At 33.2% G+C, this 72,089-nt stretch overlaps 3 protein-coding genes, 2 long non-coding RNA genes and 1 other non-coding gene across 7 annotated transcripts; 3 read left to right on the forward strand and 3 right to left on the reverse strand.

Moving 5' to 3' along the window:
* Nucleotides 1-4,877: 4,877 nt before the first annotated feature.
* Nucleotides 4,878-6,566, reverse strand: LOC144559344 (protein MKS1-like). Its single transcript, XM_078308365.1, has one exon. It carries the CDS (start codon nucleotides 6,526-6,528, stop codon nucleotides 5,701-5,703), a length of 828 nt encoding a protein of 275 aa, XP_078164491.1. The 5' UTR covers nucleotides 6,529-6,566; the 3' UTR covers nucleotides 4,878-5,700.
* A 6,196-nt stretch (nucleotides 6,567-12,762) lies between these two features.
* On the forward strand, nucleotides 12,763-35,487 carry LOC144559362 (uncharacterized). Of its 2 annotated transcripts, none has more exons than XR_013513122.1 (2): nucleotides 12,763-13,190; nucleotides 34,633-35,487. It is a non-coding gene; the product is annotated as an uncharacterized LOC144559362 (long non-coding RNA). The 2 variants fall into 2 exon arrangements; XR_013513121.1 differs by lacking the exon at nucleotides 12,763-13,190 and adding an exon at nucleotides 34,098-34,403.
* Nucleotides 16,803-16,962, reverse strand: LOC144566691 (U1 spliceosomal RNA). Its single transcript, XR_013515265.1, has one exon. It is a non-coding gene; the product is annotated as a U1 spliceosomal RNA (small nuclear RNA).
* Nucleotides 35,488-43,733: 8,246 nt separating the features above from the next.
* Nucleotides 43,734-44,782, forward strand: LOC144559370 (uncharacterized). Its single transcript, XR_013513124.1, has 2 exons — nucleotides 43,734-44,037; nucleotides 44,148-44,782. It is a non-coding gene; the product is annotated as an uncharacterized LOC144559370 (long non-coding RNA).
* A 5,384-nt stretch (nucleotides 44,783-50,166) lies between these two features.
* Nucleotides 50,167-53,762, reverse strand: LOC144559354 (protein ACCELERATED CELL DEATH 6-like). Its single transcript, XM_078308374.1, has 4 exons — nucleotides 53,448-53,762; nucleotides 52,439-53,020; nucleotides 51,757-52,319; nucleotides 50,167-51,357 (listed from the first exon to the last, which is right to left on the reverse strand). The coding sequence occupies exons 1-4, from the start codon at nucleotides 53,731-53,733 to the stop codon at nucleotides 50,641-50,643; spliced, it is 2,148 nt and encodes a 715-aa protein (XP_078164500.1). The 5' UTR covers nucleotides 53,734-53,762; the 3' UTR covers nucleotides 50,167-50,640.
* Nucleotides 53,763-64,673: 10,911 nt separating this feature from the next.
* On the forward strand, nucleotides 64,674-66,063 carry LOC144543570 (NDR1/HIN1-like protein 10). The gene is made up of 2 exons (XM_078300943.1): nucleotides 64,674-65,199; nucleotides 65,510-66,063. Exons 1-2 carry the CDS (start codon nucleotides 64,792-64,794, stop codon nucleotides 65,798-65,800), a joined length of 699 nt encoding a protein of 232 aa, XP_078157069.1. The 5' UTR covers nucleotides 64,674-64,791; the 3' UTR covers nucleotides 65,801-66,063.
* The last annotated feature ends 6,026 nt before the right edge of the window (nucleotides 66,064-72,089 follow it).

Consider the following 72,089-nt stretch of genomic DNA (forward strand, 5'->3'; position numbering starts at 1 on the left):
GGCTATTGATAGTGCGGTAGGGGATGAGGTGAGGGGAGTTATCAAGAATATTTTGTGGGCTACTAGGTGATGAATTATTGATGATCTGTGGTATTTTATAAGAATTGTAATATTTAAGTACTGGTAGTGTAGACTTTGCATTTCTGTTGTAAGACTTTCCATGTTTCGAGACTTGTATAATATTTAAGTACCATGTTTTGAGACTTTGCATTTCTATTGTGCCTTGATTACAGATCATGTTTATTCGAGGAAAAAAAAGAAGAAGCAAACTTAATTGCTTAAACTTCGAAGTCTAATTCTGATGATCGTTATATATTATTTTTTGTGCTATGATTTATATTAATTCATTGAGTAATAGATTGGATATAAAAAAAAATATACTCCAACTATTTCCATGTTGCAACCATAGTTAAATATTAGAGTTAGTTGAAAAGAAAAAATAAATAAATTATTACTTTATTAATTTCCTCCGAGCACTAATTCAAATATACAATTCAAACAACTTTTTTGGACTTAGCACTATTCTTGGGTTAGCACTCTTCTCCTACCATCAAGGTTAGCACTATTCTCAACTACTAACTCAAAAACCATTATTCTTGCACAAATCCTTGCACGATCCAAACGTATCCTGAGTAATTTACAAGGGGTTGCACGTTTGGTAAAAACAGGCTCATTTTTCTGGAATACACAGATTGCAATATACAATCTCTTCACGTGGTCCTGCCAAGGGATAAATGGTACCGATCAGATTCTATGGCGGTGGTTAGGGGCGGACTTAGGATTTTTGTCAGAGGCAAAAAAATATTGAATCGGATTTAAATAGCTTATTGGATTTAAACCGATTAACTAATTCGGTACTCGATAAAAAAATAATATTTTGACTTATATTTTTCAATACTTGACTTATAATTTATGATCCTATAACTTATAATTAATATTATTAATCATATTTTAAGAAATTTATTTTGATTTTCATACTAAATTTAACTCGAATTACAAATCAAACATCCAAAGGGGGTAAAAAAATTTACAGGAAGCAGCAAAGTTGATTGGTACCAATAGATGACCACTAAAACTCGAAATCTAGGAGAGCGCAGCCCCCCCAAACCCCCCCCCCCCCTCCTGTGCTACAGTAGATCCGCCCCTGGCGGTGGGAATCTAGCGGTCACTACTCAGTTAAATCTATCTATTCTATATTGGCTGGAGGTGGTATGCTAGCGTGGCAGTAGGCTTACACATGGAGATAGAAAGTCCCATCAACGGTACGGATCTTTATCTATCTCTTGTTGAAGGACGGATTGCTCACTCATGAGATGATGGAGAGAAGGAGGTTCAGCTGCTCACCGAACTGCGAGACATGACAGTTAAGGGAAGTGGAATCCATCTTGCACTTGTTAATTTTTTAAATGTCCAAAGGCAGTTCGCTTGTGGGATAGGTTGGAATCCATTCTAGGAGTGCGCCTCATGACGGCACTAGAAACAGTACATGATACTTGGAACAATTTGATGATGAATGCGGCAAGCCCGGGAATGGGAAAAAAACAGACTTCATATCAACTTGTTGGTCGATATGGAAGCAAAGAAATACAAAGATTTTTGAAGGGAAATAACTCCTAGTGAAGATGATTAAGGAATTTGCATTGCAAGATGCAAAACTGTGGATAGAAAACTGTTAGGAAGTAAGAGTTATTGATGTTGTTTCTGTAAGGATGTAATTTTTTTTATTTTATTTTTTGTTATTTTTTTATTTTATTGTAACTGACAGCCTATGTCAGCTTTCTCAAAAAAAAAAAGACATGTGAACCCCGTTCTTATATAAATATCCACAGAAACTTTCTTATTCAGAATATAAACTTTTGACCTTTGTTTTTTATTCAATTTGAACGGAATTCAGAGAGTGATTCCACTGTAAAAATTATTCAAGGTCAAGATTGTCGAGTTGTGAAATAGTATAGGATTCTTTCATGTGCTGATCAATCGCCATCAGTGTTACTTTAAACACTATAAAAATGTATTTGAATTTGAATTGAAGTCCTTGAATAGCAAATAGATATATTCAACAATTAAGGCGTTAGGCATGATTTCAGTTCTATATATACGGTTCCAAAAATCCAAAGGGTATAACATATCTTTCAAACTCGAAGACATAAAAATATATCCAAAAATAAATAATTCGTGTTAATGATAAATTTATGATAAAATATTCTTTAATTTTTTTAAATTGAAGCCATTCAACTATTTAATATTTATAAAGAATATTCTATATATTTATATTTTAATCAAGCAATCTCTAACATAATTTTTTTTTTAACAAATTCTGAAATATCTCATCACTTTTGTAACTCATTTTTACCCTTCCTATATAAGAAGTAATTTTTTGTATGCTCCAAAGAACTAATTAATTAATATATATATAGAGATGGGCTATGGTGAGTTGCGAAGTAAAGCGACTATTTTACTACATGCTCATATTTTGCGATTTTAAAGTTCAAAACGTCGATCCGAACCGTTCATCTTGTTCTCCATATTGAAATGTGCTTGGAGACCAAATTTTATATTTTTTGGATTTGTTTTACTATTTATTAAGCAATTTTGAAAGTCGCTGATCTGATGGCCCAGAAAATTTTACTGTTTCATACTGTTCACAGCAAAACAGCAATTTTCAAAAATGCTTAATAAATAGTAAAAAAATTTCAAAAAATGTAAAATTTGGTCTCCAAGCACATTTCAATATGGATTAAACATCTAACGGTTCAGATCAGTCGTTTGGACTTTCAAAATAAAAATACGGCGTGAAGTAGAAACGCGTTTTACTTCGCAACTCACCGTAGCCCATCTCTCTCTCTCTCTCTCTCTCTCTCTCTCTATATATATATATATATATATATATATATATATATATATAGGCTGTGGCTAATTTGCTGCCGGCGGTGCTGCCACTGTTTTTTCTATTTTTTGATGTTTAAACGACAAATCTAAACCGTTAGATGTTTAATCTATATTATAATCTACTTGGAGATCAAATTTTATATTTTTTGGAATTTTTTTACTATATATTAAGCTGGTTTGAAAACCGCTGATTTCAATGCTGAAGAAATTTACTGAAATCAGCGGTTTTCAAACCAGCTTAATAATATATAGTAAAAAAATTCCAAAAAATGTAAAATTTGGTCTCCAAGTAGATTATAATATAGATTAAACATCTAACGGTTTGGATTTGTTATTTGGACATCACACGGCTAAATATAGCCCCGGCAGCACCTCTGCTGAAATGCTGCCAGTAGCAATTTAGACAGACCCTATATATATATATATATAATGCTGTCTGACAATTCATAGTCTTCTAATTGCTCAAGTCTCAAACTCTTCCTCTCAAATAATTAAACTGCTATTTTTTTTTTTTTTTTGAGAAACAACGAGGGTCTAGTCCTCATTTTCATTAACCATATGTGGTTACATAAGTTGAGTTTCTGATTAGAAATCCATGTAAGAAAAGACCAAAGTAAAAAGTGAAAATGAAAGCAAACATAAAAAGCAAAAAGGAAAAGAAAAGTAGTAAATTGCAGTAATATAATTTTTTGTAAGGCCAGCTTATAATTCTTCACTGTTTTGTAAGTCTCAAACTCTTCCTCTCAAAAATAAACTGTTGTGGTTTAGTTGAGGGATATATATATATATATATTTTATTTTGACAAGTTTTGGAAATACCGTCCCACATAATATTGATTAAATCATATTATGGTAACATACTAGTTGTTCTATATATTTTTTTCAAGTAGAGAGAACAAAAAAGTTGTTTTTTTTTTCTTTTCTTATATTTGCTTGCGATCCCCTGTTGTAGGTTCAGAGTGATTGATTACAATTTCATATGAATTAAAATTAAGTATTCAATTTCATATATCCTTCGATTTGATTTATATGTTAATTAGTTATGATCATAGGATCATAAACACTACGAGTAACTAATAAGCAAGGCTTGGTTATTTATTCTGATACACACACACACACACACACACACACACACACACACACACACACACCTTACTACGTACATATTTAAAACCATATAAACCAATCTCTTAAGTATACTATGAACACTAACTAAATTTGTTCTGAACATACATACAAATTCTAGAAATGCTAAATTCTTGTTTGAGAAGTGATCCATACAACTTTTTGATCGATATTCGTAATATATAGTTTATTGGATTAGTGACTATATATTATGCTAACACATAACCAAACCATCAAATAGTACGTAAATTACTATATTAGCACTCTTTCGAATTATATATATAACCGAAGCAATATTTTTATTTATTAGTCTGAAAAACACAAAATTATTAGTCTTCTCTCACATGATCTGATTTAGCAATTTTCTTGCATTATTCTTACACACTAATTAAACATACTAGCATTACTTTTTTACTATTCTTATATATACGTACGCATTGATAAATTTGTAAAATCAACGGTTCAATCGATATTTTATCAATATTAGTTTGATCGGTGATCCAAAGCTCAAATTGTATTAAAATTGTACACAATATATCTTAACTATGAAGAACATTTGGTAATCTTTTTTTTTTTTAAATATATAATCTTCCTTATTTATGTAAACTACTATACCCAACTTACTTTTCCTTATATAAAATATACAATTGAGCATTTGAGCTAGTATATTAATATATATTATGCTAAAGAATTCAAATTTGATCAGAAATTTTGGAGAGATAATAAATAGACAACTTTAAACTCGTGTCAATTTATAACGGACGGTTCGGAGTTAATCCGAATCCGTCTTATATGGAGGCAGCTGGTACTGAGTAACGGATCTAAACCAAACTGCCACCAAGAAATTTGGAAAAACTTTAATATCATCTGACAGCAATCAACCTTTCATTTATTGCAACAAAGAAAATTATAATATAATGAATCAAACAAAGTATAATAAAAAAAAAAAAGTACAAGCCTAATACAATAAATGACTTCAACTACTCTTAACCACCACTCAAGTTGGCTCCTGAATCAAGCTTCACAAAAGGGTGCAAGAATAAGTGCATGTATATATGTATAACTTCTAACTAAACAAATTAACCTCATATATGACAAAGATTTCCCCTAAAAGAAGTATGAATAAATTTCTATATGGACTTAGCTCCAAAAACAAAATACAAATTGCAGCAAAAAATCATGGTTTGAAGGTGCTTTTTGGTTGCCTAACTCTAATTTAAAGCTAGAAAAATTTGGGTTTATATATGTACAATCAAAGTCTGATGCATGACCAATATACTGCAATTGTGTTGAAGTATTATTCAAATTTGATATATAGTTGTTATATGCATCAACTTTGGTGCAACCAGTATTTTCTATTGCTCTGGAATAGAGGTTAGCAATGCAAAAGCACATAAAAACCATGGTGTGTTTGATGCAATTTTGAGAAGAAAAAAAAACCTATAAAAGATAAATGAAAACTAGCTACTTGCCTATACTCTTGGTGATGCCATCCAATGTGGATCTTTCTCTCCGTCATGTCTGGCCCCACAAAATTAAATTCACTTTAAAGATATGATCTAACCCTAGATTTGTCTCCCTGTATCTATCCTTTGTTTGTAGTTATCAGTATATCCTTTTCTTCCACCTTCCTCCCTGTCTTCACCAATGCCTTTCTCTATCATATATAATTGGTAAAACAATTTGCTATTGATCCTGGTAATGCTGAAATAGATCCCAGCTGTATGCACCAGGAGATGGCACAACAGGAGGAGTTGTCATGGACAGGAAATTACTTGTAGGGGTGTTTGCGAAAAAACTCCCGGGGGTTGTTGCAAAATAGTTGTTACCGGTCAGGGATCTATTTGCAGCAAAGACTGGGCTAAGATCATGCAGAAATCCTAGACCACCAGCTGCCTGATCATTGTTATTCAACGGAGAGAACAAATTACGAGAGATAACCGGAAGAGACGATGGAACAGGTGATAGTATCCCAGCTGGGGACAGCCCGATTTGGTCCAACCTGGGCCCGGCATCGATTCCAAATTGAGTCAGCATCAAATCATCTTCTCTGGCTTTCGTCATGGCCTCAATCCTCGTTTCCTTTCTTCCTTGCTCGATCGTGGCATACCGTGCAGCTGGAGAAAACCCACTATTTCCGGCCGTCTCAGATAGAAAACCCGGCAGTAGATAGTTACTATAAGGAAAAGGAGATGCGGTGGAAGCGGGAAGAAAAGAAGCGGGAGCAGGAAGAGAAGGAGCAGAAGCAGCAGCCGAAGAGGAGGAGGAGGAGGAGGATGAACCGGTGAGGCGTTGAACGAGAGACATGAATTCACTAGGGTTTGTGTGGATTACTTTTGGCGAGACTGCATAGATGATAACCGGCGGCCGGTGTTGGATTACAGGGGCGGCGGCCGGTTGCTGCTGAGGCGGTGCAACTGGAGGTTTTCTTACCTTATGGGAGTCTTTTCGGACTTTTAGAGGGGCCGGTCGCGGGCCCTGCAACTCTCGACGGTGCGGTTGTTTACCATCCATGGATGTTGTTTAATTTGTGTGTGTGCCTAGGATTTGAATTGAAGGGAAAAAATTAGCAAGTAGAAGGTTTAGTAAAAGGATGGTTATTTATATTGAGTTGTATATACTGTATAAGACTAAGTCTATGATGGTTATATGTTAGATAATTAGGGTTCCACGTAAGGGGGCCAAGTCAAAGAGTGTAGGAGTGAGCAAATTGTACCATTGGGTAGGAGGAAATGATATAAAGTATGATACAAGAAATGATTAATTAAAAGAGAGAAGCTCTGATGAATACATATCTCTCTGTTATTAATTTATTTATAATTTTGTTGGGTCGCGGTTGAATGTGTCAAGGTTGTTTGTTTATCTATTATTATTTGATCATGTAGTTATGGAAGGTTGAAGATTTCAGCCTACTTGGATCCCATCTTTTATTAAAAAAAAAAGAGGCCTTGTTAAATATTGGGCTGGGGACATCTTTTAATTAATAAAGTAGTACCTAATTTTTAGTGATTTGTTTTATTTAAACCAGTTGTTATATATGGTATTGACATTAAGGAGACAGGTGCCATGCAGCTTCTGCCCCAAATTAATGATATCTAGTTGGAGACAGTTGCTATTTTTTTGGCGTCTTTTGTTACTTTATGAATTCTAGTACAAATATAATTTACCTCCAACATGATCTTAATTAATTAAAGATAATGTTGCAGCTTCATGTACTTCTGCATTAATTGTCTATCTGATTTGTACTAGTAGTATTAGAGTATGTTTGGTGATAAAATAAGAACAACTTTATGTACTTCTGCATTAATTGTCTGTCTGATTTAATTTGTACTAGTGTTAGAGTATGTTTAGTGGTAAAATAAGAATAATTTTGTATTATTAGAATAGCTAAATTTAAAAACTCTTAGGAATAATCTGCTCTAATGAAAAAAAATTGAATTAAATATTTTAGCTATTCTAATTCAATCAAACACTGAATAGAGTATTTCAAATAACCTAGCTCTAAAAATAACCTATTATATATCAATCCAACCAAACATACTCTTACTATTTATATGTAGCACATTCAACTCAAATTTTGCACTTGAATCTTGATTTTAGATACAAAAATCTACACTAAAGTACTTGGTCATATGATTTTAATTAGCCCATGGATGAACCTTGCTCCCCCACTAAATGCAGAGAACATTTTTAAGTAAGCATATCATCTTGGTCGTTTCATAACCAAGATGAAGTTGAAGATTTGTTATGCAATTTGGAGCAAGGTTTTTCTCTTAGTTTTAAAGACCAAAATCATATCTCAATTGTATACATTTATAATAGAACTTGAAAATCAATTATCATAAATCATAGCCCTCCGATAAAGTCAATATCAAGAATCCAAGAAAGCCTCGACATATTGGACTATTTTTCAATAAACTTGATAATTTGGGTGTAAAACTGTAAATGCAGAATTGAGAACAGTCAATACTAATACAGTAATAAGATGGCTTGATGGCAATTTGGTAAATCCGAGGAAGTTGACCTTTTCAACTCGAGCTCCTTCTATGGTAAATTTTCATGTGGGTCCCAATGCAAAATTGAAATAATGCTCGATTCGGATAACCTACTATTTGCATTTATTTGATTGCTACGTATTACTGACTGAGGAAAGGATCCCTGAAAAAGACTACTGAGTACTGATCATATGGCAGTATGGGCCTTATGGCACCCAATTCTTTTTCTTTCTTTTTTAATCTTTTACTTGCTATTTTGTTTCCAGAAAGCCCCCACAAAATTTGATAATATAATTTTCTTACCGAGATAGGAATATGAAACTATTTTAAAATTTTAAATCTTTCAACATTTTTTACGTCATTCTGTACGTATGGACAAAAATGGAATTCATATTCAACAAAAGCGGACCCTCCTTTTTTTTTAAAAAAAAATTACACATTTTTCCTTATTTATTTCTTATTTAATTTCTCATTTCATACAATCACAGAAAAGTAAAGTGTGTGTCTATAACAATTACGCATAACCACAATTAGCTGAGATTTTCTATATGTAGGAGACGTGAGATAGAAGAATTTATTTCTAAAGTTTCAAAAATTTAATCATTAATATAGTAGCAAAAAACAATATTCATCGCATAGGAAGTTGTACGTTTGAAATTCGGTTATAAATATTGGAATTTAGAGTGTTAGACCTTCATCCTTCTTCCAAAATATTATTTGAGTTTTTATATTTTCTTATATTTTCCTAAAAATTTCACTCCTACGCACCGCACCATTCAAAATCAGTTCTTAGATTCATAAGTAATAAAAGAGAGGAGGGTTCAAATGCCTTCATCTTTAAAAATGTTAATAAATTAAAATTTAAATCATAAACGTCAAAATAAAATCGTTGAATGTGATCTATGTTATTTTTTCTCTGTGCGAAAAAAATATCACATTTCAGTTTTGTTTTCATGTGAATCAATTATTTGAAAAATCAACGTCCAGAAATTATCCACATTAGTACGTTTTTACAAGCTTTTGATGACAACTAAAATAAAGTTGAAATGTCACATTCTTTTACACGTACATAGATAAAATGATGTAGATCATATCCAACGGTTTTAATTTGATTTTTAAGTTATTAAAGTTCTTAAAAATTGAGGCATGATGAAGGCACAAAAGATAGAGACATTTGAACCTTTTTCTATAAAAAAAAATTATTATCTAATATCAACTGAATTTTTATAAATTAAAAGTTACAGTTCTTAAAAATGAAGGCATGATGGAGGCACAAAAAATAGAGACATTTGAACCTTCCTCTATAAAAAAAATTATTATCCAATATCAACTGAATTTTTATAAATTAAAAGTTACATCTAGTTTAGTAAATTATTGCAATCTTCGGAAAAATTTAATGCTCATATTGAAGTGATTTAGAAATTTTAATCCTCATCATGCTAAAAAATTTACTTAAATTGTCAATTATATATTCGCAAATGTTGATTAAATGGGCTTAAGTGTTAAAATGAACGAAATTTATTTGATATAAAATAATCCTAGAGTATATAGAGGAAAGAGTACTCGATGAAAATTTTCATGGTTGACGGTAGAGTTTGGCAAAAACCCGGGTCGAGTATACCCGCCCGTACCCGCCGCCCGGGGTACCCGTGCCCGAGCCCGGGTATGGGTCGGGTACTCGGGTACGCGGGTACGGGCAAAAACCGGACCGGATCCGTTATTTTGGACCAATACCCGACCATACCCTACCCGAGTTTACCCGTACCAGACTAAACCCGTACCCGACTACCCGTACCCGTATACCCGACCACTGTTCATCCCATTTCAAAATTCAAAAAATCTGATTTTTTTTTTTTCCCCCAAACCAACAAAAAAAATAGGAAAAAACCAGAAAAAAACAAAAAAAAACCAACAAAAAAAAAAAAAAAACCAGAAAAAAAAAGCAAAAAAAAAAAAAAAAAAAAAAAACCCGTACCCGCCCTACCCGTACCCGTACCCGCCTTACCCGTCAAGGGTACACGGGTAAGGGTATAGGACGGGTAGGGTATGGGTTTTGAAAATTATACCCGCCATACCCGTACCCGAATACCCTTGTACCCGAGTATACCCGTACCTGAATACCCTTGTACCCGAGTATACCCGTACCCGAGACGTACCCGTACCCGAGACGGGTATACCCGGGGTACCCGTACCCGCCCGAGTATAAATACACTAGTTGACGGTTAGGGATTAGCATACTTCCTTTCTCTAGGTCAAACGTATTTCAAATTCATTAATTGAAATTGAGGGTTGTTCTTCTAGAATTCCATAAAATGAAATGGAAGGAGACTTGGACTAGGAGGATAAAGAAATAGTCCCTTTTTGTTCCTTTGTTATACCATTTTTTAACAACATATTGAACTAATAATACTTTTTGTTTCTCTTATATATGTTTTTTTTTTAATTTCCTTTTATGGAAGTAGTAGTCAATTTTTGTTCATTTGTTAGCTTTTTTTTTCCCTGAAACAACATATTGAACCAATAATCCTTTTTGTCTCATTTATCTTTTGTTTAATTTTCATTCCCTCTGTATGGAATAAAGAAAGAGTCCCCTTTTTCTTGTATTTTTGTTGTTTTCTTTCTTTTTCAAAAGACTCATTGAAGATCGAATTTGTCAAGAAGCAGGTCATGATTTAGTCAATATTGAAGAAAATTCTAGTTTATTGAATGGGTCTTTGTTCTTGTTCAATCCTTATCATATTTTTAGTTTCTTTTTCCTTCCCTTATTTTTTGATATAGTTTTTCCTTCCCTCTTTAATTCTGTATTAATTAAGTTTATCATTTTCGTCTCTTTGTGAAAAAGTCAATTGTTTCTATTTCAATTCTACAACTTAGGTTTTGCAAAGAGAAATTATCTCCATTCTTGATGGGAATGGATACCTCCATTATATGATGTTGACATGCATGAAGCGCATTTTTTTTAAATAAGTCATATTATAAACTTGTTGATCATACTCCCTAATCTCATTTTTTTTTTTTTTCATATTTGGAGCATATAATCTCTCTTTTCTGAATACTATGAAAAATTGTTTACAATTTGTAAACGTGCAATCTCAAGAGATACATGGAATCAGATTTGAACTGGAGAGAAAGAAGACAAACATCCATTAGAAAAAAATTCATTGAATTGGACCCATATATGATGCTTCGTTTATTTTAAATAATAATAAAGTCTTAATGATAGATCTTGTTGTTTGGCTTTATTAAACAAAATGGCACAAAACAAAAGCAAGTAAAAGATCCTGTTGTTCTAAAGGTGTCTAAAATTAATCATGCATGCTGCCAATACATGCTTTCCACTTATTTGGGAAAAAAGTCTTAGGAGAGAAATCTCCAGAAATATATCATGATGCAACCTATCACAACTGATGGATCAAAATATTTGTATATTCCCAACTTGTCTAATATGCCAATGCATGTCTCTGTACCGTGAAATGAAATTGATAAACTAGGTAAGTTCCTTGTTTGTTTCTATTAGATTTGTGCATGCATGATTTAATTTGTAAATTGTAATATAAAAACGAATAGGGCGGTCCGATAGGCATCAGATCAGCTTGAAGCTGCGCGATACTTGTTAAAAGTTCACATGAATAACTTTAAAATTTGTGTGAATCAAGTACACACGAATCTTAATGTGTATCGAACGACTCCAATCAGACATCGAACCACATGCACTCCAATAAGGAACTGTTTTATCAATTGTCAATCTCACATATATAAAACTCCCTCCTCCCTTCATTGTCTCCAATTAAATAATTAATTAATAGTTATATTATAAATATATTATAAATATTTCATTAGTTTAAATATTTCGTGATTTACACCTTGTTGGATTAAAATTAACATTTGGAGCATTTGAATAGAAAAAAAGGTGGTGGTTAATACTTATTTGTCAAGCAAATACATGGTCTGTAGCCTGTAGGATTGATTATTTAATTGTATATACAAATTCTTCGGAGAATATTGTATTAACTAAATGTATGAGGCATAGTTGTCAGTTATTGTATTATTATATCATAAACGAGATGAAAGAACAATTAAACTCCTGATATCTTTGACTAAGTAAATGTTAGAGCAAAAGCATAGGAGAAGCGTAGGAACAGAGTATTTGGAATTTCAACATAAGAACAGAAACCAACTTCATTCAACAGGATAATAAACAAAAGAAAAAAGGAAGGACAATATAAAATTCGTTGAACAGGATAATATAAGAGAAGGGCATGTTTTGGGCCAAATTGGGCTCCTACTTGGACGTTTTAATTTGAAATTTGGGCCAATTGGACTCAAATCCTGAGGTAGGCTCTTTCCTACAAAAATACTGATTTGATGCAATGAACTTGTTAGGCCTCTTGTATTATCAGTTGTTAGGCTGAATGTTTTTTTGGGTTATATGCGGGTTGTATTTTGTACATGCGGATGCTTATTAACTTAATTAGTTATTATAAGATCATTGTCTATCTGATCTTCCTTTTGCTTGTATATGCGCATTGTGTGAACATTAGTTGAACTGAATATATATTTACACAGAACAAAATCAACACTTATCGTCATACAATATCATTAGAAGCGTTGCCAAACATTCTTCTAAAATCTAAGGATAAAGGGAAATAAAGTACCGTCAAAAATAAGTGAGAGACGTTTAAGCGTTCCAATCGGACGTCTACCAAACTGAGCCTACAGCATCAAGGCCCCAGAAATCAAAAGAAGGCAGACTCCAATTTTGGTGGGATGCTTTTGCTCATGAACATAAATGGATGCTAAATCGAATGGTTCTCCTCTATGATTTCTGAATGTGGCAGATCTCGTTCGGAGGAGAAAAAGGATGACCGTCCGATTGGAACCCTCCTAGGACCATAGTAGATCGCAACAGCACGGGCCCGTTATCCTTCCACCGTTGATAGCGAGAGGTATTCGCTGCTCTGTGAAACCAGCCTCACGCGTTCCCCTCTCCTCTAAGATCCACTCAACTAAGGCCTTCGCCTGAGCTGCTTGGATCAACTGCCCAACTTGGAATGGGCGGGCCGACTGAGAGCGGTTGAGATCCGGTCTACAGAGAAGAACCAATCGTTCGAATCATCCAGTGCCTCCGCTTGGATTATAAGCCCACGCTACTGAGCTCGGCGATAGATGGCCTACGCGCTGGTAATATAAATGTTATACTAGTTTTCTGATTTTCCATAGTGGGACTAAGAAATCTGAAACCAGAACAAATCTCCGAACTGTGTAGATTAGATGTGGAATTGCTTCATGCAACCTTTCATATAACATTTAAGAATAAGTTTGATTTCTGATATGTTGAGTGCATCATGTTTGGCTCTCTTACATGGGGCTCTGTGCACTTAAAGAAGATTGTCGATTGATGTTGCAGCTTAGGTGTTTGCTGAAATGCCTCTTATGAAATGTGGCAATATGCTTCCCGGTTTGAACATTTACTGCTTTAATCATGAAGTGGCACGACCCAACAGCATGAGTCTTTGCATGACATTGCTACTCCTCCTAGCCGGTGCTTGTCCTGACAAAACTTGTTTTTCTACTGCTATCATGTACGTACGTATTCTCGGAAACTGGTGGGGATGCTGTAGAAGTCTTGTTGCATGACAAAGCTGTGGTTTCACGAGACAGGGACTGTTACATGGGGGCTAAAAGCAACATACTTTTTTTTTTTTATTGTTAAAATTTTCTAGGATCTCAGTTGTTGAGACAAAATCAAGTCATTTACTCTATGGCATCCTCACAGGTCAAGTATGCTCAGTCTAACTCAACTGAACCCAGATCATATGATTACAAGAGTTGTAATTATAGTTCAATGCAGGACGATCCAACATGGAAATGGACAGCATCAGGGTTTTTTCAGTCAAATCGACTTATTACAGCATGATGGATGGACCTAAAATAACAAGCAATTTAGGCAAAATCTGGATAATAGCGGTGCCTCCAAGGATGAGAGTATTTGCATGGTTTTTGATTCTCAATAAAATTGTGAAGATTAACAGAATATGGTCAATAGATGTTTTATGTGTAAAAATAGTTTGGAGTCATCACATCATTTCTTCAATCAGTGTACTATATATGACAAAAGACTTGTACAGGATGATAGCGGTACGCCTTGAAATAAGGATGCCGACAATTTCAGACCAAGCTAATGAAGATCCAGTTACCATGCTCACTAGTCCGATGTTTGAAAAAGAAGCTAGGGCAATCCTATTAATAACTCAGTTTGTGATATGAAGAGAAAGGTGTTGCAGAACCTTCTGTTAAACCATGAAGGATATCGAAGAATTGGCGGACCAAGTAATTACACAGTGGAGATATAGTTCAATGCCTACATCAAGGAGTTCATAAATTTCTTTTTTTTTCTTGCATACTTTTTCTTTTTTTATGCTCATCTTTTTTTTTTTTCTAAAAACTCAAATGTTTTGGGCATGATCCTTATTTTTCCTCAAAAAAATAAAGAGTTTGTTAATGATCTCAGGAGGTTATTTGTCAGTCAAATTGATTTACATGATACTTCTATTGGAAATAGAAGAATTGTTGTGTGCGCTTCATCTCAAAGCTCAGTAATTGTGTCTATATGTAAGATTTTTATTTATATCATGTTAATTTGCTTTTCTGTGTGTTTAGTAGCAAATGGCAGTTCTTTAACATTTACGAAATTGCTTTAATCATGAACTGATACGACCCAGAAGCATGGATCTTTGCTTGAAGTTTGTATTCCTCCTAGCTGGTACTTATTTTGTATACTGCTACGATGTACTTGTAATTGGAGGGGATGTTGTAGAAACCTTGTTGCATTTCACAAGGCAAGGACTGCTGGAATAGTGACATAATCTTTTTTATTGTTAAAATTATCTAGGATCTCAGTTGTAGAGAGAAAATTGAGTCATTTATTCCATGATATCATCAATGGTGAAGTATGCATTGGTCTAACTCAATTGAACTGAGACCATATAATTACCAGAGTTGTTAATGTTCTCAGGAGAGGGTATCGTCTGCCAAATTAATGCACAAGATATTTCTGTTTGATAAAGAAGAATTCGTGTGCGTGCTTCATCTCAAAGCTCAGTAATTGTGTCTATAGGTAAACTTTATTAATATCATGTTTGCTTTTTGTGTCTTTACACATTAGTAACAAATGTCAGTTATTTAGTGAATTCTGATAGAGATAGGGCTGTACTCTCTAGTAGGTTGTTACGAGTATCTCCAAGCAAAATACATCTACACAGATCTGCTCTTGCAACAGTACAATACCAGTAAGATGTTCTTTGGACTTTTATATTTGTGATTGTTGATTTGAACTTTGTACACATATAGCCTAATTTATGCTTCCCTACGGTACTAATAAAGTTCCAGTATTTAGTAGACTAATCCATGCTTTTCTAATCTGACTTCTGTAAATAGGGTTATCATACTTTTTGACTTTTTCTTGAATCGTCCAAATTGGAGGTCCCAAATTACTAGCAAGTGCTAGTACCAGTACTATCCCGGTACCAGCACAGTACCAGTTATGCCTTTGGGATCTCATCAAGAACAAACTGGCATGCATGCCAAAAAGAAAAGTAATTGAGGGGTTGGGCTAGAAATCTGTCCTTGTGTTAAAGGTGCAAAAGGAATCTAAGATTGTGATCTGAAATTTACTTTGCTAAGATGATTATACATTGTGACAGGTAACAAACCAGCACCATGTAGTAACCTTCGGCTCAAGAAGACTAGCAAATTCTTGAACTTTGTTATTAATTTTTCATAACTTTTCATCTATTGTTTGTTGCATATACAGTATGGATCATGTTGTCAAACAAAATTGTGCAACATGAAAGTGATGATTTCAGAAATCCTGGATTTCAGGTGATGGTAGATGGTATAGACCTAGTTCATGAGCCGGTTTATGAGTCGGTTGATCCAATGATGAATGTGTTGGTTTCAGAATCAATCAACTGACGACAATTGTGAATGTTTACAAGGCCTTATTTGTAAAATTTGCAGCTGGCAACACTCAATATTTCTGCAGCCCAGTACTTGTCCCAACTAATTGTGAATCTACCAGTATTTCCTATCATTTTGTGGGTTTGTTTGTTTGCATCTTGTTAGGTAAGCTGATAGCAGAGGATTGAAATGAAGTTCTCTCTAAATCATTTATTTTCTACTGTCAAAAATATTATAATTTGTGTTGGTACTGTTACAATGAGGTTCTTTTAACAAATGTGTACTTGAGCCCCGAATAATGTGTTAGTACTGTTATAATTTGAGCTCCTAATACGTGTGCATTTGAGGTTCTTTATAATTTTTATTTAATTGCTCTTTGCAACAATTGATGTCTTTTCTGCAGCTATCTCTAATTTGTACTTGGGATATTTAGGTCTTTACATTCTATGAATTCGTATCCTCTGCGTTAACTAAAAAATGAATCTTTTTAGTTAATCCATCTGAACCGTCCAATCAGCTTTAAAATTCGTGTGAATTAAATCCGCACTAATATTGAAGACCCCCCTATGTTTTAGATCAACTTTACAACTTTAAGATTCGTGTAAATTAAGTCTGCACTAATATTGAAGTTTAAGATTCGTGTGAATTAAATCTACACTAATATGTATTAACTAAAAAAAAATGCTTTATTTGCTCTTTTGAGTTAATGCAGACGATGCGGACTCACATTCTATAATATATCCTTTATTCACATTCTAAGAAACTCAAGCCGATCAATAGCTTGGTCATCCATCTAGAAATCTGAATATTTAACAATGTTTAATATTGAAATGGCAGGGGCCGCGCGAACGCGTACCCCCTCAGTAACAAATTACGACGTCCACTCTGCCACTTGGGCAGATGGTAAGCCAGCGCTCCCACAAAGTGCAATGTGGGCCACTGGCCTAGGCCATGAACCTTTTTGATCGTTCATTGACCCCGTCCAGGTAAGTACTTTAAAACGTAGCACCCGCAGCTCATTTTATAGATACTTTGGCGATCCCAACGCTTTTGTTTTTTTCATGTGGGACTAAATTACGGAGTGAGTTATAAGAAACCGGACAGAGCGGCAGAGCGTCGACCGTTCTGGGCTTTTAATTTTTAAACGCTTGTTTGTAACTTTATATCATTGCCATTGGGCCTGATTTTATAGAAGGAAATGGTTTGCTATCTTTTATGAAAATATCTCCATTCTTATATTATGTACGTAGTTGTCCTGATCCGCCAACGGCTGAGATTGGAAGATTAATTTTCGAATTGAATATCAGCCGTTCAATCAAATAATTTGTCTTCTTTTGATTAAATACATATATTTTATGTGTAGAAATCTAAATTTAGTTAAAAACATACTCGTCACATAGACTGCTATATAGTTTGTCACAATCAAAATTGAATGAATGCTAGATCCATTTCCTTATTTCTCTGTTTCCTCCATTTTATCTTTCCTCTTCCTCTATAGTTCCGACTATAAAAATAGAAACAATTGTATCTTTTTTATGGTGTTTGGACTGATCTCGTGTCAGAAGGATATTTTATACTGTTCAAATTCGGACACTTTATATAGTTTGATTTAGCAACTTAGACATATGTAGTAAGAAATAAAATTTTATACTATTGAAAGGAAAGTAAAAATAAAAAATGATAATTTCAGAAAAAGAAAGTTAAAAAAAAATATACAAGTAACAGTAAGTTTTGTATCTTAAAGAGAGAGAAAATTACAGTAAAACTGAGAATTTGTGTATAAGAATTTTGATGTTCCGAAAAGAGTGGACTTTATTTATTTTAGTGTATTAATATTTGTATAGGTTAATCTTTCAGACGTATAATTTCATGTAACCCTATTGAAAATATTTAATTGTTTGTGCTTCCATTCACTCCTCAATTATCTCTTCTAAAAATATTATTTTATCAATTTCAACTCTATTTTTAAGCATATTAAAAATATAAAAATAATTTTGTAAGTAATAGATTATATGAGGGTAACTAATAAGAATAAATCAAATTAAGAATGAGACATCAATTGTTGCTCTACAATCAATCAAGAGGCAACTTAAGCTTATTAATAAAAAATATTAACTATTTCTATTGGTTGAGAATTAAAATAGCATATAATGTTGAACAAATTATAATTACTGGAAGAATAAAGAAACAATCAACACAAGTTAGTTTTCTTCTTTTTTTTAAGGTTCACAAGTTAGATTTTATATTTCTTATCTTCATCTTTATATTTATTTTTATATTAAAATTGTCATGGATTAACATATGAATTTTGTAATAAAAAAGGAGAATTTAAGAGGTAATGGAAGCCTCCATTTGTTTAGTGTGCAGCTTAGTGTTCAAAAAAGAAATAAATAGTTGCCTTGTTTGATTTAAACGGGTCTAAAAAGTTAATTTCTTATTATCACCAGTTTACTCAATCGGACAATTAACGAGCGCTTTGGATGAGATGTGGGCCAAAGGCGATGGCGCATGAATAGCAGATTTTGTGCTGAGGGAAACAATTATATCTTTTCGATCAGGAGAGAAAATAAAAAAATATCCAAAATTTTTATGTAGAGAAATTTTCATTGTTAAAATAATTTTCATTAAGAATTTTATACATAGAAAAAATTCTTGCTTGAATTATTTAATTATAATTTTCTCAATTTTGTTTCTTTACATATTATTTCTCCTCTAAATTGTTTAATGACATGTCTTACTTGTGAAAAATTAGATATTAAATCGCAATTATACTTTAAGAATTTTTTTATGTTATATTTGATCCTTTTTTTTATCATTTGTTGTTGTTTCTTTTATTATTTGGATTTCTATTTATTTTTTTCTATTTGTGTCTTTTATTTTTATTTAAATATATATATTCTTAATTTTGTGTGAATGTCAAACAAAAATGCCTCATCATATTCTATTCAATCTTATAATATGTCTCCGTTGCAACGCACAGGCACGATACTAGTATGAATATATATATATATGATCCAAGTTCAACGGTTAGTACTTTTATTGTGATGTGGTCCCTATGGAGCATCCCACCAAATTTCTTAAAATGTTTTATATTTTAGAAAGAGTGAGTCTATGGTACTATGCATATTACGATTTGTTACCGTGCTACGGCTCTATATTTGAGTTTTCAAATCCTAACGGTCAATCCGAACCGTTCATCTTGTTCTCCATATTAATATGTGTTTGGAGACCAAATTTTATATTTTTTTGAAATTTTTTTACTATTTTTTTAGATTTATTGAAAATCACTGTTTTTGGATGGTCCAGAATTTTCAGATCAAGTGATTTTCTAAATATCTAAAAAAATAGTAAAAATTTTTCAAAAAATGTAAAATTTGATCTCCAAACACATATTAATATGGAGAACAAGATGAACGGTTCGGATCGACCGTTAGGATTTGAAAAATTGAATATAGAGCCGTAGCACGGTCACAACCCGTAATATGCATATTACCATAGACTCACTCTTTTAGAAATGAGCAACATTTTGTTATGAGTGAGTCTATGGTACTATGCATATTACGATTTGTTACCGTGCTACGGCTCTATATTTGAGTTTTTAAATCTTAACGGTCGATCCGAACCGTTCATCTTATTCTCCATATTAATATGTGTTTGGAGACCAAATTTTACATTTTTTGAAATTTTTTTACTATTTTTTTAGATTTATTGAAAATCACTGTTTTTGGATGGTCCAGAATTTTCAGATCAAGTGATTTTCTAAATATCTAAAAAAATAGTAAAATTTTTTCAAAAAATGTAAAATTTGATCTCCAAACACATATTAATATGGAGAAAAAGATGAACGGTTCGGATCGACCGTTAGGATTTGAAAACTCGAATATAAAGCCGTAGCACAGTAACAACCCGTGATATGCATAGTACCATAGACTCACTCTTTTGTTATTACCATTTACCACTTATCATGGATGTTTTCTTTGGAAATATATTTTTAAAAAAACTAGTTCAATAAAATTGATAATTACATAATATTATTTAAATTTATTATCCATAAATTACACTGTGGCTAAGAGAAACAACAAATTCAAAAATAAGTTAAATTGTTCATTATGAAATTTAAAATTTTACAACAGTTGGAATATTGATTTATACTTAACACAAAAATAAGTTATGACCGACAGTAAATATAGATCCTCTTATAATACTAAATAACTTAATTCGCAAAAGCAACACTTATAAAAAAGATTACATTGTACAGGTAGTTAAGAAAAAACAATTCTAGAATCAACAAATAGCCGGACTATTCAATTACCGAATCGCCAAAATATTGAAATACCAATTAACAGATCTAAAATTTAAGATGAACGATATTTATGCTGTTTATAAGTTATATATGAATTTTCATCACTTGTTGGTACGATTGTGTCCCAAAATGAACAAGACAAAAAGACAAGAAATGAGATAAACAATCATGCAGCATGCATTTGTGGTGGAAGTAAACATGCAAATAATGTTTGCACCAAGATTTGTTAGGAATAACAAACAAAATGCACGGTACAACGAAATTAAGCTTATGTGTTGTTCGCTGATTGGGTTGGAGTGACGCGGGACCCATACCTGCCTAGCTTGTATGGAGTGGGAGCCCACTATTATATTCCCTATTAATATCCAAAGTTCAAAAATATTTTGATTAGAAAAAAAAAAAGAGCAATTAAGGAAATGAGAAATGATAAAAAAGAATTCACAATAATACTCTGTGAAAAATGAAATTCTCTAAAATCGTTTCAAAGTCCTGGATTGCAAGTATAAGACATTGGTGGAAATTGATGATAACCTCACTACAGCAGATCAAAACATCAGCGACTGGTTTCGTCGATTGCTGATACCACAATCGGTCTCTGATAACCAAATCGGTTGCTAATAGCCCGATCGTTGAAGCATGAGAAAAATAAAGTTTAAATCAAAATTTAAATTTTATTTCGTGTATTTAACTTTAATTTTTTTTTTACATATTCTTGTTTCATTTTGTATAGCGTTTGACAACACTGTTATTATGTTATTGTTGTCACTTTAATTGTCCCGTGAAATACTTTTTCATAAGTTATATAAATATTATACTAGGTATGTAATTTTCACTTTGGAACTAATATTAAATTTTTTTAAACCAGATCTATGTGTCTTAAAAGACATATGTGGGTTCAAATTGATAGATCTCGTCCTGATAAATATCTAATCCAATTCATTTCAACTTCCTTCTATAGATGCATTCGGATTCAATGATTCTTTTTTCTTGAAACAAATTTTGTAAGTATTAGAAATCAGATATATTGTTGAAGAATAGAGTAAATTAGAAGGACTAAATTGTAAAATAAAGAGGAGGGTAAAATTGTAATTTAGAATAGTTAGAAATGAACCGTTAGAATGTCAACGGTACAAAATAGAAAGGAAGGTATATATATACCCATGTATATGCTTTAGACAATATACAAGAAAAAATCAGATAAAATACAAATTCTCTCATCTCTCTGTTTTTATAGAAATTAACATGGTATCAGAGCAAGATATCTAATTCCGTCTCAATTCCGAAAATAACAAACTACAAGACTGCAGCTAACGAAGAACTGCAGCACCATCAAGGCTCAAAACACTGAGTCAGATCATACCAGAAAAAACTCTTTCTCAGACCAATACCAGAGAAAAACACCAAAAATATCTGTCCTTATCAGTTCAGTGCTTCAAAGCCACCAAACACTGTTCAGTATAGCTGAAACAGTCTTCCAAAAAAAAAGGGGGGGACAGAAACAGAAAACTGGTTTCAACTAATACCAGTAAAATCAACTGAAAAATCAAGACAAAAAAAAAAACAAAAAAAAAACAGATTCAGTCAAAAACAGAAAACCCCCTCAAAACTCGAAGGAGAACAAATGCTCAACAGGAACAGGAACAGGAACCCTAACCCTAGGCCGGAGACGAGTGGAGCCTCCACCACCATTCGATGCGCCAACTGTAAAAAGGAGGGGCACGAGCGGATACAGTGCTGGTTCCTCCACCCATCTCTACGGTCAAAGAAGAAGGGGAGCGGAAGAGGAGATCGAAAGGGGGAGAACATAATAGATCGAACCAAAGAGAGGGATGGCGGTGATAGTTTAGAAGAAAGAAGAGAGATAGCGACACACTCAGTAAAGAGGATAAATACTCAGGAGCTACTCCCTCCATTTTCTTCAGAAATGGAGGAATCCATTTGTGGCGTTCCAGAAGGGTCAAACTCAACCAATTTTTTCGGAGCTGCTACATCCGTGATCAAATCAGAAATATCCAAACTTATTTCTTCACTCAACGGGCTTCTAAACAAGCCCAACCCAGGTTCCTTTAATTTAGAAAACTCATTAGAAGTCCAAAGTGAAGAATGTAGCCTAGGTCCAAACCAAATGAGATATGTAATACCAAATAGAAGGATAAATAAAAGCCCAGATATATCTGAAACCAAAAATGGTGAAATAAAACCAATAAAATGTACAAATTTAGGCAATTTAAATAAGGAATACTCCAAAAATAATTTAGATTGGATCTTGGACTCCGGTGCAACCGACCATATGACCGGAAATAAAGATTTATTACATAATTATAAAATAGAAAAAGGTCAAGAATTTGTCTATGTTGCAAATGGTGAAAAAATGAAAATTTGTGGTTATGGCTCAATTATTGTTTTCTCAAAAGAAATTAAAAATGTCTTGCATGTAAAAAATTGCACCGCCAATTTATTATCTATTGGTAAACTTTCAAAAGAATTAAATTGTGAAATTATTTTTTCACCTCAAAATGTATTTTTTCAAGATATAGTATCCAAGAGGATGATTGGTGAAGGTGTTTTCAAAAATAAATTATATTTTTTGTATAGCCGAAAATATAATTTCAACACTAAAGTGCAAGACATGGGACACTTATGGCATAAAAGAATTGGGCATCCTTCCGATAGAACTTTAAAATGTATTTTTGATTTTTCTAATTTAGATTGTAGTAATTGTGAAGTATGCAAACTAGCTAAACACACAAGACTTCATTTTGCAAACTCAAATTCTAAGAGTAATCATATATTTGAACTTGTTCATTCCGATGTTTGGGGACCCGCTCCCGTAAACTCTTATAATGATTTCAAATATTTTGTTACATTTATAGACGATTTTTCACGACTAACATACTTATATTTATTAAAAAATAAAAGTGAGGTTTTTTCTCATTTCCAAGATTTTTCAAATTTAATTGAAAATCAATACAATACTAGAATTAAAATTCTTAGAACCGATAATGGAACGGAATTTGTAAATCAAAATCTTTCAAATTTTTTGAAGCAAAAGGGAATCATACATCAAACAACTTGTGTTTATACTCCACAACAAAATGGAATTTCCGAAAGGAAAAATCGTCATTTACTTGAAATGACAAGAGCACTTATGTTTCAAACCAATGTTCCAAAAATCTATTGGTCGGATGCCGTCCTCACCGCAACTTATTTGATAAATAGGTTACCAAGTGTCGTTTTAAAAAATAAAAGTCCATTAGAAATTATTTACCAAAGAAAAATAATTTTTAACCACCTAAGAGTTTTTGGATGTACATGTTATTAGTGTATGAATAAAACCCGTTAAGGGTATACCCGCCCGTACCCGCCCGTACCCGCCGGCTAGGGTACCCGTGCCCGAGCCCGGGTATGGGTCGGGTACTCGGGTATGCGGGTACGGGCAAAAATCGGACCGGACCCGTTATTTTGGACCAATACCCGACCATACCCTACCCGAGTTTACCCGTACCCGACTAAACCCGTACCCGAGTACCCGTACCCGTATACCCGAGTTACTGTTCATCCCATTTCAAAATTCAAAAATTCTGATTTTTTCCCCCCCAAACCAACAAAAAAAACCAGAAAAAAAGGAAAAAACCAGAAAAAAACCAGAAAAAAACCAAAAAAAAAAAAAAAAACAAAAAAACCAGAAAAAAAAACAGCAAAAAAATAAAAATAAAATAAATACCCGTGCCCGCCCTACCCGTACCCGTACCCGCCTTACCCGTCAAGGGTACACGGGTAAGGGTATAGGGCGGGTAGGGTATGGTTTTTGAAAACTATACCCGCCATACCCGTACCCGAATACCCTTCTACCCGAGTATACCCGTACCCGAGTTGTACCCGTACCCGAGTCGGGTATACCCGGGGTACCCGTACCCGCCCGAGTATTAGAACACTACATGTTATGTACACCAAAATAAAAGAGATAAATTAGATCATACTTCTATAAAAGCTATTTTTCTAGGATATTCATCTCAAAAAAAGGTTATAAATGCTATGATCCTTTAGATAAAAAACTTTATATTTCTAGAGATGTAATTTTTTTTGAAAATGAGCCATATTTTAAAAATAAAGATGAGATTGATAATCAAATTATCACAAATGACTTTGTCATTCCCATGTCTACTAATCAAATTATTGAGCAAAGAATTGTAGGAAATGACGAAGAAGAAGTAGAAGAAGAAGAAGAAGGAGAAGGAGAGGAAGAAAATAATAATACTCCTCAAAGTGGAGCCGGAGAGGAAGAAAATGAAATTATTGAAGGCGAAAATATTGAAGAACAACCTAGAAGGAGGTCAACTCGTCATAGACAACCATCAACAAGGTTACGAGATTTCGTAACATATAAGGTTCAATATCCTATTGAAAATTTTATTTCATATAAAAATATTTCAAAAACCCACCGTGCATTTCTTAGTTCAATTTCTAAAATGGAAGAACCAAGAAATTTTGAGGAAGCCATTAACCAACCGGTGTGGTATAAGGCTATGGAAGAAGAACTTCAAGCCTTAGAAAAAAATGACACATGGACCATTGTACCATTACCAAAAAATAAAAAACCCGTTGGATGCAAATGGGTTTATAAAATAAAATATCAAAGCGATGGATCCATAGAACGGTATAAGGCCCGGCTAGTTGCCAAAGGGTATACCCAAACATATGGTATTGATTACCAAGAGACCTTTGCTCCGGTAGCAAAGATGAATACCATTAGAATCTTGCTTTCAATAGCGGTAAATAATGGGTGGAATTTATACCAAATGGATGTTAAAAACGCATTCCTTCAAGGAACACTTGAGGAAGAGGTTTATATGACTCTACCACCGGGTCATGTAAAAGAAAAAAATACTAACCTTGTTTGTAGGTTAAACAAGTCAATTTATGGACTTAAACAATCACCAAGAGCGTGGTATGGAAAACCCTCTCAATATTTAATTTCTCTCGGTTTTAAAATAAGTCAATCCGATACATCACTATTTTCAAAACATGAAAATAATGATACAACCATTGTTCTTGTGTATGTTGATGACATAATTATTACCGGAAATAATTATGAAAAAATTGACAATGTTAAAAAACATCTAAAAGAAAATTTTGAAATAAAAGACCTTGGTAGACTTAAATATTTTTTAGGAATTGAAATAGCTCATTCTATCAAGGGATTATTTATCTCACAAAGAAAATATACTATTGACCTTCTAAAAGAAACGGGAAAATTAGGGTCCAAACCGGTTTCAACACCCATAGATAGTAATTGTAAATTAAATTCCGAAGATGGAGAACCGTTGGAAAACATCAATCAATTCCAACGGCTTGTAGGTAAATTAATTTATCTAACAGTAACTAGGCCGGATATATCATTTGCGGTAAGCCAAATTAGCAAATTTATGCACGCACCAAGAAAACCTCATTTAGATGCAATAGATAGAATTTTGAGATACTTAAAGAAATCACCCGGAAAGGGTGTATTGATGAAAAATAATAAATCTAATGATGTGTGTGGCTATTCCGATGCAAATTGGGCCGGGAGCTTTGATAGAAAATCAACAACCGGCTATTGCACATTTGTAGGCGGAAACTTAGTCACATGGAAAAGCAAGAAGCAAAATGTCGTGGCACGATCAAGTGCGGAAGCGGAATATCGTGCCATGGCATCCACCGCGAGTGAACTCACGTGGATCAAACAATTACTTGAAGAATTGAACTTCAAAATTGATAAACCAATGAAGATGTTTTGCGATAACAATGCGGCAAGGCACATTACTTCAAATGCCGTATTTCATGAAAGAACAAAGCATATTGAAATTGATTGTCATTTCATAAGAGAAAAGGTACAAGCAAAAGAGATTGAAACCCCTTACGTAAAGAGTCAAGACCAATTAGCCGATATCTTCACTAAGGGACTAATTCCAAAAGCATTCGAAGAAATAACACGCAAGCTAGGATTAATCGACATTTATAATCCTAGCTTGAGGGGGAGTGTTGAAGAATAGAGTAAATTAGAAGGACTAAATTGTAAAATAAAGAGGAGGGTAAAATTGTAATTTAGAATAGTTAGAAATGAACCGTTAGAATGTCAACGGTACAAAATAGAAAGGAAGGTATATATATACCCATGTATATGCTTTAGACAATATACAAGAAAAAATAAGATAAAATACAAATTCTCTCATCTCTCTGTTTTTATAGAAATTAACATATATATTATAGAATTTTATCTAAGTTTGTTTATATCATGAGATCTAATTTAATAAAAAAAATACTTCAATATTCAAAAAATGCACTGTACAAATAATTCGCAGCTTAAATTTCAAATAATATGATTTGTTAATTTTTTTTATAAGCAAATGAATAATCCTTAGTCAATGGTTAAGTGTTTTTTTATTGTGATGTGCAAATAAAATTATATGCTCAACAACTGTAAGAGGACTTTTAATTATTTTTTATTTAGTCCGAAATATTGAAGTTTTTCTAAATAGCGCGTTATTGCGTTGTTATAACAACACTATAGTGTACTATAGCCTTACAAAATAAATTTAGACAAAATATATAGTATTTAAATAGTATTTCAGACCATAAAAACTATAATACTATTGGCGCTATAGTACACTATAGCTGTATATGGACATAACACTATTTTATAATTGTACCACATAAACACTATTTAAACATTTAATATTTTCCATTTGAATCGTATCTAAAAAAGCAAATCAAATTTAGACAAAATTCTATACTCTTGTAACAATGCAAGCGGCAACTTAGTCACTGTCAAGTCTTTAAAGTCTTTAAAAAAAAAAAAAGCAAGCGGCAAGCGGATGATGCAATCCCTATATTTTAATTCCGGACTAAATGCATGATAACATAGGACTATTTTCTTGGGACAAAATGAATCAAACACAGACCACGCAGCAAGATAGTTAAAAAGAAAGTTGATAATTACATTTTTTTTTTTTGCATGGGTTTCGTGCAATGTTTCTGATCCTACATTGATTCCATAATTTTCACTTTAACAAAAATAAATTAAAATAGAGGAGGGTTCCAATGCCTCATTTTTTTTTATACCTCATCATACCTCATATTTTATATCTTCATTTTCTTCATATTAAAAGTCTAAATTGTCAATCCGAACCGTTCAACATGATATCCATACTAAAATATGATTAGGGATGAAATTTTATATTTTTTGGAATTTTTTTGCTATTTATTAAGATGGGTAGAAAATCACTGTTTTTTGAACGGTTCAAAAACAGTGATTTTGTACCTATCTTAAAAAATAGCAAAAAAATTCCAAAAAATATAAAATTTCATCTCCATGCATATTTTAGTATAAATATTTTGTTGAACGGTTCGGATCGACAATTTGGACTTTGAAAACTAAAATATAAAATATGTGGTATGACGAGGTATGAAAAAAATGAGGCATTGAAACCCTCCTCATAAATTATATATATTTTTTTTGTAGAAAAAACTGTTGGGTTTTGACTGTTCAAACTCATTGATTAATTATGTTGGGGTTTTGACTGTTCAAACCCATTGATTAATCATGTTGGGGTTTTGACTGTTCAAACCCATTTATATGCTTAAGGTGCGGAAAGAGTAAAACAAAACTTTTACATCTACCTTAAGCTAAGGATTAAATGAATCAAGAAGATTCGTTTAATCCTATTTACAGATCTACTCCATAATTGATTTTCTAAAACATTAAATGATTAATATAACATGTTTATACCTTGTTTCCAAATCACAGTTGGAATGCAGACCGAGCGAGTAGAGCCTCACCAGGGAAGGAATCGACTCGGAGTATCACACGTGTGATACCTCTATTAGTTATCCACCAGGACTAACTAGAGAGCGGTTTATTTCTTTTGCCAGAAATACTATAAACTGCGGTATTCTGCAAAAACACTATTCACTGAAAAATTCGTTTCAATCAGATTTGCTAATTAAACCAAATCTGAAATACCGCGAAAATTCGGTAAAACACTATTCACCAATCGAAAAACCGTAAAATAGAGAAAGAGAGAAATCCAATTAACGAAGTAATCAGATTAACACGTGAATTAGTGTTTTTTATCTTTCACCTATGCCCCTCTATTTATAGGCAAATGAGGAGGTTCACCAAAAGACCGAAATACCCCCGTACTTGACAAAATTACATTTTTGCCATTTTGGATGTGGCATTCAAATTTGATTTTGCAACTTCATATTGGTTAGATTAGTTTAATGGATTCTAAACCCATTAACCCAAAGGAATAGTAAATAGTAACTATCCAATATCAAATATGTATAATTGTCATGTACAATTATATTCGTTTACGGTTTTCGTTTGGTAATTTTTATACAACATGTCAAACACGTTTATAAACAAACCTGTGTTTCTGTTTGTCATTCTAAATGACATACAATTAATTATAATTAATTATACCAAGTATAACTAATTATAACTATTAGTTTTTGCTTTGTCATTTTTAACATGACAAATATAATTTAATTATAACACGTATAATTAATTATAACCATCTTAATATTGATCATAACCAATTTATAATCAATCACAATAAGATTCTCCGATTAACTCCTATATGGTGTGACCCAATAGGATCTGTGTTATGTTGGTAAATAGAATTAAAACTGTTTTAACTTCTATAATCATAGGAGGCATCTGGCAGTATACACTATGACCATCCAATTACACAGATGATGATGTACTGTACAATATCACGATCCAGTAAACAATTTACTTGTGTCTGTTCTTTTGTCTCATAGCTATCAGATCAGTTTCAAGGTAGATGTGTGTCATCCTTGCTAACTGTATCTTTTCTTGATCTTGAGTAGATTATCAAATATAATTACTCTTGTAATTATACCGCATGCAGATAATCTAACTCTACCAAGGGGCCCAGTGATGCTATAGCTCGTATAGAGATACGAGGGACAAATAGTATTCTTGGCAGACTATCACTTCCTCAGCTAAGCTATACGTATGGAAATGCTACCGTTATGACTGCTTTTTACGGACAACGTTAGATAACACTCACACATACATATTTCTTAGTGGGAACGATAAATACCTCATACTGTAGAACTTGACACTGAATGAAAACATAAATGACACGAACACAATTCTATTTAATGTTTCATTCGGGGTCTGTCAAATACCATGTTCCTAGAACATGTATCCATGTGATTAAAATGACATCTCGTGTCAGGTGGTTTGTAAAACTTAACCATCTTTTAATCCACATGCTAACCTTATCGCGATAATTAGTGTTCCTGCTAATTACCTTGGTCAGTGACTTTTAAGAGTATATATTATCTATATTATGGAGTTTCACAATTTCAGTCATGAACTCGAAATGATCCATAATTTCAATAATACTTAAGGCAACAAAATGATATATAAATAAACATTCAATTCATGAACAAAGCTTTATGATAATTTATCGTATTATTGACTTCTAGATTATTACAAACTAACAAAAACTTCAAGTTATATGACTATAATTTGACAATTAATTCCTAATGTTTATATTAAAGTTTAATTTGATCGCTTTCACATCTTGGGAAATTATTGGTTGGTATTTTGAACGAACATTAATTATCTGATAAACTTGTGTCATTTTTTATACAAAAGTTGTGATAATCAGTGATGTTTTCAAATTTTTGTTGGTAGGCGACAATATTTAGTTAAATGTCACACTGTATTGTACTATTTTTTTCATTTTACACGGGGTTTATTTCATGCAAAAAAAAAAAAAAAAGACCACAAAGCTATTTTTTCATGATTTAATGCAAAAAACGGTATTGCGCAATTTCTTTAGAGTGAGTCTATGGTACTATGTATATCACGGGTTGGTCTGTGCTACAGCTCAATATTCGAGTTTTCAAAATTTTAATGGTCGATCCGAACAGTTCATCTTGTTCTCCATATTAATATGTGTTTGGAGACCAAATTTTATATTTTTTGAAATTTTTTTACTATATTTTTAGATATTTAGAAAATCACTTGATCTGAAAATTCTGGACCATCCAAAAACAGTGATTTTCAATCAATCTAAAAAAATAGTAAAAAAATTTCAAAAAATGTAAAATTTGGTCTCCAAACACATATTAATATGGAGAACAAGATGAACGGTTTGGATCGACCGTTAGAATTTTGAAAAGTCAAATATTGAGCCGTATTATGGGCCAAATCGTAATATGCATAGTACCATAGACTCACTCATTTCTTTATTTTAAATGGTGGTGATTTCATGCAAAAAAACATAATTCTTAGTGAAAGATTACTTGTTTTATGTTTAATATGTTTTAATTTTCTGAGTGAAAGAAATGTGTGTATTTAACTAATATTTTTCACATTTTAGGTGGAATTTCAAACAATTCGAATGATGTACATGTTTATTTCACTTGCAAAAATTTTATGGGATTTTGGCGGAAATCAAAAGTAACGAACATAATTCTAAACATATTTTAGCTAAAAAAATATTCATTTTTATTATCGGCAAAAGAGATTTAGTTCAGTTTAATAATTGTTGAAATTGTTTATGTTTCAATTTGTTTAGAATTTGTGTAATGTTTATTACATAGAAAACAAAATCAAGAATATATGACACACACAAGCAGCGGCAAAAATATTTTTTCGAAAGAAATTTTGGGAAAAAAAGAAGATAAAGATTTGCTTCATGTTGCCAAACCAAATAATTGGATAATTATGGATTTGGCTATGGTGCTACGGCTCAATACTCGAGTTTTCAAAATCCTAACGGTCGATACGAACCGTTCATCTTGTTCTCCATATTAATATGTATTTGGAGACCAAATTTTATATTTTTTGGAAATTTTTTACTATTTTTTTTAGATTTATTGAAAATCGTTGTTTTTCAAACAAATCTGAACCATAAAAAACAGTGATATTCAATAAAAATAAAAAATAGCAAAAAATTTCCAAAAAATGTAAAATTTGGTCTCCAAACACATATTAATATGGAGAACAAAATGAACGGTTTGGATCGACCGTTAGGATTTTAAAAACTCGAATATTGAGCCGTAGCACCATAGCCAAATCCGGATAATTATTGCATAAATTTGAAAGAATTAGAGTAGATATCCAACTGAAGTATACTTGTATAAAAAAAAAAAAAACTTATCATAAAAAAAAATATTGCATGGTTGTTTTATCCTATTCTGATTAATATCATATTATCTTTGAAGATGAGATTATTAAGTAGCTGTGCAATTATACTTTTATCTCATTTATTTTTAAAAATTAGTAAAAAGCTTGGCCGACATCAGTTGTATTAATAATGATAAAAAAAAGTTTATACGACATTTCATGAAAAAAATAATTATAATTCTACTTCTCCGGGTACGCTTAATTGAGGTGTATAAATAATATGTTTTATAAAAGGAAATATTAGTGATGAATTGTGCTTCGTATTTCTGCATCATTAATTAACATCCACATTGTTTTCGTTATTGTGATGATAGTTAATGTGCTGTTAACTACAAATTATCTAATTAAAAGTTAAAACCATACGATCTAAATTCTAGACCACACCTCAATTTTTCAGTAAATTTTTTATTATATTATATGCACTTTTCATCAACAGCGCCAACACTGTTAAGCGCAGTTGTTTTAGCACTACTGCACCACCTATTTCTATATGGAGAAAGAGTTCGAATCTACCATGGTAGCCACTACCAAATTATCAAAAAAAAAAAAAAGGTTTGAATCTCAGTTAGAGATCAGGTGCTTCGAGATTCTCTTGCTACAATTAAAAAATGCCGAATTTTTTATTAATATCCAAATTTTATATTAAATTTAAAAAAATATCTGAATCGGTTCGTTTTTTCGAAATCTACCCATTATGGAAATTTTTTTTTCCGGAATTAAACTCTATTTCCGGAAAAAAAATTTCCGGAAACTTGGTTCTAACTCCGGAAATTTTTTTTTCGGATTTAGAATTTTTTTTTTTTGTTGAATCCGGAAATTTTTTTTTCGGAGTTAGGATTTTTTTTTTTTTTTAAAACAGAAATTTTTTTTTTGTATTAAAATATTAGAAATATTGAATATATTTATTTGAAAATAGATAGAATACAATATAATTTGATTTATTATAAAGATTGCAACAAATAACCCGGATCAATATTTTTCAGATCGGATTTTTCGTGGCTGTAAGAAAAATTAATATATTTCTTTATGTGTTATTGGAAAAAAATAAAAATAATTAGATTCTGAGTTATTGATCCCGGTTCAAAAGTCACTTCTAGGTAATCCAGAAAATATTGTGACCTTTCTAGTACATTTAATTTACAAAAAGTTGTATCTATTTTGAGAATTCTTTTTGAAAAACAATAATTAAATAAATTAAAGTTTTTGATTTTTTTCAAAAATAGATACAACTTTTTATAAATTAAATGTACTAGAAGGATCACAATATTTTCTAAATTACCTAGAAGTGACTTTTGAACCGGGATCAATAACTCAGAATCTAATTATTTTTATTTTTTTCCAGTAACACATAAAGAAATATATTAATTTTTCTTACAGCCGCGAAAAATCCGATCTGAAAAATATTGATCCGGGTTATTTGTTGCAGTCTTTCTAATAAATCAAATTATATTGTATTCTATCTATTTTCAAAGAAATATATTCAATATTTCTAATATTTTAATACAAAAAAAATAAAAAATAAAATTTCTGTTTTAAAAAAAAAAAAAAAAAAAATCCTAACTCCAGAAATTTTTTTTCCGGATTTAGAAAAAAAAAAAAATCCTAAATCCGGAAATTTTTTTTCCGGAGTTAGAACCAAGTTTCCGGAAATAGAGTTTAATTCCGGAAAAAAAATTTCCGGAATGGATAGATTTCGAAAAAACCAACCGATTCGGATATTTTTTTAAATTTAATATAAAATTTGGATATTAATAAAAAATTCGTTAAAAAATGTATGCCATTGAATAGTTGTTAGAACTGTGCTAGAATTGCTTTTAATGTATACTTCTATATTGACACATGTATGTGTTTACCTTGATCTGCATGATGCTTGTGTACATAATAATGTAATAAATTGAGTAGAATTAGAATGTTTTTAAGCTCACCAAAGACTTGTTGAGTTTAATTTTAAAACCTATGGAATTGATTTCAAATAATAAATTAATATTGGAGCGTTGCAGCCGAAAAATACAGTTAAATTACATTTGGACTTATTGAGGCCTAACAAATGAGGACATTTGATAATTAAAAGAAATAATTCATTTATCCCCACTTTTATATTAACATTTTCTTTTTTCATGGGACATTTAATAATTATTACAAGAAACTATACTTATCATCCACTCTTAATAATCAATATTTATCTCCTCAAAAGACGACCACAAGAAAACATAGATAAAACCATTAGGCAAACAAATGCCGATACAAACCCAAACAAATAAGCATAATTAGGCAAACGGATCCTGATAGCAAAGTTCTTAAGAAACCAAATATCTTTTTCTAAATCTAAGGATAAAGTTGCCCCACTTCACAACTTCTGTGAAGATTTTGAAAAAAAAATCTAAGGATAAAGGGAAATAAAATACTCTTCAAAAGAAGAGAAATTTTTTTTTGTTGATTACACACTCCAACACGAATGCCTCAGAAATGAAAGAAGGCTGACTCCATTTTTGGTGATTTGACTTTTGCTCGTGAATCCAACGGATGCTAAATCGAATGCTTCTCCTGTATTGTGTGTGTTACTGAACGGGGGCAGATCTCGTGTGGAGAATAGCGGATCCAAAACAGGCAAAAGGATGACCGTCCGATTGGAACCCTCCTAAGACCATAGCGGATCGCAACAGCACGGGCCCGTTATCCTTCCACCGTTGAGAGCGAGAGGTTTTCGCTGCTCTGTGAAACCAGCCTCACGCATTCCCCCCTCCTCTAAGATCCACTCAACTCAGGCCTTCGCCTAAGCTGCTTGGATCAACTGCCCAACTTGGAACGGGCGGACCGACTGAGAGCGGATGAGATCCGGTCTACGGAAGTGAACCAATCGTTCGAATCATCCTGCCTCCGCTTGGATTACAAGCCCACGCTACTGAGCTCGGCGATCGATGTACTTCGCGGAGACTTTATAAATGCTTTAGTAATCTTATAATTTTCCATAGTGGGACAAAATTATCTCAAACCGGACACATCTTCAAACCTGTGTAGATTAGATGTGGAATTGCTTCATGCAACCTTTCATATAGCATATGAAAATGAGTTCAATTCTGGATTTTTCCTTCATGCAACCTTATCATGGGGCTCTGTGCACTGAAGCGGATTGCCTTTTTGTGTTGCAGCTTAGGTGTTTGTTGAAATGCCTCAAATGGAATGTTCTCCCAATTTGAACATTTACAAATTCATGAGTCTTTGCCTGGCATTGGTATACCTCCTTGCTGGTGCTTGTCCTTGGGGACTCGTTTTGTATGCTGCTATGGTGTACATGTAGTTTGAGGGGATGTTGTAGAAACCCTGTTGCATGTCAAGCTGTGGGATCTCAGGTATAAAGAGAAAATCAAGTCAATCATTCCATGGCATCCTCACTGGTCAAGTATGCTCGGTCTAACTCTTTTGAACCGAGACCATATGATTACCAGAGTTGTTAATGTTCTCAGGAGATGTTATCATCGGTCAAATTGATGCACAAGATGCTTCTGTTGGAAATGGAAAAAATTGTTGTGCAATCTTCATCTCAAAGCTCAGTAATTGTATCCATACGTAAGCTTTCATATCATATTATCATGTTTTCGCCTCTCTCTCTCTCTGTAGTAGCAAATGCCAGTTATTTAATGATGAAGAAATTTTATACAATTCCTGGTCAGATAGCCACATTAGTGAACTCTAATGGAGACAGGACTGTAATTAAATTCTTTATTGATTCTTTTCACATCAGATTTTGTTTGTTAATATTTTTCTCCAACTGAATTGTTTACAATAATTAGTCTATTGTATCTGTAATGTTTACTGGAGACAACAGTGCCACCGCTAACTTTGCTCAACATCAGGTGCATGAAATAAATAGTCATTAGATATGGTTGTACCATAGTCCCTGTACTATGAATTGTACCTACTGAGATATAGTATCACCCTATCCAGTATTTATTGCAAAGTAACTACATTCAGGCCCTTTGCTGATACTAAAATTCGTACATGGTTGGTAAAAATAGTGAAATCATGTCATGTAATGCAATCTGCTCTATGACTGGTACTGCTGCCAGTGAATTCATACCAGTAAATTCGACAATGCAGGGGGACTTGAGAATTGGTTCATAAATTAGCAGCATCATAATTTAGGCATGACCAATGTAAATCCGACAATGTTCGAGAAAGGAAAGCTGCTCAATGTCAGGTATGCTGTAAATGCTGAAATAATTTTAATCCATCTTTATATTTGATTTTAGTGAGTCATTGTGAAAAGGCAAGAAAAAATAGTTGATTAAAAAGACTAAGCTGGCAGTTATTTAAAGTCTAAGGTAATGGTACTGTGTTTGATCACCTAATAAGAATAGTTAATTGGAAAGGGCATGAGCTGGCTGAGTTTTATAACCTGTTATTTCTGAATTTAATTTGCTCAACTTTAATTTTCATTTGGTTTTGCTGTGCTTGTGGGATTTTTGCTTTAATGAGACGTCACCTAAAAAGGCAAGAAAAAATAGTTCATGAGAAAGAGCATGAGTTGAGGGAGTTACGAAGTCTTTAAGGTTTTCTTACCACATGTTATTTTTCAAGATAATTTCCTCATATTTGGTTTCCGTTTGGTTAGTTGTGGTTCTGGGGTTTATACTTAATTAGGCGTCACATTCTACGTCAAAATTTTACTGTGAAAAAAATAAACCTTGTTATTTTTAGCATCAACTAACTTCCCAAGTACCTCTTGACATTTGTTTCAAAATGTTGACAGGCCAGAGAAGCTTAGTACATCAGAATTTATTATTGCCAACAAGCTGATTAGTTGTATTTATTCATTAAAAACATAATCCCTCTTTTAGGTATTGTTGATCTGGCCCAATCAGATTCAGTTTAGACTGGTGAAATGGTTTGAATCAATTATTGTTGCATGTTATTGTCTGGTTAACTTTGCATATATTTTATGATATGCAGGTTTTGTTTCATCATCAATAGATACTATGGGAAATCAGACCAGGGTTTTGTGCAAGTTGCTTTGCTGGGAAGTTTTTGCTAAACTCTAAAATGTAGGTGAAAGTTTTGAGAAAGGTAGTTATCATCTGTATAACTCCTCCAAGAGTCCAGGCTTATTTCGTTGCTTCTCCATTCTTTTGTTTTATTGTAATGTATTCACTGGTATTCAAGTAGCATGGAATTTTAGGTGCTTTGTAATGCAGCATATTTGTAGTGTTTACTGAGTTAATTGCAACTATTTGAAGAGAAAAGGAAATAAATGATGATAAATATGGAGATGTCGATATTTTGGGAATCAATTGATGGTATTTGATGGGTTCATCAGCCTGAACCGTTGCAGGACCCTCTGATAGAGTGAATTGAGAAATCTTCAGATATGATTTTGTGTGAATCAAGGTGTTGATCAAACATCAAATCTCTGTACTAAATTTCCAGAAAGAAAAAGAAATAGACTATATTTATTGAGATTGATGCCCAATAGCCAGTGTATGGAACTGATATTAAAAAAAAAAAAAAAAACTCAAAATTTAGCACAGATGTCAGAGCAGGTCAGGGGCACAGATTATAAGAACAGATTAGGGGATAAAACAGTAAATAAAATTAAAGAGAATAAAAATAACACTGTACATGGCTAGATGCACATTAAATACGAGGAGAAATGACACGTGATTGCAGCAGTGTTATCAGAACCGGATCGGACCGGAAAAAACCGGAACCGGTGACTTGTCCGGTTTGGTTTATTTAAAGAATCATTTGTGCATTTAAACCGGTCAAAACTGGTTTGACCGGCTGGATTTAACTGAGAAATCGCTGAAATATTTGGAAAAAAATCCGGTTCAAAACACATTCATTTAAAATTTTATTTAGAGCTATTTACACTATGGAAAAACGAAGGGAATCAAGCTCCATTGAAAATGACAAGGGGAAGAGGAGATTCTGACAGTGTGGACTCATTTATAAAAAAAGGTGTTTGCTGTAGCTTTTAAAAAAAATTAGTTTGACTCGATTCTCGAGGATTGGAGAACCAATTGGCCTATTAATTTAATATTTTGAAAGATATTACACAACGCTATATTAAATGTTAAAAGATTATCATGAGCAATGATTCATTTTGATATTTTGCAAATTTTTTATTTTTTTTTAATCTATCAAGTTCCTTTTTTAGTTGAAAAAAATTATATGTATATTCTGAACGTGCTTATTTTTATAATGTATGTAACATTTTTTTTTTTTGGAAAAATAAGATTTACAATTTAATTTTATCATAGATTTTTAAATTTTTAAATATTTTTATTGTATTATTAAAGTGGATCATAGAGATATGAAATTTACTTTAAATCTTTACAAGCACCAATAAATATTGTATAGGCTTTGAATATTGTGTGGACAACTTATATGTTCACTAATATACCGGTTTGCATCAATTTGAATTGAGTTATTTATACAATGAATTTTATTCAAATTAAACTATTTATCTAATGAATTTTATTCAAATTAAACTCAATTGATAAACTATTCAAATTAGTAGCACAAAATATTACTGCAATTAATATTTTTTAAGATAAAGATTTAGTAGCTCAATAAAAAATCAAGCTATTTTAAAAAACCAGTAATTGAACCGATCAATCCAGTGGTCCAATCAGTAAACCGATGAATCAAAGTTTTACGGGTTTAATGTTCAGTCCGGTTCTGATAACATTGGATTGCAGAGTAATATATAACTTTTTAGTTAAAATTGTAAAAGGTGAAGAGAGGTGAGAGAAAGTTCACGGAGGAGCATGATTTCTCTATTCATATCTTCAAAAGCGCTTAAATAGTAAAAGCACGCATCCCTCCTTTCATATCCGGTCAAATCAAGCCTTTAAAATTAAAATGTTGAATTAGGAAATGGCAGGGGCCGCGCGAACGCGTACCCCCTCAGAAACAAATTACGACGTCCACTCTGCCACTTGGGCAGATGGTAAGCCAGCACTCCCACCAGGGGCGGAACCAAGGCCTGGGCCAGCCTGGGCCCTGGCCCCCCCTTGACCTAGAAAAATATACAGAGCTCCATTGGCATTTTTCTATTTATTCTGTTGTATTGCCCTCTTGGCACCCCCGACTCCGTCTCTCTCCGCGCCCAGGGGCGGAGCTACAGGCTACCCCTGTCGAAGCGCAGTCTAATTTCGTGAGTTTTGTAAGATTTGGAACGTTCATTTGTGTTGGCTACTTGGCTGTGAGTTTTTATTTTATGGAGTGCTGTTTTGAAAATAGAACGAAAAGAGATGTGGGGGAGAAAGGTATGACATGATGGGACCACAATAAAAAAAATAGTAAAAAAATCTGTAATTCAATTGAATGGGCCGAATTTGCTAAGATCTCATATTTTTTTTGTTGAAGCTTGCAATTGATAATTGGGCCTTTTCTTATTTACTATTTAATTTACGTTTTCATTTTAAATTTTAGCCATAATTTGACTACTGTTTTTTTTGTTTCAATTAAAATTTGAATTTGCTTATTAATTTATTTAATTTAAACAGTTTATAATGCAAGAGCTTTTTATTATTTTTTTTAATGATTGTAATTACTATATTAGTATATTTTATTAGTAAAATATTTCATCCTAATTTAAAAAATAAATTTTTGAATGTTAATATTATACTTAAAGCAGGTTAATATACTTATTTACACTACTGTAAGAGCTCAGTATTGTGTACATTATTGATTTCACCAAGTTGAGATTTACACCGAGTTTACGGCAACACTTTGTTCAATTAAAAAATTACCATAGCTTCAATCAAAAAATTAATAAATAAATTAATAATATTTTTTCTGCCTACCCCTGATAAAAATTCTAGCTACGCCACTGTTCCCGCCGTGGATTTTCTGGTTAGACCCCCCCTACCGATCATTCCTGGTTCCGCCACTGACTCCCACCATGTGCAATGTGGGTCACTAGCCTAGGCCATGAACCTTTTTGATCGTTCATTGACCCCGTCCAGGTAAGTACTTATCTCCGTCAAACCCAACCTCCTCTTATAGATGCCTAGGCAATCTCAGCGCTTTTGTTATTAGCATGTGGGACTAATTAAGCAGCGAGAGGGAGTATTACAAACCGGACAGAGCGTCTGTCTCTGGAGTCTTGACCGTTCTGGGCTTCTAATTTTTTTTTTCAAGGCTTACTTATATCGTTGGGCCTGATTTGATAGAAGGAAGTCCAAAATTCAAGTATTTCATAATTCCAAACAGTATAGTTTGCTAATTGTTTTTGAAAATGTCTGATCCAAGTTCAACGGTGAGTAATTCTATTGTGATGTGGTCGATGTGGAGCATTCTACCAAATTTCTTAAAATGTTTTATATTTTAGAAATGAGAAACATTCTGTTATTATCACTTTTCAGTGCAGAAAATATTTTTTGACAGCGGCAGATCGATTCAGAAACCAATATGTTTTCTTTGGAAATATAAAAAAAAAAAATCTGATAATGAACCTAGCTCAATAATATTGATAATTACATATTTGACACACAATTTGGTTGCTAACATTCTTTATGACCGACAATAAATCTAAATTCCCTTATAACACTAATTAAATAACTTCATTCTCAAAACCAACACTTTCAAATTTCCCTCATTGTACAGGGAGCAAGGACCAACTCTAAAATTTAAGATGAAAATAAACGAATCGCCAGTATATTGGAATGAATCTTTATGTTGCTCACAAGTTAGATATAAATTCACATGATAACTTGTTGGTACAATTGTGTTCCAAAAGGATCGAACAAGACAAAAAGGCAAGAAATGAGATATATAACAATCATGTAGAAGTAGCACGCAATTGTGGTAGAAGTAAACATGCAAATAATGTTTGCCTCAAGATTTGTTAGGAATAACAAAGAAATTGCATGGTACAAACGGAACTAATTAAGCCTATTCGTTGTTGGCTGATTCGATTGGAGTTGTACGCGGTATTCATGCATGCATGATGTGTGTTTAGTAGGAACCCACAATTCTAATCTCTATTAGTCTTCAAAGTTCAAAAAATATTATGATGGGAAGAAAGAGAGCAGCAAACTAAGAAAATGAGGAATGATGAAAAAAAGTTCATAAATTACTTGTCAAAAAAAAAATTCTCTAAAATTGTTCCGAAGTCTTTGCCGGATTGCATTTATAAGACATTGGTAGAAATCAATGACAATGTTAAGATATTTTAAAATATTGCATGAGTCAAATACTGTGATGATTCTTATTGGAATCGAGTTATTCCATTATTTTTCTCAAATGTTAAGTTAGAACTTTTGAAAGATAAATAATACTAATTTCACACTTTGTTAATTGGAGAGAAAGATGCTATAAAGTCTTCATGGAAGAAACAAAGTATATGAGCAGTTGTTGGTACACGAATCCTATAGCAGTGAAGCATTTCAAATGAATAGCATAACATTTACAAAAACAACGAAGGGATGGGGTAGAAATAGGCTTTTCAGTTTACTGTTTTTATAGTTATTCATTTTTTATGTAGTTGTTCATCTTTCTGATTTATCAGTAATTTAGCTTCATGGGTTATTGGATATCATTTTCTTTGAACATTTTTACTTGTATTTACTAGAAATTCATCAACACCACACATCACAGCACCGTGGGCTCCAAACTTTGGAATCCAAAATCTTGTAACCGACTTTGGTTAATATAAAGAAAAGGTTTGACCCTTATTGTTTCTCAAAAAAAATAAAAATGTACGAAGCCCAAATTGTTTCTTGAAATCATTACTATGAAATAAAACATGTATTAGATTATAGTATAACCATAATTTAAAGATTATCGATTAAAAAAAGAAATATATGTAAATTGATGGTCAAATTAATTAATAAATTGGGATTTGTACTACCAATCAAAAGATGTGAACTAATATATTCACAAGATAATTTGGCTATTAGGTGTGAAAATAAAAAAAACTAAGATAATTATTAAATCTAAAGTTTTGGCATTAATTAGGTGTGAAATCATCCATTCACAAAATATATAATTCAATTGCATGGTTTGGCCATTAGGTCAGCAGACATCTATGTAGGCATGAAAATGCAACCATTAATTTTTTTAAATTTTTTTGTGTGCATGGTATTGCAAAAGTTATTGGCACAATATCAATAAGATTTGGCTGCATAATTTAAGCTGATGTTTATGAGATCTAGCATGAGTAAAATAAAAAGAGAAATTTTATTAATTTCTTTTCCGGTGATAATGTCTTAAAATGTTTTATATTTTATAAATAAGAAACACTTTAGTATTAGCACTTCTCTTATTTTGGAAGTTTGAAATAACTCATACTTTTAATTTGATTTACAATTTCAGCTTTTCTCTTTCGTATTTTTACAAAAAGAAAGATCCTAGCACAAATATACGCTAATAAGTTTTTCAATTCATGGCATTTTGATTTTATAGTCTTACATTAAACTTGAGATTGTAACTTTTGATTTTTTAAAAGAAATGAAAACATGTGATTCATCTTGACTTGTTTTAAAAAAACAAAAACCAATAAATAAAACCTGTCTTCCTCGTGCTTTTTTTATGGAACACAAAAAAAATCTGAGTTTTCATTCCACAAAAAGGAGATCCCTATCCCTTTTTTTTTATGTTTTTCTTACCTCTTTTTTTCATTCCACTAAAAATTTCTCTTGCTTCTCATACATCATTATTTATTCACGCCTTCACCTTTAAAAACAGCTAGAAAGACCGCCTCTCAATTTTGTTCCAGAGTAAGCCCGCGGCAGATAGGCATCTCCTAAGCTAACTCTATTTTTTAATTTGGGTCCCTATCATAATTCAAATAAATTGAAATTAATGGTTTGAAATTATTTTTCATCATTTTTAACTGCTTGATTCCCTACTAAATGAATTCATCACTCATGAAGTATATCGATTTGAATGATTTGAATTCATCGTTTAAAATATATTTGATAGATTTTGAAGGCCGTTAATACTTAGACTAATACTCACATTAGAATAATAGATGGACTCATTGTTATAATTACGAGATTGATTTATATACAGCATTTTACATAATTTTATTTAATTAATAATATATGAAAATATTAATTTAATAGAACATTGTTATAATTACTAAATATTTATAAAGAATCATCATTCGGATTCAACATGCGATCTCCGCACAGACTTATATTGTTCTATTTGATTATTAATTTACATTGTTTAAATAATAATAAGATCTATAATTATATATTTTTTTTATATCTTATGATTATGATATTTATATACACAATGTATTACAGTAATATATTTATTTCTATGCTATATTTTTTTAATTAGATTATATAAATTGTCAATTTTTTCATCAAGTATTTGTTATATATATTTATTATCCATTAATCTAATGGATAAGCGTAGAGTGTAGATAACAAATACTTAGAGACCTTTGAAACCCTCCTGATTAACCATATTTACAACCAAAATTATACAAAAGGTGAGTAGTTATGATGAACCAGACTTGAAACCCATTCACCAGAAACCCAGGAGAAAAAACATTCCTCGCCGAAAAATCCAAAAATAAACAGAAAATTACCCTTGTTGAGTAAGACCATGAGTGGTATAACAAGATCCAACATATGCCAGTTTGTGCATTCGAGCAAAATTAGCCAATTGGTTAGTCTCTATATTAAATGTGCATGAGATAAGTGCACTTAAAATTTGGATACTTTGCAAGCAGCCCCCAAATTTCCATAATTTCCAAATAAGCCCTCCAATCAATACTAATTGGCAACTGTGGGGAAGTGAAGTGACAGCGTGAGATAGGTAATTTGTTGAAATAGGAGAAGCTAGCATCTATTGAAAAGTGCATATATAACAAATATTTATTTCTGGTAGTTTTGATATTTATGAATTTTGGGAAGGAAAAATGTCCAAAAGAGATAAATTAAAAGATCCTTTGTTTTTCTCCAGGTTTTGCCACACCTAAAATCCCTCCACAATGTGTGAGACTAATTAGTTGAACTGAATATATTTTTACACAGAGCAAGATTAACACTTATCGTCATAAATACATAATTTTTATGAGATTCATTTAGTCTTTGCTAAATATTATTTTTTTAATTTAGTACCTTGCCAAACTTCTTTCTAAAATCTAAGGATAAAGGGAAATAAAGTACCGTAAAATAAAGAAAGAGGGAGAGAAGTTTTTTTTTTGCTTCTCCACGCTACCAAACTATCACTCGAACGGTTCTCCTCAGTGCTCTGTGATTTCTGAATGGGAGCGCAGTCAGCGGATCTCGTCTGGAGGATAGCGGATCCAAAACAGGCAAAAAAAGGATGACCGTTCGATTGGAACTCTCTTAGAGACGACCATAGTGGATCGCAACAGCACGGGCCCGTTATCCTTCCACCGTTGAGAGCGAGAGGTTTTCGCTGCTCTGTGAAACCAGCATCAACTGCCCAACTTGGAACGGGCGGGCCGACTGAGAGCGGATGAGATCCGGTCTACGGAGGAGAACCAATCGTTCAAATCACCCATGGCCCCTGCTTAGATTACAAGCCCACGCTACTGAGCTCAGCGATGGATAGCCTACGCGCAGGTAATATAAATGCTATGCTATTTTTATGATTTGCCATAGTGGGACTAATAGATCTCAAACTGGAACAAATCTCCATACCTGTTGATTAGATGTGGAATTGCTTCATGCAGCTTTTCCTATAACGTTTGTGGAATTCTGCGTGCTTTGGCTCCCTTATTATGGAGTTTTGTGGACTGAAGAGGTCAAGAGGATTGTCAATTGGTGTTGCAGCTTACGTGTTTGCTGAAATGCCTCTGATGTAATGTTCTTTTGATTTGAACATTTAGACTGATGAGTGGCATTGCCCAAAAGCATGGATCTTTGCCTGGCGTTCACACTACTACTGCATGCCATGGTGTATTTGTAAATGGAGAAGATGCTGTACAAATAGAAGCCCTGTTTCATGTCAAAGCTGTGGCATTTGAAAAGACAGGGACTATTACTTGGGGTTGGGGGTTGCACTGGAATAGCAACATAATATGTTTTTTTAATTTTAAAATTATCTAGGATCTCAGGTATAGAGAGAAAATCAAGTCATTTATTCCATGGCATCCTCACCGGCCAAGTATGCTCGGTCTAACTCAACTGAGCTGAGACCATATGATTACCAGAGTTTTTAATGTTCTCAGGAGAGGTTATCGTTGGTTAAATTGATGCACAAGATATTTCTGATGGAAATAGAAGAATTGCTGTGCGTGCTTCATCTCAAAGCTCAGTAATTGTGTCTATATGTAATTTTTTTTTATTAATACCATGTTAATTTGCTTTTCTGTGTGTTTAGTAGCAAATGCCAGTTATTTAATGATAAACAAAATTGCACACAATTCCTTGTCAGATATCCACATTAGTGAACTCTAATGGAGACATGACTGTACTTGATGGTGGTTTTATTACATTTTTTTTTGTTTTCATATGTAGATGGTTGAATAGATAAATTCCTTATTGTTTCTTCTCACATCAGATTCTTTTTGTTACTATTTTTCTTCAACTGAATTGTTTACAATGATTAGTGTGTTGTAATTGTGTTTGTACCATCAAGTATGTAATGTTTACCAGAGACAGAGTGCCACCTCTAGGACTGTCAAAAAAGCTCGGGGCTCGTGGATCGCTCGTGACTCGTCTCTAGCTCGCTCGCTAACAGCTCGCTCGATAGTGGACCGAGCTGTTAACGAGCCAGCTCGGCTCAGGCTCAGGCTCAAATAAACAAGCTGAGCTAGAGGCCAGCTCAGACCGGGCCAGCTCGGCTCGGCCCATAAAGGCCCATATAATTTTAGGTCTAAGTCTCATTTTCAAACAGCGGCAAATTTGAGTCCTCTTCACTCCCGACTCCTCCTCTACTCCTCTTCACTCTCCTAGGTTAAATCCCGACTCGGCAACTCCCGAGTACTCCACCGGACAACAGACTCGCGCAGTCGCGCCGCCTCGTGACACCTCTTGTAATCGCGCCGCCTCACGACGCCTCTTGCAATCGCGCCGCCTCGCACAGTCGCGCCGCCTCGCTTTGCCGTGCCGCCTCGTATCTGACCCAAACTCGCATCGTCATTGTCACTAAGCAAGGGTTAAAGGTTTTTTTCTGATTTTTTTTTCTGATTTTTTCTTCTGATAAATAACAGATGCTTGATGGATTTTTTTTCTGATTTTTTTCTTCTGATAAATAACAGATGCTTGAATCTTGATGGTTTTTTTTTCTGATTTTTTTCTCTGATAAATGACGGTTCTGTCATCTGTGCTTACTGGTACGTTGTACCAGTATCTATTTCGTACCAATTCTTTTGGTACCAGTTCTATTTTATAAAAAAATTCACAACCCAAATGGGTATTAATGAAATTTGTAAGCCTTCTATGTAATGTCTAACCTTTTTTTTTTTTTTTTGTCCAGCTTTATTAGGACATAAGTTGTTATCTCCCAACTTGCTAGTTGATGGCGTGAAGCGAGGTGCTTCCTTGGTACCGGCATCTATTCTGCCTCTTTTTTGTTCTCGGTTAGTTGTGACTTGTGAGCAATCATTCTCTTTTCTATTTGCTAATTTTGTGATTGATAAGTAGGATGTGTGTAGATTAATTTTGCATCCTTGCGCGGGTTGTTGCATTTCCCGGCTTAGATGCCTTGACTGTCATTTGTCAACATAGGGTCTGTTTTTATCATTTGTCAACATAGATTTATCTAAAGATGTGTGTGTCATTTTGTGATTGATAAGTAGGATGTGTGTAGATTTTTCCTTGATTGTTTCTGTTTTTGTCTCTCTAGCTCGTGCTAGGGTCTGTTTTTGTCATTTGTCAACATAGATTTATCTTTTTTACTTTCTTTTTGAAGAACACAAGTACCGAAGAACATCTGTTCTTTAATTTATATATATATATTACATATTTAATTTATAGCAAATATTAATTACCAAAAATGATTTTTAGCTAGGTGTGATACTGATTCCTACGGCTGTGTTGTTTTCAATTTTTTATTAGAATTTTTTTCACTTTTTATTGCAAATATTCTTCTTATTATTTACATCTATAATTTTCAGCTAGCTTTGACTAATATTTGTGAGCTTTGATTAATAGGCACAAATGTCAAATACATCATCTGATGGTGCTACTGCAGCCGGCAATAATCCAGTGATACCGGAAAGTGCAAATAGCACAGCTAGTGGACTTGGCTGTTGACTACTTGATTGGTAATTTAATTTTGTGGGATTTTGACTTGGCTGTTGGCAAGTTGCCTTTTTGTTCTATCTTCTAAATTAATTAGTTATGTGAATATAGTCGTACGAATTTAGTTTTAACTTCTAGATTAATTGAGTTGGATGTTGGCATGTTGCATGAATTTAGTTGTGTGAATTTATGTTATTTGGTGTGGATGTTGGCATGTTGCATGATTTTAGTTGTGTGAATTTATGTTATTTGGTGTGGATTCATATAAATTTATGTTATTTTGTATGAATTTATGCTCCACTTCTGTAAAATTGGTGTATGTTTATATTTTGATAAATTTCTAAAATTTGAATGATAACTCTTTCATATGGACATATTTAACTGCTTGTCTATTTCTTAGCAAGCATTTCATAACTTTAAATAGCATTTGATATTCTGCATAACTAGCATTGCCATATTATCAAGCATACCTTAGAGAGAGTAAATATGATGTATTGGGTACACGTATAAATAATCAGAAATAGCCTTTATAAATCATCAGAAATAACCTTTGTATAACAGCAGAGTAGCCCAATAAAGCAGCAGAGCAGCCCAATAAAGCCCAGTGAGCCAGCTCGTCAGCTCGCGAGCTAGCTCGGGCTGGCTTGTCACAAGCTGAGCCAAAACTTTTGGCTCGGGACCCCTATGTCCAGCTCGCTCGGTCCAGGCTCGGGCCAGAATTAACAAGCTGAGCCAAGGCCCAGCTCGGCCCGAGCCAGCTCGTTTACACCCCTAGCCACCTCCAACTTTGCTCAAAATCAGGTGCATAAAATCAATCAATATCACTAGACATGGTTGTACCATAGTCCCTGCACTCTGAACTGTACCTACTGAGATATAGTTGTACTAACCTAACCAGTATTATCACACCCCGGAACAGGGGGTCGCGCAGTTATCGCCAGTGTTTTAAAATACGGTTTTGTTCATGCATGCGGAAAGCCACTGCATGCCGCATATGCGGTATGCGGACGCATATGCGGATTTTTATGCGGATTTATATTTATATATTGTTATGTTTATCTATGTGGGCCTGCTTCTAGGAGTATGCGGGGGGTGGCAGGGGGTGGCAGGGGGGCGGCAGCCCCCTGCGAGCGTTGTCTGAGGTTACGAAGCACCTTTAACCGACGGCCCAGATTAGTCAAATTACCGATCAAGATGGACGGTCCAGATTAGTCCTTTTTCACATAAATTTTAATTAAAATACAATCAAATTATCATATGATTTGATTTAAAACAAGTTTGGTTCAAATCCGATTTAATTTGGCTAAGTTATTCCCAAAACAGCATTTTTCAGAACCCCATTGCGGCCCGCAATAGGGCTGTTGCGGCCCGCAACAAATTCCAAAATTTCCAGCCTCTGCAAATCGCCTCTGCCTCCATTCATTGCGGCCCGCAATGACCTGGTTGGATTTTAATCTGCGAATTTCCCTCTGTCTACTCTCATTGCGGCCCGCAATAAGGGTACTGTTTTCATTCCTTTGCCCATTTTCGTGAAATTTCACCCCGTTTTCAAACCCGATCAAATCCCCGTATAATTAAACAATTATTCCCCATTCACTAGAAATTTTAATGACATTTAACATGCAATTTCAACATTTAAGTCATAACAACAATTTAAAACATACCATTAGGGTTTTATAACATAATACGGTTCGATAATAACCTATACATCAAAATAACTGACTACGGGTTCAACTACACATTCAAAATGGGCATAAAAGGGTTTGGCATAACCTATTAGCCCGGCCTATACTCACGTGTCGAGCCCGAGTCCCACTTCACTCGCGTTTACCTACACATATCAATTCAAAGGGAAAAATTCCCCGAGGGGAGGGGGTGAGAAAAACCTGTCATCCATTTTCTCAGTGCGGAATTTAAAGGGCTACTGGATTTGTGAGAAATCCATCACCAGAACTAAATACACTAGCAAAAGGGTATCTATTTATTTATTCACCAATAATAATAAATGCACATGTACCGGGAATAGATTCAAACGGATTTCAATTCACATCTCATCAACATCAATCAACGAATTTCCAGAAAGATTTGGTTTCACAGATATAATATATATAAGTCTGGTTATGAGGTACAGATATCAACTATCGATCACCTCCGGCTTAACAGTTCTATTTTCTGGTTTCAAGTCATACAATCTCATCAATTCATCACTTAAAATATACACGGGCATATTCCACGAATATGCAACAGAATATCACTTTTCTCAAAAAGAAATCACTAACACTTTCACTGAATCACTGAACCACAGTTCTACCTAAAATTACACTGCACTTCCCTTACCCAACCGGTACTGGGTTCACTAGGGCCATTCTCCAAATGCGCATAAGGGTCCTGGATGAAAGTCTAGTAGCTAGCTAGACTTTCCACTATGATACACTGTTCACTTCACACAATCAATCCAAGTCATACTGTGGTTCCACTCACTTATTCAAAACGACAGATCAACAATCGATAAACCGTACCAACATGAGAATCATAACAGTTATACAATTCAATTACACTAATATCACAATTAATGCAATGCGGCAACAAATGCTTTCAATCAGAGATTCAACATGCTATGCACAGTTTATTTAAATCAAGCAATCAACATAAATATAATAATATGCACCGTTATTTAGTTCTACGAATAAACCCCAAAACAGATCCCGTGAACCCCCGCACCTGGTTACGTAGGGCACGTAGAGGGTCTGCGATCTCGCGACTCGGTAAGCTCGTCAATCCCGCTAGCCGTGCTCGTTAGGATCTATACATAGGTCAATTTATTAAATTCCGGCACTTTTACAATTTAAACCCTAATCAAAATTTTTTTTTTTTGGGAAAATCCGTAAATTGGAAATTTGGTTGCACTTTGGAACACGGAATCAATCAATTTACACTATAGAAACAACAAATGCACGGAATAATCAGTTTGGTACGATTCTACGGGTTTTCACCGAAACCCTAAAAACACAGAATCAAGAAATGAGAGAGAAATAGAAAGGGGAATTACCAATGGAACGGATGGATGTGCGAGGTTTGAGCTCCTCTTCCTAAATCTCCGTTTTCGGGCAATACGGTCACCGGGGGAGGGTTTAGGGTTGTCTCTCTCTCGCTCTCTCGTTGTCTTTCTCTCTTGGCGGAAACAAAGGAAAAGAGAGAAGGGATGGGGGCGCAGGAAAGGAAAGGAAGGAGGGGAAAGAGGAAAGAATGACAAGGGCCCCCACTTGTAAGTGGTCTTTTTTGCAAAATAAACCCTCCACTTGTTCGATATTGATTAAATGATTTATATAACACCTATTGCTTCTCTTTCTTAACACAATTAATCGTATAATTATTGTTCACCATCCACGTCACTAATTTTGTATATACGTATATATATATTATTCGATTTAACCACTTATTATTTTAATTAAATCTGAATTTTAAAAGTTCACAGTGTTACAAGTATTAGTAGCGAAGTGACAAAATTCAGGACCTTAATTTGATGATACCATAATTTGTAAATGGTTGTTAAAATTAGTGAAATCTGGTAATGTAATTCAATCTGCTTAAAGACTGGTACTGTTGTCCGTTAATTCATACTAGTAAATTCAATAATGTATGGGGATGGGGACATGAGAATTCGTTTATATAGTATTAGTATCATAATTTAAGCATAACCAATGTAATATATACCACCAAAACATAGTGAATCATGGTACCAAACTGCCAGTTTCAGTACCTTAACGAAACTCATGCAATAAAGATCTTAACTAACTAGATGGGACTTTGTGGTGTCATTACTGGAAAGAAGAAACTAAAAGAAATTCATGCCTCAAGAACACTGCATATCTACAAAAGAAACATCATAGTTAATTTATTTTACAAAATACATAAATTCCACACTAAAGTAAAATATCAATAAACTATAAAAACCTCATATCCTTATAAACAGAGCAACTACTGCTGCATCTTTTTGTCAATAGTTGGTATTGTCCACACTGTAACTTGGGTTATGATGTAAAACAACAAGTTTAAGAAGAAAGACAAATTCCACATCCTAACATAGGAGGCCAACTTGGGAAATTGAATAGCAATTTGGCGTGTTGTTTGTGTTTGTTCTTTTGTAGAAGAGAGAAATTTTCTTATCGTCCTAAATTTTGCCGGGAAGCTAATATTATGGATAACATTTACTGTCCAGGTAAAGAAAGAAATTGAAATAGTAGCAATGATGGACGTGGTGGCATCTCTACCATCACCCAATGTTACTGATGCGGCCATGATAAAGGCCAATTGCATAGTAAATAGGGATGTCCACAAGAAATTCAAGGAGAGACAAAAGCAAGTCCAAGAGCCCCTCTTACTAACTGCCTTTGCAACCACGAGCAACATTGCTGCAGACACAGAGGTTGACATGGCAATAGTGTCGAGTACGAGGAACACATTGTATTGCTTTTTTTGACGGAGGTTTGCTACTCCGTTTCCATTGTACGATCCCGGCACATTGAAAGCAGCAGAGAATGCAATTGTAGCGATTAAAACGGAAACAATTATCAAATTCTTGGAAACTCTGTCTATCCATTTTGTTGTTTCATCTTCCCAGTCCTTCAGTACTTTGTCTTGTCGTCGAGGACTAAAAATGGCTCCATAAGCAGACAGCGTTGCTACAGCACCTGACTGTTCAAATAAATGTTACGTGTAAACAACCAATACATTGTGATACTTGTGATTTACGAGACTATGTTCTTGCTAATTACTAAAATTTACGTGCATTATTCCCTGATTAAACCAATCACATGGACACAAACAATATCAAGGCCTTTTCTATGGAGCTCAAATGATGGCATGCTACTCGAAATGCATCTATTAGATGAAGGACATGGTTTAGAAATGAGAAAAAAAGGAAACAAGAAGATTCAAAGATATATGAGATCTTTTTTTTGGTCATAAGCATATGGGTCATAAGAGCCTAACATATACTTATTTGAAATAAAATACATTATGAAAAATTATCTGCTGATAATAATTAATAATTATGGTGTTTCCAGAATAAATATAAAATATTGGAGATTCTACCATGAGTAAGAAGCTTCTTAATGAACCCGCTTGGTCAAGCGCTGTCATGCCTTCGTTATTCATTAGCGTCGTGTCTGCTTTGCTTACTTTAACAAAATGCAAAATTACCTCTGAAAAGCCATTCATAGAAGCAAAGTGCAAGGGTGTGTTTCCTTCATTATCCCTCTCATTAACTAACTTTTTCATATCCGATTTCTGTGAAACAAGATTAATTATGGATATTATATTTTTCATATCTTGCCGATTAAGATTAATATCTCTACCACCATGTTGAGCCACAATATGCAGGAAGTTCCGACCCTGGTTGTCGCAAAGCTCAAATGAGTCCGGACAGTGATCAATCATACAAGAAATGGCAGAATAATGACGCATTCGCGCTGCAACATGTAAAGGTGATGATCCTTCTTGATCCTGAATGTAAACAGCTAAAGGCGCTTTATCCAAAATAGTTTTCACTATAGCAACATCTCCACTGGATGCTGCATAGTGAATTGGAGTGCTTCCTGAGGCATCCCTTTTATTAGCCAATTCAACTTTCCAATCAAGCAGCACGGTCGTTATTTCTGACAATGGCAACAAAAACTTTGAGTACTTTCTTTTATTGGAAGTTCTTAAAAAAAATTAGTTTCCAAGTTCTTTTCTAATTAATTAGACAGATTCTTTAGAAGAGTAGTATTCTTACCTTGACTTTGTAGGACAGCAGCATGCAAAGCATTTTGCTGGTTGGGCCCACCAAAGGATGAGTGCGAGAATTGTAATAATGTTGTTACAATACCAATAGAATTTCTAACCACAGCAAGATACAATGGAGACATGGAGGCATTATTCAACTCAATAGACAGTGCAGGAGCCACTGTCATGAGTACTTGCACCACATCTTCATGACCATGCCGAACCGCCTCATGTAGAACTGTATCGCCTTTTATGCTTCTTTTTGTGAGAACTTCATAGGCCCCAATACCGGACTCTTGTGCTAGAAATATAACAAGGGAGACGATGCAGCGGTGTCCTGCTCTGGCAGCCAGGTGCAGTGGTGTTTCATGTTTGGAATTTTGAGATACTAAAAGAGTATTGTCTCTGCGGATGATTTTTTCGACAAGTTCTGCATGGCCTTGTTCTGCAGCTATGTGGAGCACGGTGTTCTTTTCTGCAGTGACCTCTTGAAGCGTACATAAACCGTCACCGTGAATTCTGCCTCCCCAGTGCCTATTTGACTTTTTGCTCTCGTTATTGTCTTCCAACAAAACTTCCACATGAGTGGAATCTGTAATTGATCAGCAAAATATGAGAAATTACCTTCGCCAAGTACTTTTTTTTTATTAAGGAAATTAATAACAATTGTTTGGGGATGGTCTGCCTGATCAGGATACCTTGCAGTATACCTCACTATTTGGAAATTGAAACTCCCTCCCAAATTTTGTTTGTTTGTTATGGCTTGTCAAAAAAAAATAATAAAATAATAAAGAAGCTCACAAAAGGGATTTGATTGGTGACAACTCTTGCCCACAATCTGAAACTGTTAACCACTTGTCACAGCTCAATTGCATCTGCATTATGGTCATGAATTGGTGGGTACCTGAAACTGTACCAGGACAGTTTTATATGGTCTCAATAAAAATTGGTGGGTACCACCCTCTTTCATAAAAAAAAATAGTAAAAAATATATATTCATGACTCATATGTGCAATTACCATGACTAACATTGTTTATGCAAGCCATCTCCTCTTGTAGCCCAAGCAACTCATTAACACGATTTATGGATCCAGATAACATGGCTCGATATAGATCCGGGCACATAGCTTGTCGTCGGCTTCCTTCGTCTAAAGGAAGATCAGCCCCGGCTCTTAAATGATCAAGCGGTGGCTGGAGCAGGGATAACAATCGTTGATCTCCCTCTGATAGCAGCAAGGCAGCATAAAGCTGCTCATCTTGCAAATCATTTGCTTTCCTCAATGCACTGTCCAAATTGAAAAACATATTGCTACAACTTTAATTTCCAAGCACAAGAATGAAGTTGTTAGAGCAAAAGATGGGAACTCCTTGTGCTCTTCAGGATATATAGTTTATAGGATTATTAAATTATTAGTTGACTAGTTATTATATTATTATGCCCTAAAAATCATCTTATGTTTACATATGTCATTGCTAGTTGAATCTCTTCGTAGCGATCTGTTTATTAGTTGACAACAAATCGTTTGATTGAAGACGATATAGTTTTTTAAAGCATAGCTTCATTATTTAATACCAGTATTGTGACTGGCCGTAGTAAAGAAGCCTATCTTGTCCCTTGTTTTTGTTCCAATTCTTTTCTTATTTTGACTCAGTTGTAAGATGATATTTTTTTTTTCCAAAGGAGAGAGAATAGTAGTTCTTGTTCCGATTTTCTATGCCATCTTTGTTCAAAAATTAACAGAAGGGAAACTGTTGAGAATAATTGACCTCAAGTGAGACTCACCATTGATCAAAATCAAGGGCCAAGATTAATTAATCATTAAAGCAAGAGAGTAGGTGATAGAGCTGTACCAATAAATATCACAAATAAGAATAGTACCAATAGTTTTTATATATATACGGGAGTCATGTACAATAGGGTTGGTAATTAATTGTACGCGGTTCTAAAACTGTATGTAAACACACTAATCATATACGGTTTTATTAAAAACCCTGTAAAATTCATATTTTTTTCGCTCCTGATTACAGTAAATATATTGACAATTTAAGGGAAAACCAAATCGTTTACTCCTACATATAAATTGAAATTCTAAGCACCAAGATCCATTTAGTTAATTTAAAATTTATTTGGTATAAGTGTACTTCTGAATATGTTTATAGTGTATCCAGGAGTTTAAAATTGGTACAGGATAAATTTGGTTTATTAATTCGTGCGTTGGAACTAGTCTTTAAAGCTTAAATACTGAAATTTGGGCCAATTGGGCTGAAATCCTGAGTACATGAAATACCTGTTTTGTTAGGCTGAATGACTTTTTCATGCTGGTACTATTTTGTACAAGGCAGATCCATTAACTTCGTTATTATGAGCACATTATCTGATCTTTATTTCTCATGAACCTAACGGATGCTAAATCTTCTGGACTATGGAGAATAGCGGATCCAAAACAGGAAAAGGATGACCGTCCGATTGGAACCCTCCTAAGACCATAGCGGATCGCAACAGCACGGGCCCGTTATCCTTCCACCGTTGAGAGCGAGAGGTTTTCGCTGCTCTGTGAAACCAGCCTCACGCATTCCCCCCTCCTCTAAGATCCACTCAACTCAGGCCTTCGCCTAAGCTGCTTGGATCAACTGCCCAACTTGGAACGGGCGGACCGACTGAGAGCGGATGAGATCCGGTCTACGGAAGTGAACCAATCGTTCGAATCATCCTGCCTCCGCTTGGATTACAAGCCCACGCTACTGAGCTCGGCGATTGTTGAGTATCGCGAAGGATATATAAATGCTACACTAGTTTTACTATTATCCTAGTGGGACTTAAAATTCTCAAACCGGAATAAATCTCCAAATCCGTGTAGATTAGATGTGGAATTGCTTCATGCAACCTTTCATATAGCATTTGAAAATGAGTGTTATTTTGGATTTGTTGAATGGATCTGGAACTCTGCGTGCTTCGGCTCCCTTATCATGGAGCTCTGTGCACTGAAGAGATCGAGAGGATTGCCAATTGGTGTTGCACCTTATGTGTTTGCTGAAATGCCCTGAGTGGCATTGCCCCAAAGCATGGATATTTGCCTGGTACTTGCCCTTGGGGACTCGTTTTGTATACTGCTATCAAAGCTGTGGTATGTGACAATGCAGGGACTGTTACATGGGGGATGGAATAGCGACATAGTTTTTAACTGTTAAAATTATCTAGGATCTTAGGTATCGAGAGAAAATCGAGTCATTCATTCTACGAAATCCTCTTTGGTCAAGGTATGCTCTCGGTTGAACTCAGTCGAATTGATGCACAAGATTCTTCAGATGAAAATAGAAGAATTATTGTGCATGGTTCATCTCAAAACTCAGTAATTGTGTCCATATGTTAATTTGCTTTTTCTGTATGTTTAGTAGTAAATGCCAGTTATTTATTCATAAAAGAAATTTCACACAATTACTTGTCAGATAGCCACATTAATTACTGAACTCTAATGGAGACATGACTGTACTTGATTGTTGTTCTTTTACTCCTGTTTTTTGTCTTCATATGTAGATGGTTTAATAGATAATTAGATTCTTTATTGTTTCTTTACATATCAGATTTCGTCTGTTAATATTTTTCTTAGATTTAATTGTTTACAATGATTAGTGTATTGTATGTGTATGTGTATGTGTACCAGAGACAGCAGTGCCACCGCCATAGATACAATTGTACCATATTCCCTGCACCATGAATAGTACCTACTGAGATAGAGGAGTACCACTCCATCAAGTATCCATAGCAAAGTAACAAAATTCAGTTACTTTGCTAATATCAAAACTGGTATATGGTTGGTAAAAATAGTGAATTTGGTCATCTAATGCAATATGTACAAGACTGGTACTGCTGCCGGTTAATTCATGCCAGTAAATCTAATTATGCATGGGGACATGAGAACTTGTTCATAAAGTAGCAGCATCATAATTTAGGCATGACCAATGTATTATGTATCACTGAAATGTAGCATATCATGGTACCATACTACCATACTGCCAGTGCCAGTACTTTAATGGAAATCATGCAACAAAAAAGAGAAAGGGGAAAGGAAATTCATGCCAAGGAGGCAACTCTGGTAAGTGGTAAGATCTATTAAGAGGAGGTTGCTTGGAGAGAATATTACTGTAATGGGTGTTGTGAAAATTTAGTGAAATTTCCTGTGATTATTACAGAGTAGAATATGGGTAAAAGAGTAAATAAACTTAGCTTGCTCCAGGCTACAACCGCCGGATGAGTAGCAGCATCACTATACATGTTTCTATGTCAGCAGCTGTCTAAACGAATTGGCAGATCAGTTGGCAAATAAGGGAAGAAAGGAAGGTCTTGCATGGAGCTTTACTGGTCTCACATATCCAACATTGAATTTATCAGAATGAATTGAAAACCCATGTAGAATATATTAGAGGTTTACATGTATTCATCTAGTTTGAAAAAAGAGTTGTGTACTTGAAAATTGGAAGGGCACTAGTGTATCAGGGTACGAGGGAATGCTGGTATTTTTACTGGTATTTGTTTATTTGGGAGGGAAATCGCAGGAATGGGTTTTATTTGGAATCTTTGTACCCTGTAATTTACTGGTTTCAATTAAAGGAATGGCCTACCGCCTACAGGCTTTATTGACAAGAAAACCAAGAAAAAAGCTTGGTTTGTAGTTCGATTTCTACACATAGTAACAGTGTTTTAAAATGCGGCCGCATGGGCCGCATATGCGTATGCGGTCGGCAGCCGTGCTCAGAATGCCCATGCGGTTTTCCATGCGGTTTTGACCATGCGGCCGCATATGCAGTCCGAATATGCGGTCATGCGGAATTTTCCATGCGGCCATGTAGTTTTCCATGCGGATTCAATGGTCTGAATTTGATATTTTTTGTACCCATCTTAATAAATAGTAAAAAAATTCAGAAAAATATAAAATTTGGTCTCCAACCACATATTAATATGGAGAATAAGATGAACGGTTCGAATCGACTGTTTGAATTTTGAAAATAAAAATATGTTCATTTTACAAATAGGTCCTTATGTCCATAGAAGCCTTTGCCATATATATATACGTGAATTTTTATTTTAAAATTGATCCGCATATATAAATCCGCATGAAAATCCGCATATGCGTCCGCATACCGCATATGCGGTATGCAGTGGCCTTCCGCATGCATGAACAAAACTGCATTTTAAAACACTGCATAGTAATGAAATCTGGTCATGACAATTCTTTAATTAGTAGCAACATTTTGTGTTTTCTTTCAGGTAAACTACAAATAGACTGGAATAAGTCACATAAATACATATCATATTATCGTATGAATATTTAACTACTTACTAGGTCTAAGTTATTCTATAAAACAGTAATATAGGCAATTGAAACTAGGGGTGCAAGCGGATCATATATGAACCGGATAGTGGTAAAAGTGTAAACCTATACCGTATTTTTTTTGTATATGAATATTGATCAGATATTAAGATATGTATAAAGATCATATATTTAATGAATACGAATATAGATATGAATATAAATCAAATACTTAATTTAAATATTATTCAATAAATTATTTTTTCATTAGAAAAATAAAAATAACATAAAATACAGATATAATTTGTATATTCGATCATAATAGTGAACAAAATATTTTTTCTCATGTTAAACTTGGTATGTCATTAAAAAATATAGATAAATGTTATGGTACCCTGAGCCATCATATCCGAGCACATCCCCTAAGTAGTTTAACAGAAAAAACTTTTCAATGTTGTCTAACTTTCATTTCCAGCACTAATATCCAAACATTTAAAACTATGTTTATAACATTTTACAATGCTACTCGCAATCATGTAAACCTCTGTTTGAAAGCATTAAAATTCTAAATCTGTATAGTTTTAACTCCTAACTACTTTTGTTTTCAAGCCAAAAACGGAAAGATTTATTTCGCCCACTCTTTTTTATTTTTTCTCTGACCATTATAATTTATTTTCCTGACGATCCGTGATGAATTTTACGAATCTAAAAATACGAACGTTTTCTATTCGATTTTATCTTTCAAATAAAATCCATGAACAAATAATTTTAAAGTCATTTTTTTAAAGTAAAACTCATGAGCACTTTAAATTTTCAAGTTTTTAAATCTCAGTCTACAACAATTAAAATTTTCAAGACTTTGTACATGAGGTTTATATGCTTTGTAAATGAGCTTTGTAAATGCAGTGTTATTGTTGAGGTTTATATGCTTTGAAGTGCTATTGTTGAGGTTTAAATTCTTTGTACATGAGGTTTATATATTTTATTCTAGAGATTTAAAGTGTTATTAATGAGGTTTATATGTTTGTACATGAGCTTTATTAGTTTATATGCTTGTAAACAGAGGTTTAAATTATTTTGAAGCAAAATTAAAAAAAAAAAAAATGAAAGTCACAAAGATTTAAAGTGGTAAAAAAAATTATGACAAAAATATAACTTGAAAGTTATTATTCATGGATCTCATTTGAAAAAAATCGGATAAAAAACGTTCATATTTTTAGATTCGCAAAATTCATCATGGATCGTCGAGAAAATGGATGAGAATAATCAGAGAGAAAATTAAAAAAAGTGGGTGAAATGAATCTTTCCGTTTTTGACTTGAAAACAAAAGTAGTTATGAGTTAAAACTATACAGATTTAGAATTTTAATGCTTGGAGACAGAGGTTTAAATGCTTAGAGCATCTACATCCCTGGAACTCTTGGAGTTTCTAATCTGATGTGGCAGTTTCTAAACTAGTTTCAGGGATGCAGATGGGTTTCTTATTTAGCAACTTTGCTCCAAAGTTTTTTAATAAGAAACCGTTTATAAACTCTGACGTGGCCAAATAATTCACTGAAATTCTTTTCTCTTGTAATTTATTTGCTGATATGACAATTAAGAAACTATAATTTTAGTTTCAGGGATGTGGGGGTTTAGAAACTTTTAGAGACAAAATTTCTAAAAATTAGTTAACAGTTATTTAGAAACTCTAAGAGTTTCACGGATGTAGATGCTCTTACGAGTAGCATTGTAAAATGTTATAAACAGAGCTTTAAATATTTGGATATTAGCGCTGAAAATAGAAGTTAGATAATATTGAAAGTTTTTTCTGTTAAACTACTTAGGGAATGCGCTTAGAAATTTTGTTTAGGGTACAATTATCAACCTCCTAAAATATAATATGTCATGATTTAAAAAAAAAATTATAATATTTATTTAACAAAAATTAATCACCAACATAACCATATTTTAATCAAATGAAAGATGCCACAAAAATATTCCACTCTAAACATATGATTCTTGAACAAACGAAAAAAAAATATATATGAATACGGATCATTATATGCATTTGTATATGTATCCACACAAATGAATATCTGCAAAAAAAAAAAATACATATATAGATAGTTATCCATATTTATATCCGTATTCGTCTTCAAAAATGAAATCGTATTTGTGTATGCAAAATTCGTATATGAATTTGTATCCATAAATTATTTATATCCGAATATTCAAATCCGCACCAATTCAAATACAGATTTAAGTACGGACATATAATATCCAATTAGAACTGTAGCCCTAGTTGAAATCCCCGAGTCAAGTAATTTCATTCCCCTTAATTACTTTCCATTAAAAACATATTCACTATCCCTTTAAATATATTATTATAATTCAATACCCAATTTGATGTCCAAATTAAATATCATCAAACAAAGTATTTTATAAAATATATATAGAGAGAGAGAGAGAGAGAGTTAGGCTGGGTGTTATGGATAGCATAGAGGCCTCTATGCTACGGCTCAATATTCGAGTTTTCAAAATCCAAACGGTCGATCCGAACCGTTCATCTTATTCTCCATATTAATATCTGCTTGGAGACCAAATTTTACATTTTTCTGAATTTTTTTACTATTTATTAAGTATTTTACAAAATTGTTGATCCAACGGTGGCTCCACAAAACAGTAAAACCGTTGGATTAGCGATTTTCAAAGTGACTTAATAAATAGTAAAAAAATTCAGAAAATTATAAAATTTGGTCTCCAAGTAGATATTAATATGGAGAATAAGATGAACGGTTCGGATCGACCGTTTGGATTTTGAAAACTCGAATATTGAGCCGTAGCATAGAGGCCACTATGCTATCCATAGCACCCCAGCCTAACTCTCTCTCTCTCTCTCTCTCTCTCTATATATATATATATATATATATGGCAAAGGCTTCTATGGACATAAGGACCTATTTGTAAAATGAACATATTTTTATTTTCAAAGTTCAAACAGTCGATCTGAACCGTTCATCTTGTTCTCCATATTAATATGTGCTTCGAGTCCAAATTTTACATTTTTCTGAATTTTTTTACTATTTATTAAGATGGGTACAAAAAATATCAAATTTAGACCATTGAATTTTGTACCCATCTTAATAAATAGTAAAAAAATTCAGAAAAATGTAAAATTTGGTCTCGAAGCACATATTAATATGGAGAACAAGATGAACGGTCCGGATCGACTGTTTGAACTTTGAAAATAAAAATATATTCATTTTACAAATAGGTCCTTATGTCCACACTCTATATGGGTCCGGTTAATTTGCTGCCGGCAGCATTTTAGCCGGAGGTGCTGCCACTGTTTTTTCTATTTTTTGATGTTCAAATGACAAATCTAAACCGTTAGATGTTTAATCTATATTATAATCTACTTGGAGACCAAATTTTACATTTTTTGGAATTTTTTTACTATTTATTAAGCTGGTTTGAAAACCGCTGATTTCAGTAAATTTCTGCACCGTAAAAAACAGTGACTTTCAAACCATCTTAATAAATAGTAAAAAAATTCCAAAAAATGTAAAATTTGGTCTCCAAGTAGATTTTAATATAGATTAAACATCTAACGGTTTGGATTTGTTGTTTGAACATCACATGTGTTAATATAGCCCCGGAAGCACCTCGGTCGAAGTGCTTCCGGTAGCAAATTAGCCACACTCTATATATATATATATATAGAGTTAGGCTGGGGTGCTATGGATAGCATAGTGGCCTCTATGCTACGGCTCAATATTTGAGTTTTCAAAATCCAAACGGTCGATCCGAACCGTTCATCTTATTCTCCATATTAATATCTGCTTGGAGACCAAATTTTACATTTTTCTGAATTTTTTTACTATTTATTAAGTATTTTACAAAATTGTTGATCCAACGGTGGCTGCACAAAACAGTAAAACCGTTGGATTAGCAATTTTCAAAGTGGCTTAATAAATAGTAAAAAAATTCAGAAAATTATAAAATTTGGTCTCCAAGCAGATATTAATATGGAGAATAAGATGAACGGTTCGGATCGACCGTTTGGATTTTGAAAACTCGAATATTTTGCCGTAGCATAGAGACCACTATGCTAACCATAGCACCCCAGCCTAACTCTATATATATATATATATATGATATATATATATATATCATCAAACAAAGCCTATGATTTTCTCTCATATAATTGTATGACCTAGTCTAGCAGTTAGATACAGCTTATAATTATATCATAAAATAATTGTACAGCTGCAAAACTATTTGATAAACAAAAGCATAATAGCAATTCATTCAAATAACGCACGCACGTCACGTACAGTGTGTTGACAAGAAATCATAACTTGAATACATGTTTCCATTTATTTATTTTTTAAATGATATTTTTGAATCCCTTTGCAGCTGGATGTGCTCCAAACGTCATTGGAAGTACAACTAACAAATAAATTAATAACAAACATAGTGATTAATTTAAATTTTGTCTTGAAACTATGTTCAATTTGAAGGTTTTAAATCATATGAAGAATGAACCGGCTTCAATTCTTGAATAAAAATAAAGATTGTGTTTTTGCATGCTAACAATGAAGAACTTGAAAAGATTGTTTAAAGTCTTTGCAAAATTCTTCTCCAGTACTAGAAAACTTGGTGAATATATGATTATGATATAAATTTCACATACTGGAATTTCTTTAATTTAAATAAACTTAGAAATGTAGTGAGATTTACAAGGTTGGAATTCATCAAAGAGAGGTTGGTTTGATCAAGTACCTTTCTCATAAATGTATTTTAAGGCGCTTAAAAAAACAAAGAAATAAGGTAAAACATTTCCGACATTTTTAAAAATACCCAAAAAGAAAAACAAATTATTAATAATAACCAGATTTTTGAAAAAATTTAAAAAATGCCCAAACCGCCTCAAAATTCGGCTGTCCGGAATTTTTATTCCAAACCGCCTAATTTCTGGACGGTCCGAGATTTTTCTTTTTCTTTTTCTTTTTTTTTTGTGCTCAGAACCGCCTAATTTATCGGCGGTCCGAGATTTTTTTTGTTTGTTTGTTTTTTTTGCTTTTTTGCAAATCAAATTTGCATATCTGGTTAACATAGCAAAACACTTTCAAAAATCGTGAAAATTGACTGACATGTAGTCTTGACATTGTAGAACAGGACTGTGAAGTTTCATAGAAAATCTCTGCGTAGATCGTGAGATATCAGCTCTCAAAAATTACCCGAACTGCTGAATATTTCATTCTGAGCCCAACTTTGCACATCTGCTTAACATAGAAAAACACCTTCAAAAATTGTGAAAATTGACCGACATGAAGTATTGACATTGTAGAACAGGACTGTGAAGTTTCATATAAAATCTCCGAATAGATCGTGAGATATCGGCTCTCAAAAATTACCCGAACTGCTGAATAATTACCCGAACTGCCGATATCTCACGATCTATTCGGAGATTTTATATGAAACTTCACAGTCCTGTTCTACAATGTCAATACTGCATGTCGGTCAATTTTCACAATTTTTGAAGGTGTTTTTCTATGTTAAGCAGATGTGCAAAGTTGGGCTCAGAATGAAATATTCAGCAGTTCGGGTAATTTTTGAGAGCTGATATCTCACGATCTACTCGGAGATTTTCTATGAAACTTCACAGTCCTGTTCTACGATGTCAAGACTACATGTCGGTCAATTTTCACGATTTTTGAAGGTGTTTTGCTATGTTAACCAGATATGCAAATTTGATTTGCAAAAAAAACAAAAAAAACAAAATCTCGGACCGCCGATAAATTAGGCGGTTCTGAGCACAAAAAAAAAAAAAAAAAAAAAAATCTCGGACCGCCCAGAAATTAGGCAGTTTGGAATAAAAATTCCGGACCGCCGAATTTTGAGGCGGTTTGGGCATTTTTAAATTTTTTTCAAAAATCTTGTTATTATTAATAATTTTTTTTTCTTTTTTGGGTATTTTTAAAAATGTCGGAAAACATTTCGTAGTTCAAAATGGTCTTTATAGCCAAAAAAATGAATAGAAATAACCGGCCAACTTTTATGATTTTGTAAATTTATCTATTATCTTCTAAGTTAATTTGGTGAAACTTTATTATTTTAAATGTTGATTTTCTGAAAAAAAAATATTTTTTTGACAACTTTCTTGCGATAAACAGAATTCACAGATTATTTATATAACTTCCGTAAAATTAGTGTAACACATATTGCAAAAAAAAAAAAAATACACATGCATTTAACCAGAAATATTGTAGTATATAGTACACAATATAGACTAAACAAAGAGTGAGTCTATGGTAATATGCATATCATGGGTTGTTACAGTGCTACGGTTCTAAATTCAAGTTTTTAAATCCTAACGGTCGATCCGAACCGTTCATCTTATTCTCCATATTAATATGTGTTTGGAGACCAAATTTTACATTTTTTGAAATTTTTTTACTATTTTTTTAGATATTTAGAAAATCACTTGATCTGAAAATTCTGGACCATCCAAAAACAGTGATTTTCAATAAATCTAAAAAAATAGTAAAAACATTTCAAAAAATATAAAATTTGGTCTCCAAACACATATTAATATGGAGAACAAGATGAACGGTTCGGATCGACCGTTAGGATTTGAAAAATCAAATATAGAGCCGTAGCACGGTGCCAAATCGTGATATGCATATTACCATAGACTCACTCCTAAACAAATGTACAAATATTATGCATATGCATTTTACTACCAACAAAATGGAGGAGTATACAGTTGTACCAAATGGAGAGGATAATAAATTTTACAGACTCGTTTTCTTTCTCTTTTTGACACGGCCGAAAACAATATTTTAAGTTCAACAAAACAAAAATATTTTATGCATTTCGTACAAAGCCTACTTTCCCTACAAAACCCAGAGACTCAGTTGTGCAAATCACCTCAAAAAAACATTTGACACCTTCCTCTGCTTGTTCTAATATCATCGATCATATTTCTCCCCTCTATATTCCTCTCTCTAAATTTCTTTGTTTGCTATACACACAACTATAATTGATTGCACAACTCAAACACAACCATGTATCACCTACAAAGAGCCCTAAAGGTACCACGTAGCCACCCATACAAGTACATCGATCCGTACTATTACCCGGAGGAGGAGAGGAACCGGTCGAATTGTTGCGCTAAACTTTTTGGCCATGCTGTCAAGTTCATAATCGCCGTTCTTTTTTTCATTGGGGTGATTATTTTGTTCCTCTGGCTGTTCTTCCGGCCTTATCCGGTGAATGTTTACGTAGAGGCGGCACAGTTGAACAGGTTTCAAATGTTCACGTCCGTGCCGCCTTATATCAATTATAATTTGACGGCAGTTGTTAGCATGCAAAACCCGAACAAGTTCATCGGCGTACACTATGACTGGCTCGAGCTCGACTCGTTTTATCAAGATGCGCGATTTGATTGGACTGCACTACCTACCTTCTACCAGGTAAAAATATTAATCTATCATTTAAATCATGTTTGTTTGCTACAGGTTGAGTATTAATTAAATTTTGATCTTTGTGTAATTTTTCATTCATTTAATATTTTCCTAAACGTGTTGACATAATAAAGTATACTAAACCCTAGCATTTGAAAAATTTATACACTCAATGTAGCAGATGTAACATAGGAAATGGTAATAATTTACAGACTTAATTAATCAGACAAAATCATTTAATTAGGCCAAGAATTAGATCAAATGCTTTAAGATCAAACTCACTTGCTAAAAACCTAATAATTTAAATGTACATAAACAGGAACCAACAAACAGCACGGTGCTAAAAGCCGATGTAGGTGGCGGCACGTACTTCTGGCTGCGTAGCAATGGCGTTGAGGATTTCTCGAGAGAAGAAAACACGACCGGGATTTACAGCGTGAATTTGTGGCTGTATGGAGACGTCAGATACCAGTTCAAATGGGTCAAAACCAGGAAGAGGCAACTGAGCGTAAAATGTCCCGTAAAACTTAGTGTCACTGTTCCCGGGATGCCGGCCGCCTTCTTCAACAGGACAAGTTGCAACGTCGTCAGATACTGGATGAAAGCTTGATAGCAGATAATGGTGAACTGATGAGATGATGATTAGTTTGCTGATTCATAAATTGTGTACTTGTTGTTTTTAATTTCTATAATTAATTTGTTATTATTACTATAGGTTTATTCTTTTAAATTTAATTGTGAAATTGCTTGTATATGTGAACACAACATTTTTTTTTTTAGAATTTGTGAAATATATATTAAATTTTGTACTTCTTTAATTTTTTTTTTTTTTTTTGGTGAGTATTCTACCAAGAATTTTTGTTGTCTGCATACTTATACATACATAAATAAAATAGATGGAGATCTATTGACAACAAATTAACTTGATAATATTTACAACCTTTAAAAATAGTTTATAATATTGAAACCCTGTAATTGGTATTCATTATGCATATCACACATCTATAATAATTAAATTCATTACAAGTTCAAAATGTTATCAATACATGAATAGAGGCTTGACTTCTATATATTCCTTGATAAAAAAAACTAACTCAAAATTTAAAACAATCCATTTTTATTAAAGAGACGAATTAACAAAACGACATTAAAATTACATGAAAATTGCTACACAACCAATATGCCTATAATTTTTTTATTTCTAATATATTTTCTCTGTTACTTAATTTAAGAAAGCGCGTTGTCAATGAATGCCTATTTAATTTTTTTTTTGGCTGTAGAATAAATGTCAAAATTGTTAACTCAAGCCGTTGTCAATGAATGCCTATTTAATTTTTTTTTTTTGGGCTATAGAATAAAACAGTGAACTCCAAATAATTAAATTAAAGAAATTTCAATGAAGCTTGAAAAGCGTCATCGATTGCATGAATTAGTTGGTGCATAGCATGTTGTTTTTTCAATTTGCTAGCCAACCGAAAAGATTTCATTTTTTATTTCTTAAAACAATTTTAAAAGACTTTGTCAATGAAGCAACAGTTATAAGAATTTATATTTCTTTGATTATTAACATAATAACCGGTGTATTTTAGCAAATATAATTAAGTATTGCCTTTTTTGCTTGGTCCATCATGAATAATTCGTCGTCGTGATGACAAAGATATAATTTTAAATTTGAGGATATCAACCGTTAGAAATAATAAATCCTCAAATGGAAAATTTTGATATTATAATACACAATTATACATTGTATCATAATTAAAACTAATAGCTGTGTTTGTTGGGTTTAATTAATTTATCAATTAATACGGTAATACCAGTACTTCTCGTAAGTCGTAACCACAACGAAGAAAGGAATACGAGGGGTGTACATTCAGGTTTCACGGCCCAAAATGAACTAAAATGAATTTTGGGCCTCTAAGGGCCCATTTGTTTTGCTGAATTTTTGTTGTAAGATGAATTAGACTCAAGTACTAGCTTCCTTAATTTGCAGTTAGGTTAGGTCTGGTCTCCACTTGTCGAATTTAACAGATTTTATTGCACCGAAATTTTAGAAAAATCATATTAAATTTAAGGGTGGAATAAGAAAAATTAAGATTGAGGAACTGGATATTAATGATTATTTATTCAGTCTCTCAATCATAATTTTTCTTATTCCACCCTTAAATCAGCAAAATAAGGGCCTGTTCGGTGGAGGCTTGGGAATAGGAATAGGAATAGGAACGGGAAATTTTGAACTGAAAAATTATTGTTTCCGTGGGAAAAAAAAAATTCAGTCTGGGTGAATTTGTTTTTTCCCACGTAAACAGTAAATGCCGAACATGCCCTAAATGGGCTTTAGAGAAGGAATACGGAAAACAGCTGAGTAGCCGTTAGCAGTGATCAAACTGCCATAGATTTCTTCGATTAATCAGCCAATTATTTCAGATTTTAATCAATTATTTTAACTATTCTCAATTATTTCTGATTAATTACTTGGCAGTAACCTATTCGTCCAACGAGCACATACCGTTATGTACAACACTGAATAATACATATCAAAAAGACGTACCTAAATCTCTTAAATTAATTCTCAACCAGTGTTGTAAATAACGGTATGTGGTCGTCGAACAGGCAGAGTACCGCCAAGCAATTAATTCGGAAATAATTGATACGAAAATAATTAGCTTAAACGAACGTATTTTACAACATTGTTCTCAACCATCATCAAAAGGTTTACTTCAATTAGTTGAAAATGCAAAAATATACAGAAAAACAATTCTTTGGACCGTCGTATTTAGATCAGACGGTGCATACCATTAAAACAAAAACAGGAAAATCAACATCATATCTACTCAATTACTGTAGTAGTAGTGGAAGCAACAAAAATGGCAACAAAAGATTCGACTTGAGATTTTGTGAGAAAGCTTCCTGAGTAGCGGATTGTGTTGTTCTTATTTGTTTTTGTTTTTTCTACTGTGATGAGTCGTTCACCTGCACACAGTTAACAACACAATAATATGATTAATATCAGATGCCGAATCATGAGGAAAAAATATATTCGAGAGATCCTCAGGATATATGGTTTCAAGCATTTTCTGTTGGGGAACAAGATTTTTCAACAATCATCAAATCAAAATCTATTAGATTTTCCGCCTAAAGCGTTCGCATCGCATCAATAATCGTACTGAAATAATTTAAATATAAATTAATTTGTACTATTATGTGAATTTAAAGTTTTAAACCATCTGCGCGAATCATTATTCAGATCAGAGACTTAAGTTATACATCATAACCCATCCATCCTCTTCGTTCTAACCTCCTATTCCTAAGCAACACGTCAAGGAGACGACCTGCCTGAGCCCGCCACGTGAGCAATTCAAATATCTCTCTACCAGTCATATGCATCAACCCATTTTTTTTAAATACGTGCAATTTCTTTTAAAACACACTATCTCGCATAGTGACAAGATATTCGAATTATACCTAAATTATATTTAAATAATTCTTTTTTGAAGTGATGCTGAATAGAACGTCGAATTATTCGGTTGACTGCATTTTGATCGAATTAAACCCGAATACTTCGTGAATTTTATGAACTTTTTTCCGAATTTTATGAATTACTCACGAATTTTTTTCGAATTTTTTCAAGAACATTTTTTTTTGTTTTCTTTTTTTGCTCCCTTGCAGGACTGAGATTTCTGATCCGGATAATTCCGAATCATTCCTGAATTATACCCGAATTATTCCCGAATCACGAATTTTTGACCTCGCTGAACTGAATCCGAATAATTCATTTGTCACTATGCTCTCTTGCAGAAATCAACCCGCTCCATAATCAGAGGCGGAGTGAGGAAAGGAGAAATGGGTGCCAATTGATTATCATTTTTTTTTTTATATTTTTTTATGATTTTTTTTTATATAATTGTGAGTAAAATAATATGATAATTTAAAATTGATCTCATTTTATGCAGAAATTTTTTATATTATAGATCTTCATATGTATTTGACCTCTATAAAGTCTACTAACTCCATCCATATACATAATATCTCACACAAATTAGCAGCTATTATTTTCTTTGTTCCACGTTTGCATCGGCAATACTATCCTGAATTAGTGAGCTGATATTCTTACCTTTTTTTTCTTTCTTCTAATTCGTCCAAAGAATACCCGCCATCTGCTTTTTGAGATAGCTAAATTTAAAATTAGTACCAAACTAATTATAAGATCATATGATTTGATTTCTTCTCAAGACCGAATCGTCTGCTCCCCGGGGGGCAGGAGATTCCTGCCCCCAGAGTCTCTGCGGGTGGGACCCCATTTAAAAATAGTAACAATAATTAAATCCTTAAACAGTAACCGGTCTCACTCCGGTCCAAAACATTGTTGTCATCCTTTATATCATATTATAATTAAGAAGATCACACGTGTCTCATCTTGAAAATGATAATGAATGATAGTCATCCATTATTCCAGCTGGAAACTCCTACGTATCATTGCTGACGTCATATAGAAAACGTAAGGAGACCAACTTTTTTTTTTTCAATGGAAAATTTATGCCAATTATAAAATTTTAAATATGATTGTAGAGTTTATGAAACCTTTTTTAGTTAATTAAAAACTTAACAATATATTAAATGGTTAGCTATTAGCTTGTTACTCTAATTCTATTTTCTATATGTAGCATTTAAATTATTAAAATAAATTTAAACCTACACCATTTTTTTTTTGGGGGAATTTTAATATATATATCTTGAACGCTAGTGACACTAGCGTTTTTCTTTAAAAAAAAAAAAAACTAGCATTTCTTTTTCAAAAATCAGCATTTTTGTTATAAATGAAAATTTTAAATAACAATGACATAGATTTAAATTTATTTTTACTAATTAACTTGCATATATATAATTAAACGAATATTCCAATGATGCAATCATATTAATGTATCTATGGAAAAACTCTCAACTAATGCCAATAGGAAAATCATTATGACTTGACTTGACTTGTAGTGTTCCAACTATAAATACCTAATTAATCAGTCTATTTTTCATTAATTGACACTTAAATTTATCTAGCTACTTCCATCCACCATATATTCCATAGTCTCCTCTTTTCTCCTCTTCTCATCATCAGAAAATGAATTATGATATTTCCAAACTTGAATTACTTCTGGTGCTTACTTTGGTGTTTTTTCTTCTTGCTCTCTGCCTTGAACTTCTCTACGTGCTATGGCATCGTTATCGCCTCCGCAAATCGGCGGATGCCGTTAAGAATTGTGCGCATCTTCTCTCGGCTGCTCCTGCTGCTTGATCGAGTCATATCCTCTGCGGGAAGGCAACTGAACAGGGTAAATAATTCAGGCATGCTTTAAGATTCGTGCTGAGAGATAACCATGATTTGGATCTAACTTGCCACAGTAAGGTACCTGACGAGATCTGAAATTATGAATTCTGCTTGATCATGCTATAGTTGCTATTGTATGGGTCTACATAGCAAAATATTGGATGCAATTTGAACCATCCGATCTTCAAATCAAACGCATTAGATGATGCTCCGATCTTTAATAAAGGGTTAATTATTTGGGATGCTGTTTGACTCCGGCTTTCATGGCCCAAAATTAATTTTGGGCCTGTTCTATGGGCCCATTTATTTTTCTGATTTTCCCCGTTGTAAGTTGAATTAGACACTAGTACCAGCTTTCTTTATTTGCAGTTAAGGTTGGGTCTGGTCTAGGGGTGAAAACGGGTCGGATATTATCTGACCGAATTCGGATTCGTATTCGAATTTTTTGAATTCGGATAGTCGGATACGGATAATTTGCGGATACGAATACGGAACGGGTCGGATATTATCTGACCGAATTCGGATTCGTATTCGAATTTTTTGAATTCGGATAGTCGGATACGGATAATTTGCGGATACGAATACGGATACGGATATGATTTATCTGGATACGGATACGAATTCGGTTTTAATTTCGGAAGCGAATACGGATACGGATTCGGATAATTATCCGAATCCGGATACATTGATTTTTTGGATATCCGAATTTTTCGGATAATCGGATAATTTTTCGAATATCCGGAATTTTTAATTTTTCGGATAATTTTTCAGATATTCGGATACAGGTGGGGTCCGCCTGTAATAGAAATAGAGAGAGGAGAATTAAGAGGTGGGATCTGTGTGGCCATCCGTGAGTGAGTAATCCTGCCATGAGACCTCATCGTTATTTAAACAACATCTTGAATTTTTATTTATCTCATTAAGTTAAATCTTAGGTTTAAAAATCCATAATAAATTTTCAAAAATACTAATAATTATTTTTTTAATTATTTTCTCATTTAATTAATTGAGTTTTGATGTAATTTATTGTTTATGATGAGTCATTTTATTTTTATTAAATAACACATTAGTTAATTAGTTTTGTTCTGATTTCAAATGTGGATACTTGTTGTTTTACAATTAAAAATTTTAATTCACTCCACTGATGTTATACAATCTTGTTGCAATATATATATCCGAATTAGAAATTCGTATTCATATTCGTATTTGTATTCGACTAATATTCAATTCGTATTCGTATCCGATTAATATCCGATTCGTATCCGTATCCGGAAAATAAAAACGGATACGAATATGGTTTTATCACTATCCGATCCGTTTTCACCCCTAGTCTGGTCTCCAATTACAAGAATTTAACACATTTTATAGCACCGAAATTTTAGAAAAACCATATTAAATTTAAGAAAATTGGGATTAAGGAGACTGGCTAAATAAATATACTGTACGTTCATTTTATTAGAGGGGTAATAATATTAATTCTTACAAACGTTAAAAGTTCTAACGGACAAAAATAAAAACTTTAGAAAAATCAAATTAAAACCAAATTGCCACCAAAGATTAGCCATGAAAATAAGTTCAATTA

This window comes from Carex rostrata, chromosome 1 (assembly GCF_964058835.1).
Source record: "Carex rostrata chromosome 1, lpCarRost1.2, whole genome shotgun sequence".
Taxonomy (NCBI): domain Eukaryota; kingdom Viridiplantae; phylum Streptophyta; class Magnoliopsida; order Poales; family Cyperaceae; genus Carex; species Carex rostrata.

Bases quoted from the DNA above. Each gene is read 5' to 3' on its own strand.
- LOC144559344 (XM_078308365.1), bottom strand. From the start codon at position 6,528: ATGGATGGTAAACAACCGCACCGTCGAGAGTTGCAGGGCCCGCGACCG.
- LOC144543570 (XM_078300943.1), top strand. From the start codon at position 64,792: ATGTATCACCTACAAAGAGCCCTAAAGGTACCACGTAGCCACCCATAC. The intron at 65,200-65,509 runs GTAAAAATATTA...GTACATAAACAG, and splicing joins CACTACCTACCTTCTACCAG to GAACCAACAAACAGCACGGT.
- LOC144559354 (XM_078308374.1), bottom strand. From the start codon at position 53,733: ATGTTTTTCAATTTGGACAGTGCATTGAGGAAAGCAAATGATTTGCAA. The intron at 52,320-52,438 runs GTAAGAATACTA...TGCCATTGTCAG, and splicing joins TGCTGTCCTACAAAGTCAAG to AAATAACGACCGTGCTGCTT. The intron at 51,358-51,756 runs GTAGAATCTCCA...TTATTTGAACAG, and splicing joins TAAGAAGCTTCTTACTCATG to TCAGGTGCTGTAGCAACGCT.